We start from the raw sequence: 72,089 nt of genomic DNA on the forward strand, positions 1-72,089 counted from the left end.
TTTCTTTAATCTCCTTCAGGGGTTAAACTCACCTTAGTCCAGGTTCCACATTAAACCAGTCTGCTCTCCAGTAAAACCAGTAAAACCACAGCTTAATAACCTATAAATAAATAACCACAACTCCTGATGGCTCCTTTGTTTTAGTGCGGAAATGTTCATTCTGAAAATGTTCACATTTAATGAATTATCTTTTCACAAAACGTTGTGAACAACCTGTCGGATTTTACTTTATGATCAAAATGACAAAATACATGAACAACAAAACAAAAAACAGAACAAAAATGAGAAGCAAAGCGAGACAAACGACATGAAACAAAAAGTTAGAAAGCCACAAAAATGAATAAACACAAACAAGACAAAAGCAAGAAACAAAACGACAAACAAATGCAAGCGAGGAAAAAAACACAAAACAACAAATAAAGTGAAACACAAAATGACAAAAATAAGACAAAAAACACAAAACAACAAATAAAAAACTAGAAGTTTTACCAAACTTGGACCGCCCGGCGACAAAGATGACCCCTGTGACCTTGAAAATGAGGTCACGGTCACCAAATGCGAACTTGACCTGTGTCTTATTATGGTACACCTGTGTACCAAATATGGTGAGGCTACATCAATATAGTAACGAGTTATCATGCAGAAACCAAAGTGTTACAGACAAACAAGCAAGCAAGCAAGACCATGCAGCTGAAAACAATACCTTCCAGAAAACGCAGTTTTGCCGGGCGGTAACAAACAAAAAACAGAAGTGACACAAAAAGGAAATGCAAAATGACTAAAACCAGAAACAAAATGACAAAACCTGAAAAAATGACAAGTCAGACAAAAAAACAACTAAAACAAGTCAAATTATGAGGCGGCATGGATCAGTGGGTAGAGTGGCCGTCCTGCAACTAGAAGGTTGCCGGTTCGATCTTCGGCCCGTCTTGCTCATGTCGAGGTGTCCCTGAACAAGACATCTAACCCCTAATTACTCCTGGTGGGTCGTGGTTAGCGCCTTGCATGGCAGCTTCCACCATCAGTGTGAGAATGTGACGTATCAAATAGAGCACTTTGGATAAAAGTGCTATATAAATACAACCATTTACCATTTTAAATGAGACACATAATGACAAAAAGAGACAAATAACACAAAACAAGTCAAAAAAGAACAATCTAATATTTTACTTTCTGATCCAAACAACTTGTCATGGTCTAGAAATGATTTTAAATTTATAGTTTTACTAATTTCCAATCTGCAGTTAATGTCTTCTCTGTAATTTCTACACTTTGAGGGCCGGATTGGACCCTCTGGAGGACCACTTTTGGACCACGGGCCTCATGTTGGACACCCCTGATCTATCCCATAAGCTGAAGAACTGGCATCGGTCCATTCACAGAGAAAACCAGCAGATCATGAAGTAACTGCATATTTTTATTGTGTTAATCAAAAACAATCTGACATGACGTTTCACAAAGACCTGGGAGGATTACAGTGCATCACGCTAACGCTGGCCGTCTACACACCACCTTTACCTTATGTACAGAGCTCTGCTTTCCCCCAAACACACACACACACACACACACACACACACACACACACACACACACACACACACACACACACACACACACACACACACACACACACACACACACAGCCTCTCCCACTAGCGGGGTGCGTCACATGGCCGGGATACAACAGGAGCGTCGACTGGAGGCCGTTCAACAACAAACACTCTGATTGGAAGAGCTTTCTCCATTGGCTGCAATGTACAAAAAAACGTTGAGGATGAGTCCTTTTTCAGCAGAACATGAACGATACATACGTAAATCTACATTTATAAGAAAAATAAAAATCCACCACAACATATCAGCTTATCTTTGCACATAAATACATAGGAATAATAATAATAATATTCAACATTGTGCTTTCTCTCTTTCTGTCTCTCGCTCCACCACTCCATTGTCGAACGCGTTAGCCGTTAGCCGTTAGCCTCTAACATGGGGTCATGCAACTTCAAGCACAAAACAACAGCCGGCTTAAAGGGACACTCAAAGTTTGACGTCACTACCAAGAACAAATTACAACTCTAATCTTTCACTTTAGTGGATTAGTTCGCTAATATGTGCACGTATCGGTGCATACATGCATGCTACTTTTCTGTTTGTCGTGTACAATGGTTCGGTGTCCCTGGAGCAGGAAGGGTTAAGGCCCGACAGCGGCCGCACCGGGGTTTGAACCTCTGACCTTCAGATCAGTAGTCCAGAACTGACCCGTTCCCCCACTGCAGCTAAAATCACTTTAGCTTTGGATCGTTTTCCTGGACGTGGTGTCAAACTACAGAGCGTCCCTTTTCCAGGCGTCAGTCAGTTCAGTTTTAAGAGTTAATTACATCTCTATGAAGAAGGTATATAAATAACGACAATGATTCCATACATCTAAAGTCCACTCTCAGGTCTAGTTTCTGCTGCAACACAAACCAGACCAGAAGCTCATCATAAAAATCAGATTCCATGAATGTTTTCTATCTTACAGGGCCAGTTTGCTATCTTTCATGTGGATATATTAAAGTATCGTACCACAGTCTGGGCTCTGTACACACAACGGACACTAGGGGGCAGACTACACACACCATGAGAGCACAGACACCAACAAACAAGTCTACAGATAATACAGAGAAAAGTTCAGACTAAGACATGGAGGAGGAAGACCTTATCGTACTAATAGTCTGTTACGTAGAGATGACATCGTTAAGCAGCAGGAGTTCATATCAGGGACTGAGAAGTGATTCAAACAGTGTCTGATGGGTTTATCTCTCCTTTCTTTTTTTGCAAACAGTGGAAATGCATTGTGGGTAACGCAGAAGAGCAGCTTTCTGCACCGAGTGAGGAATCCGCTCGTTTATTTGCATATCAAATTATCACAAGAACAGTGTCAAAGAAAGAAAGTACCGCTTAGAACAGAAAAAACTCATAAATATCATGCTAATATATAAACCGTACTGTAGCCCGTGAACACAGGCCGTCATTATTCCTGCTTCTCATCCACAAACCACCACGTTCACCGTTTTTCCTTTAACCCTCGTGTCGTCCTGCAGGTCAAACTGACCCGTTTTAAAGTTTAAATGTTTTCACAGTGAAACTTCTGATGTCCACATTTTCAAACTTTAAATTTACAAAACCTTCATAAAGAAAATTCCTTAAAAGTTTTATCTTAAAAAATCCCCCAAATTTGGCAAGAAAATTCTTATAAGTTTTTTTTAAAAAAGAGTGAAAATCTTCCCAAAAAATCCTAAAATATCTAAAGTGATTACATAAATATCAGTAAAACTAATTTCTTTAAGAAAATTCACAAAAAATCATTTTCGTGTGAATGTTGAAAATATTGGGTAAGTTTTTAGGATTTTTTTGTAATTATTTTTGTGGGGAAGATTTTTACTCATTTTGAAAGCATTTACAAGAATTCAAATGAATTTGGGGAATTTTTAAAAAAATAAAAGTTTTAAGGGAAACTTAATTATTGGATTTTTCTTCCTGAATGTTTTGTAAATTTAAATTTTGAAAATGTGGAAAATCTATTTTCACAGTGAAACTTCTGATCTTCACATTCTCAATATTTTTGGGACATTTTTGAACATTTTTAGTGGAAAAAAATGTTTAAAAATGTTTCTTTAAGAACATTCACAAAAAATCAACTAAAATCCAGCAGTTTTTTTTTCAATGAATGTTCTTAAAGAAAATATTAGAAGTTTTACGGAAATATGGAATCACTTTAGATACTTTTAGGATGTTTTGGAAGATTTTTACTCATTTCTTGAAAACATTTACAAGTATTTTCTTGCCAAGTTTGGGGGATTTTTTTTAAAATAAAACTTTTACGGGAAACTTTTCAGGAATTATTGGAATTTTCTTCCTGAAGGTTTTGCAAATTTCCAGAAATTTGGGGATTTTTTTTTGCTGAATTTTGGGATTTTTTTTACAGAAAGAAACTACTTTTTTTGGTAATTGAGGATAACAGGAGGGTTAAGGAAGTTAATGCACAGAATGTTGGACACGGAAAATGTGAAGCAACTTTCAGATGAGGTTTTGGATGATTCCTCTTGGATTATTTGTTTTTGTAAAAGATGCCACATCATTTGGGCTTTTAGATGCTTTCCGGGATGCATTTTTTTTGTACATGAGTTCTGTAAACATCTCATCTTCCTCTTAGTGGTTTGGACCAGTGAACCAGTGGAATCCTCTCTGGACACCAGCGTTGTTTTCTACTGTGTGGTTTATTTTGCTGTGACATGCCTCAATGTGCCGAAGGAAACTTACAATATAATAAAACCAGTTGTGCGACATGCTGATTGCCTCCACAGGCCGTCCAAAGCTGCTGGCGTCTCTACCTGCTGTCTGATACGCATACAGAACCTGTGAAAAGTGAAGATAGTGGAAATACGTGCACTAAAAGCACCACAGGGTTGATTAAAAGCTTCTCTTTCTGCATGCTTGTGCCTTTAAATCCTGTTTCCAGTTGCATCTTCTTTATTCCAGTTGTCGTGTCGCTCCACTTTCTTCCCACCAAGTCCACCGTTTTTCTAAATCACCAGGAAATAAAAGTCAGAAGTAGAGTTCATCCTAAGCTGTATCTGAGTGGACAGAGTTGGTGAGCATACTGTGATCCACCAGGGAAAGAGGTGGTCGTATTCCGTATCCGGTCAGTGGTAAAGGAAATGTCAGGTGAGTTATTTCCTCACATAGAGGCGGGTTTTCTCCACATTTCTGCTGGTACGCTCGACTATTCTAGAGGAACGGTGTAAAGGGATCGTGCAGAATCGACTGTTGGCAGCACATGCAGGGCTGGCCGGAGGGTCGGGGCTGGGGTTCCTTATAGAGTGGGCATCCATAGATAAATATACACAGTGGAGGAGGTGCTGTGAGTGTGTTTCATGTGTGTGTTCCTGTATGTATGAACACCTCCAGGAGTTCTTGGTCTCAGTTTCTTTCTACCCTCCTTCCTTTTCTTGGATCAGTCTTTCTGGTCTCCCTCTGCGTTGTTCTTCCTCCTCGGCGTTACTCTCCTGCACTGCGAGGCGCCCGAGGGTTCGGTTTCCCGTCATGGGTCCGGCGGTTTCTCCCCTTCCTGATCTCCTGGAGGTGTTTCCACTTCTTGTTAGCCGGGCGGACAGCACCATCTAGAGGTGGGATGTCCTTCCCCGTGGTGGGAAAACTCTTTTCCCCCTGGTCGCCGCCGGCGTTCTTGCGCGCCCAAACCTGCTCGCAAATCTGGTCGACCGTGCTGAGGTTGGGGTGGTCCACCAGCTGCATGAAGTCCCGGTACCAGAGCTTCTGATTGGTCATTGGGGGGCCGCCTCCGCTGCGGGGGTCTAATCGGACGGGGGCGTCGGAGGGCAGGTTGGAGACGGAGGATGACGTTGAAGGTACGACCTCCAGGGTGATGCCCAGTAAGGTCTGGGTGAAGCCGTGCTCCATGGCGTGGCACTGGTAGACGCCCACATCCCTCTTCAGGACGCGACGAATCAGTAGACCTCGGTCCGTCTGGAGGATGCGGTCGTCTAGACGGACCTGGACATCAAAGAAATGATCAAATAAAGAAGAGCAGCATGTACGACTTCATCTCATTCAATAAATCAGACTTTCTTTATAGAGAACCTTTCATACAAACACGAAGTAGAAACAACCTCGCTGAATGTTTGTTCTGACTTTATTATGAACTAAAAAGCCGTGACCAGAAGAGCTTGTAGTGACTCAGTCTGCCTGCTGAGGCAGCTCTGTCCAACATGTAGTCAAAAATCAATTCTGGATCAAATGTAGAGTCTTCAAAAAGGTTTCAAGAAAGAGTCTTCCTGCAGTCTTCACAGTCTGATGTGAATAAAGTTTATTCAACACAGAGGCTGTAAGAACAAATGAGCAAAATGTAGATTTTTAACTGACCACACAAAGCGTTACACCGTCTATACCTTCTCTGAAACATTCCTCTTCTGTTCTGGAAGCCACAACCCATCGTCTGAAGATCCAATCAGGATAGACATGAAGTGATGTATCAAAAGTTAGACCACCTCCTCTTTCTTATTTCTGCTATTATTGGTATTATTTCTGCTTAGCTCAGTGTGATGTTGGTTTCATCTCATGAGATCAGACGTAGAGAGGGCATGAACTTCCTGTCTCATGCCTTCTATGAGCTCCATGGGCTTCCGTTGGGTTGTTGGTTCCACAGGATTATTCAGTGTATTCATAACTTCAGCTGACACGCTAGATCTGCCAGTCTTATCTCTGTTAGCTCCTAAATCTGACTCACACATCCTGCTCATCCAGTTTGATCATTTGTTCAATCTTAAGGCCACAACAACCTGAGGGTTCATGAGATAAAAGCAAATCAGATAAATACAGAGGACCCTGACCATTAAGAACTTTATAAACAAATAAAAAAATCTTAAGATGAACTATAAAAGCAACATGTGCACAGGTTTTGAAATCTGCCTCATGTGAATTCTCCTTCTGGTCTGAGTTAGAACTCGTTCTGCTGAGTTTAGAAGTAGTCGGAGAGGAAATAGTCTTTTAGGTAGACCAGATAGGAGAGCATGACCGTATTTAATCCTTCATGTAATAAAAGTATGTATCAGTGTCTGCATTAGTTTTAGAGGACTGGCTGTAATGTGGTGGTGTTTATTTAGTGATAAAAAGATGTGCTTTAGCAGCAGTTTTATGAGTTTGACTCAAAGAAATGCAGGAACAAACAGAAAAGATTTGGATTAGACTGACCCATCGTGTTTGGCAGGTTTGAAACCAATATAATGAGATAAGACTTTTAATGTCAAAGACGATGCTTGTTAAAACGACATAAGAACTGCAGCGCCTTCAAAGTAGTACAGCACAATACTGAAATAAAATGATTAAGAAGTAGTAGTAATGTTAAATGGAGTGGACTGGAGTGAAATTTGCACTCTTAGTCTTCTTCTGATGAAGATATGGATCCAACTCTTACAGTACGACGTCTTTACTGTGCCTTCAGGAACACAGTAACTTGGATATGTTTTCTTTACAGATGTCCTACGAGATAAATGGTTCATTCTAGTCATTAGACCCAATTTTCTGACTATTTCTAACCAGAAGTTGAAAGATAGATTCTTGTTCAGGATATTTCTCCATCATCTACCATCTTCTTACCTCTTCTCGTGGGTTCTGTGGATGTTTCTGGAAGGTCCAGGTGACTCTGGCCTGCAGGGATTTGGGGATACACTCCAAGAAAGTGCTGCTTCCCTCGACTCCATACAGCTTCCTCTCTGCAACGCGGTGCTTGTGGTGGTCTGCAGGGGGCAGCAGAGGTGCAGATATTATGGTTATGTTCAGGATATATGCTCTCTAAGAACAACAGAACCAGACGAGAGTGGGAATGAAAGGACAGGTGGGAATAATGCACAAAGGTCAGGAGAGAAAGGAGATGTAAGAGGGCCAGACGAGGCAGAAAGAGAAGAAATGACCAGAAAAAGAATGGACTGTAAAGTAGTGGGACGGATAACAGCTGATGTCTGATTAAGAAACTAAGGGTTATTTTGAAGCAGTTTTCTTAATCTATAAAGTACAAATTCTACACGTGCATCGTCTTCTTGTGATGTCAAAGCACAAGACTTATAAAGACGATGAACCACTCTACGCCTAAGCACGAAAAGTCTGAGCAGACACTACATGTAGCTGCAGATGGATGAATTCACGACTATCTCACTAAAACGATGCACAAAAGAACAAATCAAGCAAAACACAAAATGAGACAAACGACCCAAAACAAAACAAAAGAGACTAAAAATGTGACAAAAATTATACAAATGACACAAACAGGACAAAAAAATAGAAAAGCGAAAAACATAACAGGAAAAAGTAGACAAACGACACAAGTGAGACAAAAAAGACAACACAAAAAACGACAAAAGTCAGACAAAAACAACAATAACCAGACAAAATACTACAAAAATGAGACGAAAGGTACAAAAGAACAAAGAACAATCTACTATTTTACTTTATGATCCAAACAACTTGTCATGGTCTAGAAATTATTTTAAATGTATAGTTTTACTAATTTACAATCTGCAGTTAATGTCTTCTCTGTAATTTTTACACTCTGAGGGCCGGATTGGACCCTCTGGAGGACCACTTTTGGCCCACGGGCCTCATGTTGGACACCCCTGCTTTAAGGGGTTTCATTGTATTTTACACTTCAAACAAGGACTGTGATTGTCTCTAATTCTCAACTTCTTAGTCTTTTCCTACTTTTGCTCACATTTAAAGCTTAGAAAAATCATCTCCTCTCATTTCTGCTCTTGAGTTTGGCTGATTTCTTCCTTAACGTCCATAAAGTGCACAGATTAGTGCTGAAACAACACCGTCCTCGCTGCCAAACAGGCCCTGATCAGCACTTTGGGCAGCGCCAGTCTCATCACAGACAATTACTTTGACCTTGGTGGGTTTTGCATGCCACATGATGTAATCACATTACCCGGCAGCTCCTTCGGTCTGAGCGATTAGCCTGGTTCAGTTCTGTGGCAGCGAGACAGATAGCAGCAGAATGAAAGTATTGTGGTCTGAGAGGACGGAGGTCAGCGGTGGGGAGGAAGGGAGGCGGATATTCAGGATTTCTTGATATGAGGATTGTGAGATATGCAGAGACGCAGACCGAGGCTTTGTTCTGATTATTCGATTATTCAGATGCAGCAGCCGGCCGACAAAAGCAGTTACAGCTAACAGCCTGCATGTCTGATTTTTAACAGCCAGGACTAACAATATTTTCGTCACATGTCTAGAAATGTCTTTCACAGATGTCATAATGGTGGAGTTTTACCTCCAGAGCAAAGGGTGTTGGGGTCTCCGTTCCTGACATCCTGGCGACGGAAACGTCTGTAAAAGTTTTAGAGTGGGATTAGGAACTTTCAGAGGACTGGATTGCAGATGATGTGGACGTCTCTTTGTGTGTCAGACCTCTTTGTGTTGGGCAGGTAGCGGGTGCAGGACGTCCCGTCCCAGGCGCAGTACGGGTCTCTGGCCAGGCAGCACTCAGCGCAGGCTTTACCGTAGACGCTGCAGCGGTGGAGGGGGACCTGGGCGAGGCCGTTGTCAGAGCCCACGTAGAGCTGTTGCTGTAAAACGCAAAGAGTGAAGAGAAATGTTACAGAAGAGGGTCTCAGGAATGTGCTTTACCTCCATAAATCCAACCATCCAGCATTCTGTGACGGTTTTAGGGATTTATGATGCCTTCAGGTGACTTCTGATTTAGTGCTGCGGTTAATAGACTCAGCCTCTGCAGTTAAACTCTGCTCTGATCCAGATCTGGGATAAAACTTCTGTTGTTCTACAACTGAAAATGATGCCAAGAAGCATTCTTGCTCAAAACATGGAATGTTGAGGCTCTGTTTTGAAAGATGAAGTTTTGAAAAATTGCATGTAGCATCTCAATCTGTGTGCAAAATCCTGTGTAGCGTCTTGTTCCGTGTACAAAATCATATGATTCAAGACGTTTATTTGTCTCAAACACAAATATGTAGCGTGCCACACTTACCCGCTTTGAGGAGATCTGCATGTTGATGATGGATGAGGCGTCCTGGAGAACAAAAGACAAACAGCAAATTAATCAACATACTGGACACAGATGTGGCCAGATGAACCGTTTTCATCACCCCTTCATTCAAGAAAAGCATTTTAACGAGGTCAGCTTGTATCTTTATCTGAAGTTTTTCTTCTTTTTCCTCTACTCAGAGTATTTTTGTGTCTTTCCAGGAACATCAGGCCGCTGGGAGACGATCCAGAAGTCTTTACTCTGACCGAGTAAACGACCGTCTTTAGTTCTTTCTCATGCTCTCAATCAATGTAGAGCTCAGTATGATAACAAAAAGCAGCACAGGTAGCACTCTGATAGAAGACAATAAGCGTCACTGCATTTCACTTTCTCATCACAACTTCTAGCCTTTTCCAGGTGATTTTAGAAGATATTCATAGAATAAACAAGAATTTAGTTCTTTACATTACACTAAAGGCCTGCAGGTTTGAATGACAGAAGAGCTTTAATATCAGATTTTCATCAGGTTATGAGGGTACTGAATGCATTCAATAGATTTACATTAAAGACCAAGAAGTTCTAATTCACCACGTTTTCCCACAGATAAAAGGTGAAAGTATGACCACAGTTGTCTTACTTTGAAGACCTCCAGCTCCTCCAGCAGAAGTTCCTCCATGTTGTTCCAGCTCTCTTTGGGAACGTTGATCACCTTCAGAACCGTGCCTTTGTCTGAAACAACACACGTACAACATTTTTAATGCATCATTTCCTCTCTTTACGGTTAAATGATCAGACGGCGGGTGAATCCCTGACCTGTGCCGATGAACATGGACGTCGTACTGTCCGTCGGCGGCGCTCACTCTGTCCACGGCAATCTGGGTGAAGCTGTAGTCCCACGTTGGTTCTGACGAAGACGGGCCTGCGGCTCATCGGGTAGACCGGGTTGTACATCAGAGGGTGGTGACGGGCGAACTGGATTCACGTCGTCTGGGAAGCCCTTGGTGGACTTCGAAGCTGCCGAACGTCTTGCTGGGACACTGAAGGAGAAAATAAAGTTCAAAATCAAAGCTGGGTTTTATTCCAGGAATACCAATAAATATAAACACTAAGACTCAGTGAATGCTGATGGAAATCACAACTGAAGTGACTTTTTCTCTTGAGGTTTTGTAAATTGTAATCATATTTAACAGTGGAAGTCAATTATGTGGATTATTACAGAACTTTACAGCTCTCAGTCCCCAGAGCTTCTTAACCCATACTTGGGCTCATTCACTCCTTAAAAATGTACATTTGACGAGTAAATTTGCTTTTTCTTTGTGCATTTAAACTGTAATAAAATGTGAGTGATCAGTTTATCAGGTGGATCCACAAAGGTCCAGCAGAGGCCTGGTTATGGTGTGCTTTAGTCCAGCTCAGAGACCCAGCCTGTCTGTGATTTAAATTACTGTCCTGGATTTTCTGGATACTAAAATGAACATAAGTGTCAGGAGGCGTCTCTGCTTTCAAGATAGAGATCATTTGCAGCATTTTTAAAGTATTTTTTATCTGTAGATGCAGGGTTTTTTTGCATCTTTAATCTGCTTTTACTTGTGAGCGTGATGGCTGTGATTGGCTCGGCCAGCTTTCCAGCCGGTGAGGTGACGGTGGTTTAATTACCATTCCTGGGTCGTACAATGGGGATTGTTCTGCAGGGGCAGTAAGACTGAAGCCTCTGCAGAACAAATCCTGCTGACGGCTTGCTTGTGCTCTGAGCAGAACGTAAGAGGCATCGTAAGCAGTATTGATCAGAGGATTGTTGGGAGGAAAATACTGAGCCCTGCTAAGAACTACAGGACCTCTGTCAGGGATATTATGACATCAATGCATGGATTACATTTTTGCAGGCTCAGTGCTGAGAACAGAAAGAAAAGTATGTGAATAAAAAAACTTGAGATGTTTGCAAAAAACTGCAGCAAACCCCCAGAGTTAAAGTAGGTCACGACAAGGATGACTGAGGTTCACCAGAGAGCCTGAAGAGCATTTTTTTCTTTAAAGAAATCCCCCAAATAATGCTTTTAATCAGCCAGAAACTGTAAAACCGACGATCTGTTTCATCTGCAAACTTCATCAAATCTAAGCTTAAAATTGTAATTTATCACCATCACTTTATTCTGCATGTCTGATTTACAAATCTGCTAAAAAAAACTGTTTACGCCAATCTCATTTTGTAAAAAATAAAAATAACAAATACATGAGAAAATAGAAAGGCACTCGGAGAGCGCATACCTCCGCCGTGTGTGTGTGTGTGTGTGTGTGTGTGTGTGTGTGTGTGTGTGTGTGTGTGTGTCTGTTAACAGCATAACTCAAAAAGTCATGGACGGATTTTCACCACATTTTTACAGGATGTCCGGAAGAGCACAAGTAAGAATCGATTAGATTTTGGAGGTGATCCGGATCACCGTCTGGATCCAGGAATTTTTTGAAGGTCGAAGGACAATTGAGAGATGGCCGCCGGCTGGCGGCCACACACACACACACACACACACACACACACACACACACACACACACACACACACACACACACACACACACACACAAACTCCGGTGATTACATATCCTCCTGGCGGAGGTAAAAATTACAGAATGTCCTACTGATGGTACTACTGATGGTCCTACTGAAAGTCCTACTGAACGTCCTACTGAACGTCCTACTGATGGTCCCACTGAATGTCCTACTGAATGTCCTACTGAATGTCCTACTGATGGGCCTACTGAATGCCCTACTGAATGTCCTACTGAATGCCCTACTGAATGTCCTACTGATGGACCTACTGAATGCCCTACTGAATGTCCTACTGAATGCCCTACTGAATGTCCTACTGATGGACCTACTGAATGTCCTACTGAATGTGTTACTGATGGTCCTACTGATGGTCCTACTGAATCTCCTATTGAATGTCCTACTGATGGTCCTACTGAATGTCCTCTTGATGGTCCTACTGAATGCCCTACTGAATGTCCTACTGATGGTCCTACCGAATGTCCTCTTGATGGTCCTACTGAATGTCCTACTGAATGTCCTGCTACGTACCATTCCTGGACGGGGATACGGAACTTTTCCCTGGAAGGGGACCCACTGGTAGTTGGGCCCCTCTTTGTGGGCAAAGGGCCCCAGAAAGGCCCTCCGGACGTCGTTCATGGAGTAGAGACACACAGCCGAGCCTTTAAACACACTGCTGCTGGGGACGAGGGGGACAGTTAGACAATAGAGACACAACACCATGTACCAGGCCTCCACAGACACACACAGCCTCTGACCTGGAGGTGGAGAAGACAGTGTAGACCAGAGGGTTCTTTCTGTCTCGGGTCTGCAGCAGGAAGACGTCTCCTGTGGACGGACACACACTGAGGTCAGAGGTCAGACGAGGACAAACAGACCCTCAGGCTCGTCTGAAGCTTTAAAGAGATATTTGACTCATAACCGACATGAAACAAACCCTCTGAAGCTTTGTAAAATCAACTCTAACTGAATTTAGCTCCATGATGATGCTTCCTTCTGCTTGTCAAGTTGAAGCCATGAAGGACTTTTAGCCCAGAATAAATAAAACGGGTCAATCTATATCTGAAGGACTTCTGAAGTCCATGGGATGTATCTGCATACATTTTTACTAAAAGTAGAAAACTCTACTGTTTTTATGTTCATTATGATCTTTACAAATTCCATAAATCATTTATTAAGAAAACAAATAAAAATGACTGGATATCACTAAAATGTCAACTAAATAACGTCTGAATTTAACACCAACCACCTTCTAATGAGCTAAACAATAATAAAATGAGCTGATTCTAAAATAGTGTGGATTGTGTTCTTTTATTAAGTTGAGATAATCATGACAGAGATTTCTTTTTTGGCAATATATCAGATTTTATATAGAAAATAACAAATTCTGGGCTGATTTTTCTTCTTTTTGTTCATTTTCAGTCTGTTTTCTGGTCATTTTGTGTGTCTTTGTGTCATTTTGCATTTTTTTGTACTTATTTTGTGTCTCTTTGTTTTGTGTCTTTATATGATCATTATCTGTCTCACTGAGTCATTTTGTGTTTTTCTGTGGTCATTCTGTGTCATGTTGAGTCTTTTTTGGTCAAGTCCTGTAATTATATATTGACCCAGATACTGTTTGAACCTGTTCGAACACTTTGAAAACATTTAGCAGAATAAGTGGTTTAAATTCCTCCCTATTAGGCCTCAGTCCAGATAAGAGACTCAGTGCTGCTGTGGGGGAATGTGACGGACAGGTGTAGCCTCAGGTGAGCTTAGAATCTCCAGATCTGTGCTCTTAGTTTACCTCTAACTGTGTCCTGAGATAAGACGGATCATATTACAGCCCTCAGATAGGATCAGAGGGAAACATCTGGAGAGCTCCTACAGCTGCTCCTGATTCCTTTCATAACTAGTTCATATTTCAAGACAAAAGTAAAACTATCTTCTCTATCTCTTGAGTGCAAATCCCCCCAAATCCAGCAGAAAAAAGCAGAAGCACTGATGTTAGCCTCCACTGATTAGAGGAGCATCCAAAACCTGCCTCTGTATGAAGGAAAACCGATGGTGAACAGGCCTCATTTCATCAAACTGTGGCCTCATAAAATGTAGTTTCAGTAGCAAATCCTCTGTCTTTAAATTGATGCTACACGGTTTGTCGTGTTTTTCCTTTAGAAAGGCTAAAAAATGTCAATATTTCTTTATAAACTCAGGATCTTATGATGGTTAATAAACTCGATGGGCACAACAAACCTCGTTACACTCACTGTTTTTTATTTAAACTTCATGTTTTACTGCACAAAGTCATATTTTACAGAATCTTACATAAACGTTTCAGCAGTTTTATTCCTCATTTTAAATATTTACGCTCAGGGCGACTGGCTCCAGACGTTTGTGGAACGATCCCAGTGAGTTTACGGTGAAATTACATCTTCATTATCATAAAATATTCCTTCTGCTTCATAAATTCATCCTCACTTCTGGATCCCGTCTAATGAAAACACATTATCGTCACATAAAGCCTGAATCTCACTTTGAACCCACAGCAGAAACAGTGACTTTGGATCAGAAGCTCTGAGGAACTAATCTCTCCTCAGGCTTCCTCTAAAGCTTCAGGAATGTGGAACTGAACTGAAATCTACAGCTGAGGTCAGAAATCCTGCTTAATTTATTATGCTTTCCTCCATTTGCGCCCACAAAGTGTGTTTCTGGGTGAAAATCCAAAAGGAAGGTTGGAAAATCAACCCAGTTTTCTACTTTCTGTATCTTCTGAACAATCTGATGACTGAATCCTCCTGCAGGGAGTTTGAGGACGACAGGAAATCAGAAAGAGGGATCACTTTATTAGTTTAAGGTTCCCAGAGAAGCAGGACATCTTCTGAGGAGTAAAACTGAACCTCCTGCTCTTCAGACAGTTCTGTTCCATTACGAGCGTGACCTGGAATACTTTAAGTCCTCAGACGGTTTCTGAGCTTCACATCGTGAACTTACGCAGCTCGTCAAAGTAGGTATCGCTGCCGTCGGCTCCCGGCACCGAGCAGATCAGACGGGTTTTCAGGAACGTCGTCCACTTGTTCACCAGACTTCTCTGACCACCCATGTCATTCTGATTAAACAAAAACAGTCACCAGCCATTTAGCAGGATATTAAATTTAGATTTCTCTCAGAGTTTTCTCAGGTGATGAACCGATCCTCCGGTCTTCCTTCACACTAAGTGTAAGAAATGGAAGAATCATGAGATTTTCAGCCGTCCAATGCTTCAGCTCCAACTAATTAAGTCTGACATCGAGTTCAGTCAGAAAATCTACCAAATCTAACCTGAAAATTGTGAGATTTCATCAAAATGACTTTATTTTCAACATGCCTTGTTTGAAAAATGGTAAGAAATCAATGGAAAATGTAGTCTAATTAAGCTTCAAGTCATGAAAAGTCACCAGAAATATTTTATTCTGCATCTCATTTAAAAATTAGCATAAAATCCCCATTTGTTTTAATGATTTCTTGGATTCTAGCTCTGTCATACTACACAGAACACATTCATGAGTTCCTTCTACTTTTAACTGTGGTTGTTCTGTTTCCATGGAGGTGCAGGAGTTTATACTGCAGTGAAAAATATCTGATGGTGAGGAAAAAATGTGACAAAAAAATAGAAAGATTTTGATATCAAATTGTCAAACAGAGCAGATTAGTTTACACAAACATATCTGATCTATTTAAAGTACCAGATGGAGCCGAGTAAACGGTTTCTCACCCGGCACAGCTGTCCGATCCGGGAGTAGGTGGACTTCCCCAAACCCTGACCCTCCACCGCCGTCTCCCGGAAGAAGAAGAACACCTTGTCGTCGTCGGGGTTCTCGCTCTCAGGAACCCAGAAGGAACCAACAAACTTCGGTTCTGGTGGACAGAATCGGAGTCAGAACCACACTTTTCTGTGACATAATGGAACTTTTCTTTTTCGTATTAAACTCACCGTTCAGCCAGCGGGAGTCGTGCTGCTCCGTCCGGATGGAGGGACGCTTTCCCAAACTCCTGAAGATGGTGAAGTCTCGTCCCATCAAATCTGTGGCCACGCCGGCATAGAGCTCATCACCTAGGAAACGCAATTACCCAATGATTAACGAAGGGACCGGAAGCAGAATGGTCCAACTCACAACCCACCCAATGGGAGGAGAGGGGCCGATATTCCCTTAAAGATCAGCCGTTTCCAGTTAGAATAGTCATTTACCACAATAACAATGTCTACACTGGATCTATCATTCACTTGATGTGATCGTCATTGAAAAAAACTGCTTTCTTTCAACAAAAAGGACATTTCTAAGTGACCCCAAACCTTTGAACGGTAGTCTGTATCCAACTTTGGAACATCGTACACCTTGCTTGAATATTTTTGGATTTTCTTGGTTAAAATGGCCAAATTTGAAGTTACTGATGCTAAAAGATGTTAGTGATGTTCTTGTATAACACAATATATGCTTGCACTCTGTCAGCTAGACAACACTAAACTTGGATTTTTGCATTATAGTGGAACTTTAAATAGACCACTCTTGAAAACACAAAATTTTGAACCTATTTTCCTCAAAAACTCCAGACAGTGGGTCAGACCACTGTGGTTCCAAACCCTTTACTGATTGATTAATATGAAGTTTACTGGTGATAGGTCTGTAGCAGCTATAAAAGTTTAAGATCAGCTTCAGTAAAGGCCAAAGTCTTAACACTCAGCTGACTTCATGGACGTGCTATGCTCAGTAATGAGTAAACCCCTGAATGGATAATTTCCTGATATTAATATGGATGGTTCAGTTACCAACGAGCACAGATGCAGCGTTATGTCGAGGATCGTACGGACTCTTCCCTTTCCCGTCTTCCACCTGAGAGGGGTCGATCCTGAACACATGGTCCTGATGGAGAACAGAACAAACGGAGTTCAGTTCTGATCACACTTTGCCAGAAACGTTCAGTCATTTGGAGGGAAGTGGGAACTTCAGCTAACAGATTTCTCTTAGTTCTTCTCCATAATTTACTTCCATTTTACTGCAGCTTCAGTCCAAACTCAGCTCAAGTCAGTGTTTAGTGCTAAAGCTGCCAAGTAAGTGCTGCATATCCTATGTCAACATTCATCTCTTTACACACATAAAACCCTGTGTTTTTTCTTGCAGTAATGTTCTCTCTGGTAATGAACAGAATGTAATTATGTTGGTGGAGGGCTGAGGTTTATAACATCTGGCATCAGAGTGGAGCTTAAAAACCATTTTGATTGAGAGGGTGAGAACAAGGAGAGGCAGTGTGATTTCAATACTCAGTGTAAATGCAACCATGCGATACTAAAAGAGTGTCTGTGCCTTCAGTGATTAGTTCAACACCTGAGTAAGTTGAGCGTTGGTTTCGTTGTGTTTGTTCCTCACCTCCATCCGGTGACCCACCTCCACAAAGGCACAGGTCGGGTGGAAGGCTCCGGTTCCACAGGCGTACAGGTGGGTTCGGTTATAGTGGTGGACGATCTTCACGTAGTTCACGCAGTCGGACTGGAAGGCACAAACACACACACACGTCGTTTTAACAACATATGACAACTTAAAGGGTGGTTTGTTTTAGGGGATCTTTGCTGCTTTTTTTCACCCCTAAGAAAAGCTGCTTTTCTTTCAAAATAAGGACATTTCTAAGCGACCTCAGACCTTTGAATGGTAGTTTATATCCAACTTTGGAACATTGTCACCTTGTTTGAATATTATTTGGTTTTCTTGGTTAAAATGACCAAATTTGAAGATGCTGATGCTAAAAGAAGTTGGTGATGTTCATGTATAACACAGTATATGCTTGTACTCTGTCAACTAGACAACGCTAAACTTGGATTTTCCCGTCTTTTGAATTAGTGATGTACATTCTTCACTCGGCTCCTCCCTCGTGTCCAAAGCTGTCGCCGTTCTGACAGCTTTTGTGTTCTGGATGAACACAAAAACAATATGTGTAGATAAAAATATGTAAAATGCTGATATGAACTGTTTCCATGCCCACAGAAACCATTTATCCCTAAATGTCCACAGATTTATGTGAAAACCTTCCTTTAACTTTGTGTTTTTGTGCTTTTTTTATTGTTTAACACCTTGTTTTTATCAGCAAGAGCAATGAAAGAAATAATAAAAGAGTAAACTGATTTTCTGCTTGTTTACCAGAAATAGTTCCCTCCAAACCACGCCGGTGTTTGGGCTCAACAACAAAACAACTTTGGCATCTGTCATCCAGCAATATTTTTGAGTTCTGATCATTTCTAATGAAATTACCGGGCTTTGCAAAAGTTCTGTTACACTTGTTGAGACATTCACGAAAATGAACACAAAGGTTTTTTGGTGCAATAAGATAAAACTTTTGGGTGGCCACATTTCTGATTAGTATTATCATTAACACATATATTGAAATATTTGGAAAATAAAAAAATTATCTTATTGCACCAAAAAATCTTTGTGTTCATTTTGCTTTCATTTTGCAAGTGTAACAGAACTTTTGCAAAGCCTGGTATGTGTAACCAACTAACTAGATTATGTTAGAGGAATTAGATTTCCTCTCCAATCAGAGGTATCAGAAGGTTTAATCTGGAAACTATAAATATTTAGACATGCTGACAGAGAAGACTTGAATTGTAAACATCAGGTGAAAAAAATGAAGTTATCAAACCAATTTATTAAGTTAGCTTCAAATGAATTAGTGAAGACATTAGAGTTTATATTGCATAGTATTAAGTTGATGGAACATTTTTCTGTCAACACAACCCATCAGTAGAACGTTTGTAAGGTAAAAGGTTGATCTAAAGGACTTAATCTGATCTTTTCTTATCTCTCAGCCATTATTGAATTAAGCTGTAAAAACAGGTCCCTTGAATTGCTTTCTAGAGTGTTTTTTTTTTATTTCCTGTCTTCCCTGACATCCACAGATCTCTTTGTGGTCCGTCCTCGTGGTATCTCCAGCATGTTATTGACCCACGGACACATCTGTCCATCTGAGAGTCGGGTTACAGTAAGCCGGACCTCCAGGGACCGCTGGAGGAAGATTTACTGTCCGCTAAGAGACTGGATGGTACATTATGGCTGTGAGACCGGCCCATTAGGTGGAGGCAGCATGGACGCTATAATTAGTGTGATTAATGCTGCTTATTGTCCAGGTCCCTGTAATAAATGGTGAGCTGATGAGATGGACTATGTTGTGATTAAAGAACTGCTCAGTTTCTAACCAGTACTGTCCTTTCTATTTACACTGAATCCTTCACTATGTCACACATCTAACCTTCTCCGGTATCTTCTCTCTAAGGTCTGTTTCCCCAGATGGGCCAGAGGAACATCTGTCTCACTATTAACTTACACATGTTGTTGAATTTCTGCTGCCACTCAGATAATGAAGAACTGTGTCTGGAATCATCTAGAATAGTTCAAAGTTATAATAATAATAATTATAATAATTAATAATATAATATAATAATTAATCTTCTAATTTAATTCACTTCAGTTTTATTTATATAAATCATGATATATGTCTTATCCATGCACACATTGTACAGACTACACAGTATTATAAACAGAAACCCAACAATTCATCTTTAGTGATAGTAGAAAGAAAAACTAACTAAAACTGACAGTACGGTTTACTTAAAGTAAAGTTTAAAGTCTAATCTTAGAACTATAGAAGGTGTCTGTCTACTGGACCACAACTGGGGACGGCTCCATAACAACTATGCAGTATTTCCTGAAAATATTGCCTTCAAGAAAGCATGTATAAAACTAGGAGTCCTAGTACAGAACCCTGTGGAACTCCCTCACTAACATTTTGTGTTCATGTCTTTATTGTGACTAAATATTTGTTGTTTGTCTTTGGTCGTAATCTTTTCCATTTTTATCCAAGATGGCAGAACTGTTTTTTCATATACTAATGTTCATATTTTGTGTTTTATTGATGTTCTGGAGCCTACCAGTGGGCTTAGTAAGGCATGTTGTCTTTGCAAAATTACCAAAAGTATACCGTTCAAAAGAATCAGCAGTTGTAAAACTTTCCAACAGTCCTTGAACTACTCATTTGTGAAGAGTCGTTACAACCAAACTTTTAACCAAATATAAGCTTAATATCAAGGATTTGATCACATTTGACCACATTCTGCATCTCCCTTGTAAAATTTAGCTAAAAATGAACCTTAATCATGCAGGTTAGCCTCATAAAACAGAACAGTGTCAGGTTTCATTCTGTTATCTGTTGTGTTTGGAACTGATTGATTCCACCTGGATGAAGACTGAACTCCAGATCCCACCTCGAACTCATGAGGAGTGATAAACCTGGAGCTCCAGACCTCCTCCCAGCCCTGGTCCTCCACACCTCCTGAGCCCTTGGATTGGTCCACCACCATGACTCCTCCTCCCAGAAGACCCCAGCAACCACCACACACCAGTATAAATCTGCAGCCAGAAGTCTCAGTCTGGTTGGCTGGTTTGATGAAACCAGTTCCTTCTGGTGCCTCTTTGTGTGTTGTATTCTGGTTTGGTCTGTTGGCTCTGTATCCACTAAGGGGTCACTACAGACATTTAGAGCTTCTGTTAGGCTGTTAATTCAATGAGGAGCCTCCAGTTTTAGTGGAGACTGTAGCTCCTGTTAGCAATCTGCTAACTTCAGGAAGAAGCTATTTGTAGCTTCAGTCACTGCATATTGTGTGTTAAATGTGTGTCCTGAGGCACCAGTTTAGTTTAGCTCTGTGTACTGCTCACTAGTTTATTACTCCACCAAGGAAATGGAGTTACGTGAAGGTCGGCCTACGTGAATCTGTCTGTGAAACTTTACGGAAAAACAGACCAACGGATTTGGATGAAGTTTTCAGGGAAAGTCAGAAAGGACACAAGGACCAAGTGATTAGATTTTGGCATTGATGCAGCTTATAATCTGGATTCACGGCTTTGTTACAGATTTCTCATTGCCAGATACAGCAGCCTGACCTGAACACTGTCTGCTACCTGCTGAGGATCACATGATTGATTCTCCTACAAAATGACCATCATTTATCAGCTGGAAATCATACAAGGAACAAACGATTAAACTGTGGGGTGTTTCTCATCAATTCCTGCCGACCGCTACATATTTAGCTCATGTATGTAGCAAACTGCACACGTTAAGTTCAGCCATCAGCCTCACTGTTATTTTAACATTAGCAAAACAAAGGCTTGCCAAAAGTGATGAACTGATCAGCACACCTTCATAAGTGTCATTTACACACAGTTAGGTATCCATACATAACATGCACATGCAAAACACATGTCTGTACTCAGCACAAGGTCATTTTTATTAAACATTTCATCCGTTGGAAATAATACGTCATCTGAGCATCCTTGGTGGAGTACTGCTCTCTGAGTGCTTTTCTAGTTGCCTTCTGTTACTGGTGGTGGGTGTTGCTCAGGAGTTTAGTTGTTTTGTTTGTATTTAGCTACTTTGTGAACTCTGTTAGCCTTTGTTTGGTTTTATTTGGTTCTTTGATGGAGCAGCCACCAGCCCTGTTTCCTTACTATTATCTCTGTTCTTTGGTGTTAATTCGCAACTGAGCAATAAATTATTTTACCAAACCTTTGGTGATTTTTGTTCCATCCAGCTGACCCTAGACCTCATTTTAGTCCAGGGGCCACATAAAGCCCAGTTTGATCTGAATTCAGCACCAGTAAAGTCACAGTAAAATAACCTACAAATAACCACAACTTCAACTTTGCACCTTTTTGTTTTAGCTAAAAAAATACATTCTGAAAAAGTTCAGGTTTAATGAATTCTTTACAAAACAATATGAACACCCTGAAATTTGAGAAAAGCAGGTTAAGTTTCAGTAGTATTATGCCTCAGTTTATCATTTCCACATTACAACCTACAGATCAGCTATCTACAAAGGAACACCACGTTTAGTCACAGCTATCTGGAACTGAACCAGAGAGGATTTTACTTTGATCAAAACAACTTGCCATGGTCTGGAAATTATTAGAAATTTACAGTTTCATGTTTGACACGCCTGCTGTGGAGGTTGGATGGTAATCAGATGGAGGTCCTGCTGCAGACAGAATCCAAACCTCCTCCCTCTGTTTATGTGAGGAGGCAGAGAGGTGACAAAGTAAAAGAGAGGAGGAATAAAAGATGATTGAAAGGACCTTCAAAAAGGAGGAGAATCATGCCAGCGGTAGCGTTTCCTCTGAGGTTGTCGGGTGTTTGAGGTTCACTGGCTGATCTCTGACCTGCAGAGGACTAATTAGTAGAAACGATGACCTCACTGCATCATGTCTTATAAAGCTGTATTGTTCTGCTGTGGACGTCTTTCCTTCCAGTTCCTTCTGTTCTGGAGATGATTAACCCGGTCCACCGGTTTGTTACTGCAGCCGTTATCTGATCTGTCAGTGGTTCTGTTCTGGGATGAAAATGAAAAACACAGTTTCTTTGCAGTAATTCTAAATAAAAATGGCCAGGTTCAAATTCTTTATTACAATCCTTAAAAAGCTTTAATGTCCTCCTTTCCTCCCTGTTATATTGTTTCAGTCCATGTTTTCATACATTTACTGCATGAAACTGATCGTTTAGAGAGTTTTTCTTTAGTTTTCACTGAGAGCAGAGAGCCCAACGACCCAGCACAGCTTAATAAAGTTAATGTCTGAGAGGTTTCGGCTGGACTGGAATGACGGTGAACAGTAGATATCCGTTAGATCAACACAGAACCCAGGAATGCTTTGATCGCCTCGGCTGAACAGGACAATGCAGCAGCGGCGACGCTAGTCTGACAGACTCCTGCTGGAATGGATCCATTTCTGCTCTTTGACCTTCTAACTGTATCTCCATTTGTTTCATTTAGAGATGAAAGGATTGGAACTAATTTGTTTTGTGGTTTCCAGAAGCACATTCTGTCACGGTTAGATATTTGTCAACCACTGAACTGAAAATATGGTATAAACGTGTTTCCTGTCGAATAGATGAACTTTACTGCAGTTTACATGAAGATCAGTTTTAAGACAACCTTCTCATTCCAATAAATCAGAAATGTTTTGGTTTCAGACTTTCACACATTCTAACTCCTTCCCTTTCTGCTCAGCATGGACTTTGATAAATGATCTTCTGGTTCCATAACTCATTTTCTAACAGAAACTCTTAAACATCAGATGTAATTTACAGTTTTGTGCTTAGCGAAGCATCAGAGATGGTTCTGAAAGATGTGCGTTGACTCCAGTGAAATAAAGGAACTAATTTCTAGCTGGTGACGTGCTGATGGATGCTGGGAGACAAAGTGATGAAGTGGAGCTAAGATCACAGCAGAAACGGTCCATCCATCACTGCTGCTGCTTTAATACGCCTCCAGTGTCTGCTTCAGCCGTCCACTGTTTACCGCTGTCTGCCTGTGTTTATGTGCACGTGTCTGTGTTTGTCTTAGTGTGTGTGTGCGGCTTTCCTGTGGTGATGACCTGTTTATTGCTGGTCTTTCTGTGGACACCTGCCTCCAGTGGTTCAGATTCTGTGATTAGTGGTGGGACGCCATTAAAACAATTCATCTAATTAATTGGAGGCTTTGTAATTAATTATTCATCACATTGTCAAATAGCAACATTTGACACAATAAGCAAAGTTTTTCAGTTCAAAAAAATGCTGGTTGAAAACTGACTCAATGAACAGACATACAGGCGTTTAGAAGTTAAAGTTTAAAAATGGGACGTATTGAAAATGTGATTTGATGATTTAAAGGCTGGATTTAGTTGCATAAGTAGTTCAAGGAGCTTCAAAAAGTTTAAAATCCACAGATTCATTCTGTTTTCATAGTCTAAAGTGGTCTATATGGGATGGCTTCACTGTTAGCCGGTACCAGGCCTGTGGTAGCTAATGTTAGCTCTGGTGCTAACAGCAGCATGTTTTACATTGAGGTGATCAGAAAACAACCAGGCTTTGATCCAAGCTGCCATCAGGAGGACTTTAACATAAAATTTTCCTCCCAACGAGCTCAGTGTGTGTCGTCTTCCTGAAACTTTCTGACATCACTCAGGTCGGATCTAAAACAGACTATAGGTTCATTAGCGCCACCTACTGGGCTGGAGTGTCCATCAGTGTTACCACAGAAAATATTTTACTGGTCTTCATGCTAGGTGAAAAACTAATGATATTGACCGATATTACATTTTTGTGCCAATATCGGGCTAATTATTATCGGACATCCCTTCTACTGGAGTCATTTCTGCTGAACAGATTAAAGGTAAAAATACATTTACAAGTCAGAACATCAACAATGAAGCTGACCTCTGCTCTCAACAGACTTTTTCTTCTTCTCTGGAGGTGAACTTCATGGATCTTCTACAGCTAAAATAAAGTGATGGATTTTTCTCATACATAAACGTTTGCATGGTGGGGCTTTCTTTATCATTCTTCTTCAGAAACAGTTCCTGGTTTGAACATGTCAGGTAGAATCACTGTTTATACCAGGAATCCAGTATTAGTAGTTTTACAGTGAGCAGAGTTGTAGGTGAGCTGGTGTGCTCGAGCTGCAGCCTCTTATTAGGACATGAGCAGAGATGGAAGCGAGGACTTCATGGGTCTTCATATTCTGGATACGGCGGTGTTTACATCTGAGGCATTTTAAGGCTGGAAGTTACTGCTTTGCTGTAAAAACCTTCTAAATGTTGAAGCTCAGAGATGAGAACAGAGCGCTACTTTAAACCAACTCCCAGCAGGAACATAATAAATCACTTCCCTCTCGTGCGTCAGAATATTTCATGCACTTATGCAACAGATGCAGCTATTTGTGGTCATTGTCAGAGAAGGGCTTAATGAGAGTCTCACGAGGGAGAAAAGAACAGAGTTATTGAAGGGAGAAACAATGAGGGGGTTTAGAAGAACACCAGAGACTTCTGGTTCCCAGGAAACAAACAATGCTAGAACCAGAGAGAGGGTGGGAGGAATGAGGAGATCCAGGGGAGGAGACAGAGCCTCATCCTGTAAGACGGGACAGTCAGACTCATTCTAGTCCAGGTTCTACATCCAGTCCAGTCTGATCTCCAGTAAAACCAGTAAAACCACAGCATAATAAACTGTAAATAACCACAACTCCTGTTGGTTCCTTTGTTTTAGTGCAGAAATGTTCATTCCAGCAAAAAATGTGACAAATGTCATGAAACAAAACAAAAAGAGACAAAAAATGACAAACGAGAAACAAAACAATCAAAAATAGACAAACAAGACAAGTGAGACAAAAAACAACAAATAAAACAAAATGACAAAAAACACAAGTGAGACAAAAAGGAACCACAAAACGTCAAAAGTCAGACCAAAAACAAGATAAAATATTACAAAAACAAGACACAAAGCGACAAAAGAACAATCTAGTATTTTACTTTCTGATCCAAACAACTTAACAACTTGTTTTACTAATTTACAATCTGCAGTTAATGTCTTCTCTGTAATTTTTACACTTTGAGGGCCGGATTGGACCCTCTGGAGGACCACTTTTGTAAGCTTTATGTAATAATGTAATTTTTTAAATGTCACATAAAAGAAGAGTCTCACTCCTGTTCTGGTTAGAACAGCATCACTGGCTGGTTGTGAATCTGTCTCTGGTTTGGATTTTTGGTGTTTTTATTTAGCAGAGATCAGTGGAGCTTCATCACAGAACTGATTTAAAGTGAAACTGAAAAGCCGCATTAAGGCAGGTGACCACAGGAACGTCTTTAACATGTACAGTAATTCTGCTCATGAAATGACAGAAACCTGATTAGCGAGGTTACATTCGGTTGCAGTGAGTGTTTATTGGTTTTATCAGCAGGGAGGGAGCGGTCCTGAGCAGCAGCAACAACAGCTGGAGAGAGAGCTGATAAAAACCAGAACAGAAACCAAACAGTCTGATGCAACCACAGGATCTGAATAGGTTATGATCCATTGTTCACAGATCTGACTGAAGCCGTGACCAGAGCAGCCCGGACAGCCTCGTAGTTCCCTTGTGGTTCCCTCACGGTTCCCTCCATTCTTTTCCTTGGCAGCCGTAATGAGTTCAGAAAATAAAGACGTTCTATATCAATCTGCATTAAGACGGTTTAGCTTCCAGGAACAAACGCTGCCTGTGACCATTAGGAGTCTACATGTGGAGGTGTGGAGGTTGGACCACCCACAGCTCCATCACAGCTCCATCGCAGAGCACCATCACAGAGCACCATCACAGCTCCATCACAGCTCCATCACAGCTCCATCACAGCGCTCCATCACACAGCTCCATCACAGCTCCATCACAGCTCCATCACAGAGCTCCATCACAGCTCCATCACAGCTCCATCACAGCTCCATCACAGAGCACCATCACAGCTCCATCACAGCTCCATCACAGCTCCATCACAGCTCCATCACAGCTCCATCACAGCTCCATCACAGCGCTCCATCACACAGCTCCATCACAGAGCTCCATCACAGCTCCATCACACAGCTCCATCACAGCTCCATCACACAGCTCCATCACACAGCTCCATCACACAGCTCCATCACACAGCTCCATCACAGCTCCATCACAGCTCCATCACACAGCTCCATCACAGCTCCATCACACAGCTCCATCACACAGCTCAATCACAGCTCCATCACAGTTCCATCACAGAGCTCCATCACAGAGCTCCATCACAGCTCCATCACAGCTCCATCACAGCTCTATCACACAGCTCCATCACAGCTCCATCACAGCTCCATCACACAGCTCCATCACAGCTCCATCACACAGCTCCATCACAGCTCCATCACACAGCTCCATCACAGCTCCATCACACAGCTCCATCACAGCTCCATCACACAGCTCCATCACAGCTCCATCACAGCTCCATCACAGCTCCATCACAGCTCCATCACACAGCTCCATCACAGCTCCATCACACAGCTCCATCACACAGCTCCATCACAGCTCCATCACAGCTCCATCACAGCTCCATCACAGCTCCATCACACAGCTCCATCACACAGCTCCATCACAGCTCCATCACAGCTCCATCACAGCTCCATCACAGCTCCATCACAGCTCCATCACACAGCTCCATCACACAGCTCCATCACAGCTCCATCACAGCTCCATCACACAGCTCCATCACACAGCTCCATCACAGCTCCATCAAAGCTCCATCACAGCTCCATCACAGCTCCATCACACAGCTCCATCACAGCTCCATCACAGCTCCATCACAGCTCCATCACACAGCTCCATCACACAGCTCCATCACAGCTCCATCACAGCTCCATCACAGCTCCATCACAGCTCCATCACAGCTCCATCACAGCTCCATCACAGCTCCATCACAGCTCCATCACAGCTCCATCACACAGCTCCATCACACAGCTCCATCACAGCTCCATCACAGCTCCATCACAGCTCCATCACACAGCTCCATCACACAGCTCCATCACAGCTCCATCACAGCTCCATCACAGCTCCATCACAGCTCCATCACAGCTCCATCACAGCTCCATCACAGCTCCATCACACAGCTCCATCACAGCTCCATCACAGCTCCATCACAGCTCCATCACAGCTCCATCACACAGCTCCATCACAGCTCCATCACAGCTCCATCACACAGCTCCATCACAGCTCCATCACACAGCTCCATCACACAGCTCCATCACAGCTCCATCACAGCTCCATCACACAGCTCCATCACACAGCTCCATCACAGCTCCATCACACAGCTCCATCACACAGCTCCATCACAGCTCCATCACAGCTCCATCACAGCTCCATCACACAGCTCCATCACACAGCTCCATCACAGCTCCATCACAGCTCCATCACAGCTCCATCACACAGCTCCATCACACAGCTCCATCACACAGCTCCATCACAGCTCCATCACAGCTCCATCACACAGCTCCATCACAGCTCCATCACAGCTCCATCACACAGCTCCATCACAGCTCCATCACACAGCTCCATCACACAGCTCCATCACACAGCTCCATCACAGCTCCATCACAGCTCCATCACACAGCTCCATCACACAGCTCCATCACAGCTCCATCACAGCTCCATCACACAGCTCCATCACACAGCTCCATCACACAGCTCCATCACAGCTCCATCACAGCTCCATCACACAGCTCCATCACAGCTCCATCACAGCTCCATCACACAGCTCCATCACAGCTCCATCACACAGCTCCATCACAGCTCCATCACAGCTCCATCACAGCTCCATCACACAGCTCCATCACACAGCTCCATCACACAGCTCCATCACAGCTCCATCACACAGCTCCATCACAGCTCCATCACACAGCTCCATCACAGCTCCATCACACAGCTCCATCACAGCTCCATCACACAGCTCCATCACACAGCTCCATCACAGCTCCACAGCTCCATCACACAGCTCCATCACAGCTCCATCACACAGCTCCATCACACAGCTCCATCACAGCTCCATCACACAGCTCCATCACACAGCTCCATCACACAGCTCCATCACACAGCTCCATCACAGCTCCATCACAGCTCCATCACACAGCTCCATCACAGCTCCATCACACAGCTCCATCACACAGCTCCATCACAGCTCCATCACAGCTCCATCACAGCTCCATCACACAGCTCCATCACAGCTCCATCACAGCTCCATCACAGAGCTCCATCACAGCTCCATCACACAGCTCCATCACAGCTCCATCACAGCTCCATCACACAGCTCCATCACAGCTCCATCACACAGCTCCATCACAGCTCCATCACACAGCTCCATCACAGCTCCATCACACAGCTCCATCACAGCTCCATCACAGCTCCATCAGCTTCTTTCCACAGCTTTTTCTCTGACTTTTGCTGTTTGTCTCGTTGATGTTTTGTTTCTCATTTTTGTCGTTTAGTGTTTCTTTTTTGTCTCGCTTGTTTTCTCTATTTTTTGTGAGTTTGTTGTTTTATTTCTTGCTTTTGTCATTTTTTGTCTTGTTTGTGTCATTTGTGTAACTTTTTGTGTCATTTGTTCATTTTTTCATTCGCTTTGTGTCGTTTTTTGTCTAATTTTTTGTCCCTGATTTGTTTTGTCGTTTATCTAATTTTTTTTGTCGTTTTGTTTTTTGCTTTTGTCATTTTGTGTCTCATTTTTGTCATATTTTGTCTTGTTTTTGCAGTTTTTTTTTGTCTGTCTTTTGTCGTTTTGATCATAAAGTAAATCCTCTGTGGTTCAGCTCCAGGTGACTAAATGTTGTGTTCCTTTGTAGACACTCTGTGATCTGGAAGTTGTAATGTGGAAATGATAAACTGAGGATGAATGCTGATGAAACTGAACTTATTTTTCTTTATAAATTTCAGGTTGCTTTTGATGTTTTGCACTAAACCAAAGGAACCATGAGGAGTTGTGGTTATTTAGAGGCTATCATGCGGTTTTACTGGTTTTACTGGCGATCAGGTTTTAATGTGGAACCTGGACTAAGATGGGTTTGACTTAAAGCCTTCTGTCTGAACGTTTGAAACTCGTTCAGGGATTTCTTTGTGCTACATTCAGATATAAAGCAGATTGAGGAGGTGATGGGAGCTCCCGGCGGCCCAGCAGTGGGAGTGCTGCTCCTATTATTACATGTTATCTGCTTTAAAAGTGGTGGTTGTGTCTCCCGTGACTCCAGTGGATTAAAAGGTAGCATTGTGTTGGTGGGAGTGGACAGAAACCTCCTCCACAGCTCTGCCCCGTGGCCTCCTAACGCCGCTGGGAGCTGACAGCGATCTGAAGGCCGATAGGGAGTCGAGTGTTTGAAGCTTATCGGCTAAACGGACCGATTATGAAGCACAAAGCACCGTCACAGGAGCAGTTTTATTTTAGCTGATAACACGTGTGTTGTTGGTGTTTTTATTAGATATTTCACCGCACAGAACTCTATATGTCAGACAGCGAGAACACAGATGTTCAGGTGTGTTTTATAAACTAAAATGAAGAAGATGAAGGGAACAGGTAACATTCAGAGCGGGGGTGGGACTTACAGTGATGTCCTTTCCAGCCCAGTTACACTCCTCTCTCCAGTCAACGGGGGCCGGCCAGTAGATCTGGAACAAGACAGGAAAAGATTGGTTAGCACTGTTGGTTTAGGCAGAATTTATTAATATATAGTCATATATTTATACTTTATAATCCATGCAGACATTTAGTCATTCAAAGCCTGCTGGATAGAAATTTCCCCTGAAATGTGACACTTTTACGGCCTTCACTAAATGTAAAAAAATGAGACAAAAAAGGCAAAAAAATTAATAAAATGTCAAAAATGAGGCATAAAACTTCAGAAGAGACAAAGAGCAGCTCCAGCTCTAACACCTAGAACCAACAGTGATGGAACAAAAGTTTTTTAATGAAGTGGGTTGAAGTGCAGGCCGTGTTTCCACATCAGACCAGTATGGAAACCAGTTAAAGATTTAAGTAATAAACTGTCCATTATTTATAGATTTCTATTCCAGTTCTGGTAAAACTTGGTGGCACTTGAAAAAATGTTAATTTCATTTTTTTAGTATGAATATTGTTGGAAATAATCAAAGAAATGTTACCAAATTTCCACATTTTTTTCTGATTTATGGCATTATAACCACGTCATGCTGCACAGATGATGGTTTTAGTTCTTTTTACTTTTATTCATGGTTGTTCTGTTTCTATGGAAGAGAAAAATGAGACCAAAAATGTGACAGAAGCAAAAAACTACCCAGAAGCTTGTTGGAGCTCAGAAGGTTAAGGGTTCCACTTCACACAGAAGCTTTAAACTCCATCATAGCCAGCCTCTCCATGCTTTCCTTCTCTTCCTTCCACTTCATCTAACCTCTTTATCCACCACACTGGAAAACAGCTCTGGTGAATCTGAACACCCGGCTCATAAATCAAACGCACCCGTACACCTAAACCCAGCAGAGGTTTCACAGCTAACGTGTAATTTACTCCAAACAGCTGTGGACAGATGTTCCTGTGTGGCTGTACAGTGTTTATTGTGCAGTATTTTGTGTACTTTCAGGCCTGTAGGGTTTGACTATTCTTCACTACAACAGGCTTCAATTACCAGTTTGCCTTTTAAATATTAGCTGATTTTTCTGTATTATCGTCGTCCAACGCTTTGATTTTCTACCTTTCTCTCCTAATCCTGATCGCTCTCAGATGTGCAACGATTTGTTCGCAGAAATGTGTCTACGCTTCTGGATATTTCTCTTTCTGTCGTTCCCTTTTGGTCCAGGTGAACTTTTAAGCCTCTAACAGCCTGACTTTGATACCAGCAGCAAGAAATGACGTAGAATTCAAACATGATGGATGGAAATAGGAACCACTTCATGGCTTTCATCAGCTGCCAGTAATCATCTTAATCTGCTCTGCAATCAACACAAACTGAAGCAATAAAGGACATTTTTGGTGGGAATATATACAGATAGTGATGAGAGCACAGTTCAGGCCTGAAGGTGTTGAAATGTGCAGCAGCAGAAAATGAATACCGATTAGCAAAGCCTTCCACGTGTTTTACAGCTCGGGTTTATGGTGTTTCTGACCCACCTTGTGCTCCTGCTTGGCGATGTTGTCCAATGAGAGCGACAGCAGGAAGTTCTTGGCTCCTACGAACAGTCGGCCTCTCTCCTCGTCCAGCAGCAGAGCGCTGAAGCAGCAGGAACGCTCCAGCTCGAACCGCCGGACGCCGTGGAACTGCTGCAGCTCTGAAAACGTCAAGTTTTACTGCTCAGACTCAGTGGTTTCATGACTATTGTTCATTTTTGTGGAGATCTTTAGTCTCCAGAAGCTTCCATGTTGATTAAAGTGTTCCTGCACTGATAACAGACAAATAAACAAACAAACACATCTCTAAAAGGCTATCTGGCCTCATTGGCACCGAGTTGGTGGCACCTGTTTTAGAATTCATTGAGGATTGGGGGGGTGAGGGAACAAAGGAACATGTCTGTCCTGTGTGTGTGTGTGTGTGTGGGTATGTGTGTTTATGTGTAAATGTGTGCACTTACGTATGTCATTGCAAATTGTGTTTATATATGTATGTGTTTATGGACCCCCTTGAAAACGAGATGCTACATCTCAAGGGGCATTCCATTAATAAACTTCAAAGTTCAACTGTATAAATATAAAGGAACAGCTGGCCAGTTGTTCAACAGTGATCAGTTTGTCTGTGTTGGACCTTCTGATGAACCGTTTTAAAATTTCATTTATGAGATGCTTTAATCCAAAGTGATGTACATCTGAGAGTAGATCCAACACCGGCAGGGATCTGTTCAGGAGAAAACAACCTGGATAAGATCTGTAAAACAATCCAAAGTAGTTTCAATCAGTCCAAGTCCAGTGGATTGATTTAAACTACTTTGGATAACCATGACCTGGATGAATGAGAACCTACACAGACATCTATAAAACAAGTTCTAGAGTCATAATTGGACTGTGGTGTCTGTATGAAGTGCAGACGTAATAGGATTTTGGTTTTTAGCAGTCAAAGGGTTTCAGTGAAGAGCTGGTTTTTAATCTTTTTTAACGACTGAGAGAGACTGCAGATGGAACAGAGTGTGGTAACTCGTTCCGCCACCGAGGAACCAGAGAAGAAGAGTCCAGCTATGGACCGGCCCTGTTCTGGAGGTTGGATCAGGAACCTTTTGTTAGAGCGTAGAGAGATGGAGGGAGAGTAGACCTGGATGAGAGAGTTCAAGAAAGAGGAGATGTTTTCATTCGAGTTTTGAATCCAAGTATCAGAGTTTTGAATTTTATGCAGCAACAGGAAGCCAGTAAAGAGATCTGAACAGCAGGAAGACATGGGCTGTTTTTGGTTGAAAACTAGTTAATACCAACGTCAGTGTTTGTGTCTGAAATAAGTTACTACACCATATATACACCCATCAGCTACAACATTAGAACCACGTTAAAGTATGGTTTATGTCCCCTTTATGCTACCGGTACTGCTCTGACCAGTTGGGTATGAACAGCAGGACGTTGGTAGTGGATCCTTTGGGATGGATCCTTTGGGATCAGGCTTGTTCCAACACATTCAATGGATCCTCCATCAGTTTAAGATGATGTTTCTCAAAGTGTGGGCGTGTCCCCCTGGGGAGCACAGAGGCATGAGGAGGAAAAGGTCCGTCTACGCAGAACTAATGAGCTGAACTATTGTCTTAACGTCGGCCTGTTTTCCGCGGTGCACAGCAATCCTTAAACTGCGCTGGCCTTTTTTCAATACAAAGTACGGACTCAGAAGGTGGACCCCTGAGAACACATCGTTAATGTGCAGTTAGAACACCGGTGTCCTTCATCACATCACCACCTGATTATTTTTACCAGTGGTGTCAAACATATGGCCCCCGGGCCAAAACCGGCTTACCGGATGGTCCATTTGGGGGGGCAGGGAAGTTTTTTGTCCTCTGAAGGGGGACCTGGTGGAAAAGTTTGAGAACTGCTGGTTTAAGATATGGAGTTAATAAACCACTGCATTTTAATGACATTCTCCATTTTGGTGCTTTTACCTGTCAGTATTGTTGTAACTAATCAGTGTGGTGCACTATAAAAGGTGTTAACTATTATAGATAAATTACAGATGGTACACCCTATGCTGTGCACTCAAAGTAAAACATTCCACAATCCACCATTAAGGTAGAGTACAGCCGATGGTTAGTAACCAGCGATATGAACCATCATGGACTGCACCAACCAGACCAATAAGAGCGTGAAAAGTTGTCATTAAATGTAAATAATTTCCTCTTTAGTTTTCCTGTTTTGGACATGTAATAAACTGTGAATCTGATGTTTGCACTACTGCCAGAGCACAAATCGCGGCTAGCAAGTGATGAAGAAAAACCACATCCTTTAGCTACAGAACCCCACAGTGTCACTCTTTATTCCATCACCTTTGTTACTGATGGTTCCCTTTTGTTGTCTGCCAGATATTTTGATTCTATCACCTTTTGTCACCGATTAGCAAATATATGCAAACTAACCACTATCCTTTTTTGTATTTATGATACATACTGTCCCCTTCCAACTGTCTGACAGACTGCATAAAATGTTTCTGTTCAGTAAATATTCTGGGTCGGCTTACCTTCACGCAATAAACCAGGATACTAATAAACTCCCGAATACAGCAAACATCGCTTGAGAACATTGAATAAATTTCTTCAGTATGAGTGACAGAAGTAATAGCTCAAGTAGTGTTTGAAATGTTCCGCTGCTGAGGTGTTCCCTACACAGCTCCCCACACAGTTCCCTACACAGTTCCCCTACACAGTTCCCCACACTGTTCCCTGCACAGTTCCCCGCACAGTTCCCCTACACAGTTCCCCTACACAGTTCCCTACACAGTTCTCCTACACAGTTCCCCTACACAGTTCTCCTACACAGTTCCCCACACTGTTCCCCGCACAGTTCCCCTACACAGTTCCCCGCACAGTTCCACTACACAGTTCCCTACACAGTTCCCCACACTGTTCCCCGCACAGTTCCCCGCACAGTTCCCCGCACAGTTCCCCTACACAGTTCCCTGCACAGTTCCCCTACACAGTTCCCCACACAGTTCCCCGCACAGTTCCCTACACAGTTCCCCTACACAGTTCCCTACACAGTTCCCTACACAGTTCCCCTACACAGTTCCCTGCACAGTTCCCCTACACAGTTCCCTACACAGTTCCCCTACACAGTTCCCCGCACAGTTCCCCGCACAGTTCCCCGCACAGTTCCCTACACAGTTCCCCGCACAGTTCCCTACACAGTTCCCCGCACAGTTCCCCACACAGTTCCCCACACAGTTCCACTACACAGTTCCCTGTACAGTTCCCTGCATAGTTCCCTACACAGTTCCACTACACAGTTCCCCGCACAGTTCCCTACACAGTTCCCCTACACAGTTCCCTACACAGTTCCCCACACTGTTCCCCGCACAGTTCCCCGCACAGTTCCCCTACACAGTTCCCTGCACAGTTCCCCTACACAGTTCCCCTACACAGTTCCCTACACAGTTCCCCACACTGTTCCCCGCACAGTTCCCCGCACAGTTCCCCTACACAGTTCCCTACACAGTTCCCTGCACAGTTCCCCTACACAGTTCCCTACACAGTTCCCCTACACAGTTCCCTACACAGTTCCCTACACAGTTCCCCAACACAGTTCCCCTACACAGTTCCCTACACAGTTCCCCTACACAGTTCCCCGCACAGTTCCCCGCACAGTTCCCTACACAGTTCCCTGCACAGTTCCCTACACAGTTCCCCGCACAGTTCCCCACACAGTTCCCCACACAGTTCCACTACACAGTTCCACTACACAGTTCCCTGTACAGTTCCCTGCATAGTTCCCTACACAGTTCCACTACACAGTTCCCCGCACAGTTCCCTACACAGTTCTCCTACACAGTTCCCTACACAGTTCCCCTACACAGTTCCCTGCACAGTTCCACTACACAGTTCCCTGCACAGTTCCACTACACAGTGGCCATTAGATAGTGAGTGGATGATTCTGGACACAGCCGGTGGATTCTTGCTCCAAACTCTGTCACGTTTAAAACAAAAACAGCCCCACAGTATTTCTGACTTTATGACCTTAGCTTCTTCTTTAGTAAGTCTTGGTGAGGGTAAACAATGACCTCAGAAAAGCATCGACGCCAAAACCACCTCCAGTCTTCTGATCCAAATCAGTGAGTCGGCTGCAGGACTGCAGCGAGTCATGTGGTTAATAAAGAAGATTACCACGACTTTTCAGCGCATCTAAATAACATTTAAGAGCTGCGTCCTGAGGCCAGTGACTGAGGCAGGACAATCCTATAACAGTAATGATACTATATTGGTTTCAATGGAAAAACTGAGTGCTCATGCTGTTTCCAAACTGGCAGGAGCTGATTCAGGGGGCACCGTGCCCAGGAAAATTCAGCTTGTATTTGTAAATTTAAGCTGTAATAGTTACCCCAAGCCAAAGGGAAAAAAACTGTGTTGTTGGCTGAAGAACCCACAGAAATAAAGGGACTGCATCCTCCCCTGCCCTCCTCACTGAGACGTTAAAATGGATTTATTAGTCTGCCATTGTTCTAATGTGAATTTATAACTTTAATTAAGACTCTGACGCCACCATTAGCCGCCTGCATGACATCAGGGACTTTATTATTCAGTCCCAGTACTGTGTTGACAGGAACACTCAGACTGATGACACGGACAGATTAAAAGTCACCTACTGACAAAAACTGACAGTTTGCTCTATTTTAAAAAGATTCAGGTGTCTTTGAGTTGGTTAAATCTGCTGTTCTAACCTTTATTTCAGTAGTTTTACCTTGTTAATTGCCTCTCTAGCTGCCTAATAACGCTCAAAACAAACAACTTTTATTAGTCTGAACTGGACTTGTCCTCCAGCTGCTCCCATTTCTGAAACACATTTAACCTACATTTGCTTCTTTGTTACTGATTTACAGTCAGCACATTTTCACCTTAACAGCTTTTAAAAGTTAACATTAGGATGCTTACATATAAAAATATAGCATGTTGATCCGTTTATGGGGTCTGAACATTAAAATATAACCCGTTTTCCAGTCAGATACCAAAAACGCAGATATTTCTGGGCTCGTTTTTCAGTTTTCCCAAATTTCCAGTAACAAAACAGAAAACACATTTTGTTATCTGGTTGGTTTAATCCATTTTTTGTTGTTTTTCTGTTTGCTACCAGAGAGAGAAAGCCTCTTTTTCATATTTCTGTCTTTTTCATAGAAAGTCAGGTCAAGCAAAATGGAAAATCAGTTTGTTTTTCTGATGAAATGATCTGACTGAGCAGCCCTGGAGGAGGACTGAGCTCTCTGAGGGCTTTTCTGGTTGTACGGTGGTGTCATTTCTAAATTTTCTTTTGTAAAATTACGACCATGAATCAGTGGAGACGATGAACTACAAGCCTTCAAAATGAGAATGAAATGTGTGAGAAGTTTAACAAACCGGTTTTTAAGCAACTTGGTTGAAATACGACTAAAACTAGCTTGTTAGTGTGAAACAGTGATGTTATTCTAGTTATGGGGCTTTTGTAAAGTGCTGCTATTCTCTGTACTCCATATTCTCAGCTAAAGCAGAGTAAATGTCAGTAACTCTCTAACCCATCCATGTTTTATACGTGATGCTGAGCTGCTTTGTTTTCTCATCATTTTATTTTGGTTGAAAATGGAAAACCCCGAACCACAAACGGGCTGTGTGTTCCATGTTAACGGACATCTGGGGAAATGGAAAAATGGAGGCATTTTCTCACTTTTTTCTGTTTACTCAAAGCAGATTTCTTGTTTTTGTCACATTTAATGTTTGACAGAAAACAAGTGAAATATGTCTGCTTACGTAACTGATTTACGGTCATCTGCTGGGCGTTACTGTTTAGGTAACAGAAACAATCCCTTCAGGACTTAAACTATCTCAGAGCCACATGCAGCTAATCACAAAAGAAACCGTTAAATTAGGAACAGACAGCCACGGCGGCACGCAGCTTATTTAACGACTAAATAAAATCAGAAGTTATTTCTGACATGAAAGAGGCTTTTTCTGTCCTTCATGCGTCAGATAAACTCAAACATTCTCCCGTCTTTCCTGCGTGTTACCTTCAGTGTAAATTACAGAGCTCCTATCTCGGCCTTCAGCCTCCGTCCTCGGTGGGATGCTCGCCTGTAATTGGCAGCTTCCAGTGATGGAACACATCCTGGTTTATGTGGTCGTGTTGGGCACCGGGCTGCCGTCTTCTGACACACAACGCTCCAGATGAAACACAAAACCGTGCGGCTGCGTGTGTGCATTTGTTTGTGTTTGTGTGGCTGCGAATCACAGAAACCACAAACTGCAGCTGGCTACTGTTCATTTATCCTGCAGAGGATATGGACGGAGATTACAGCAAACAGAGAAAGTGTGTTTGAACGAGAGTCCTCCACATTATACCAGGATGTATACACCACCGCTCAGCAGTCTGGCTCACTTAGAAATGTGATTATTTCTGAAAGGAAAGCAGCAAAACAGCATGGAATTGTCTGGATGACCCCAGACTGTTGAATGGTCGTGTATTGTGAAGCAGTTTAGGGAAATTTCAAGGTACTTTTGACCAGTTTAGAGTCAGATTGGACTTTTTTTTTCCTGTTTTCTGGTCAGTATTGATCGGTGTTTGTCATTTTGGATGTGTTTTTAATCAATTTACACAAGTTTTGAGTTATTTCGGACAAACTGAGTCATTGTGGATGAATTTGGAGCCATTTTAGAGCATTTATGAGACAGTTTGGAGATCTTTTAGTCATTTTGGACAAGTACTGGATCCTTTTGGACAACATTGGCGTCATTTTAGACAACCTGGACAGGTTTTAAGTTCTTTTGGAGCATTTTTGAGATGTTTCAATCCAGTTATCATTTTAGACAAATGGTGAGTCATTGTGGACAAATTTGAAGCCATTTTGGACCATTTCAAAGTCAGTTAGGGCCTGTTTCAAGGTAATCTGAACCAGTTTGAAGTTATTTTGGACAATTATTGAATCATTTTGGGCAATTCTGACTCATTCTGAGCAAGTCATTTTAGCCACATTAGAGGAAACCTGGACAGGATTGAAGTTATTTTGGACATTTTGGAAACTTTTTGACTGATTCTGGACAAGTTTTAGTCATTTAGATTTTTTCTTTTTAGTGGTGTCATTTGAGATCATCTTAGAGGAAACCTAGAGGGGTTTTAAGTTACTCTGGACAATTTTAAGTTGTTTTAGACAAGTTTCTATCATCTTGGACATATACTACCGTTCAAAGGTTTGGAGTCACTTAGAAATGTCCTTATTGTTGAAAGAAAAGCAGATTTTTCAATGAAGATCACGTTTAATGAATGATAAATCCAGTGTAGACATAGTTAATGTGGTAAATGACTATTGTAGCTGTAAACGTCTGATTTTTAATGGAATATCTCCATAGGGGTACAGAGGAACATTTCCAGCAACCATCACTCCTGTGTTCTAATGCTACATTGTGTTAGCTAATGGTGCTGAAAGGCTCATTGATGGTTAGAAAACCCTTGTTCAGTTATGTTAGCACATGGATAAAAGTGGAAGTGGAGAACAGGAAACTGTCTGGATGACCCCAGACTTTTGCACAAACTTTCTGCTTCAGTGCTTTTCCTCTTACCTTTGTATGAAAGCTTCATGCGTGGTGAGGAGGAGGATGAGGAGGTGGAGGAAGAGGAGGAGGATGAAGAGGAAGAGGAGGAGGTTCTGGTCACGGTGCTGGAGGAGGCATGAGCAGCAGCCAAACCCAGCAGGAAGAGAGAGCTGCAGGTGACCATCATGGCCACCATCATCATCATCATGGTCATCATCGTGGCACGCTCACAGGAAGCTCCTTCAGTTCAGAAATCAGGTCCGTGAAGGGACCTTTAAGTGTTTATTAATGCCCCACGCTGGTGTTGTTGAGCAGTTTATTCACGTATGCTTTATATATTTCTATCAGAGCTTCTGGTTCATGTCTGGTCTTCCTCTAAGGCTCCAGTAATGATCTTTATCCTGCTCCGCTGAAGGACGACCAAGTTCACCTCTCACATCCAAAAAACGTCGCACACGGACACCTAAAAATAGACAGAAAAGGGGAAAAGGATTTTAGAAAATGTGCAGCGCTTGCAAACACGTGCTCGTGCCAGGGATGCCCCTGTGCAGCACAGAAAAGCAACCCTGGCGTCTGAGGTATATTTAGTCCCAGTTAGATTGATGCCCCTGCCAGGCTGTGTTAATGCCAGCCTCCATTATGGCAACAACACTATAATCTCCTCACATTACAGCAGCATCCAAAACACACACACTAACACACACACTGACTGAGATGGAGCCCAGCACAGTGTCTCTATGTCTGCCAGCTCTCACTTCTTTCCTCCACACTGGCAGACGTTGTCACCAAATGAGATCTCTGCTCTCGCTGAGTGACTAATGAGCCGACGGTGACGTGGACGGATGAATGAATGAGCGAGTCCAGCCACACAAGACCAAACACTGTTGGCTTTTCTGATGACATTGTCCTATCAGTATTGAGTTACACAGCAGTGGACGTGACATCAGAAGTGACTTAAAGCATCTCTTTATAACCTGGTTTACAGTCTGCCTTACAAACCCGTCAGCTTCTTCTCTAAACAGTGAAACCTCTTTCTTAGGATGTAAGATACCAGTTGTTAAACGTTTATAGTACGTAGAGCCTCCATTTTTTTCAGTGTTGGCATCAAAAAATGATCACTGAAACTGAAAATGACAAAAATGAGAAAAGTTACTGACATGATTAAGTTTTTTAGAATCTTAAAGGTCTTCAGCCTGGTCTGCCCCCCAAACCCCAGCAGTTCTTTAGACACATGTGAATATTTAACTCAATCTGCTGAAAACAGCTGAAAGCTAAAGTTCAAGTCTCCAGCAAATCTCAACCAAATCTGTAAAAACCTGATGGGATGAAAATGAAAGTAACATGCATTTACATTCAAATCCTAATTTGTTCATCTCTTTCTAACCTTGTTTACTCGTGGCGTCTATAATCTGGCTGCATGCTTTTAAAACCATAAAATCTCTGAAGTTTTTGGAGTTATTGTGTCAGTGAAGTCCCCAGTAAGTGAGCCGAAGCAGGAACCAGGTCAGCGGTTTGTAAGCCGACATGTATACGAGCGCTGTGCTGTGAAAGCGTGCACGGACACACACCTCTCTGTCAGTACTTTGGACTCTGCGGTCAGCCAGAACAATAAAGTCTTTCACTGAAAACAGTCTCCTTTATTATATTGCAGCTCACAGTTGGCACTCAGTAACTGAGCAGACAGTCGGCTTTTCCCTCTTTTTTTTTTTTCAGTTTTCAGTCTTTACTTCGTCTCCCCCTCACAGCAATCACCGTCTATCTCTGGCCTTCATCTCTTACCCTCTGTGTCTTGGCATTGAAATCGGCTTTTTTTAATAACGCTCCGTACCACAGACAGGTTTTTCTGTCAGACGCTCAGTAACAGTATCTCTCTTTATGTGGAGCTTTTAATAAGGAGGCTCAGATGCTTAAGGAGGCCCATAGATGGATTCTGAACAGTAGTCTGAACCTGTTTAATTTGGGGTTTTCTGTGGGGGACATCCATTGTGAGTGTGACAGCAGTCAGCAGGACTCGGTTCTGTGTGTTCTAACGTCTGGTTCAGATTATTTACTACAAACTGATGCACCAACAGAGGAGGAGGTTTCACAGATTTGCGTGGATTTCTTCAGTTGAGGTCGACTTTGTGGTGGTTTTCAGACTCTAACACGAACCCGATCGTCATCCTGGTCCTCTTTAAAACGAAATAAATCCGTCAAAACTTGCTCTAAACTGCACAGCCTGGGAATGAAGACATGGGAGAAATTCTACCAGAAGACACCTAAAAAATCCATCCAACATTCCACATCTCCTCGCTTTGTCTCAGGCATGGCTCGGTCCAATTTAAAACAGTCCATAGATGACAGATTATCCAAATTCTACTCAGATGTTACACCAAACTGTCCTAGATGTCCGTATACCCTGTCTCCTTGGGACGTATGTTTTGGTCATGTCCGTCTTTGAATTATTTTTAGTCTTTAATCTTTCAATCACGTGACCCTTTCTCAGCTCCTTTAGGAATAGTTAGGGATGAGTTTGGGGTGTCCTGTCTCCACAGAAATGCAAACGCTCATGCATCAGTGCCTCTGCTATTGCTCCTACATTTATCCACTAGATTAGAGAGGTGATGTTACAGTATTATTGAAATTAGAAAAAATGAAGTATACAGTACGAAGGCTGGAGGATAAATATGGAATAACCTGGTTATGATTCATAACTCGTATTAGGAGTCTGCTTTTCACCTGATCCCTCGTTGTCTCTCCTTGACTGCTGGCTTCAGTTTTAGAAGAAATGCATTAATTGATACCAAAGTTTTTGTTATGGAAAAAATTATTTAAAAAAAAAAGAAACTTGCTTTGAACTGGTGCAACGTTATATTATTGTCTGAATGTCTGCTTAAAGCGAAAGCTGAAAACACACACACACACACACACACACACACACACACACACACACACACACACACACACACACACACACACACACACACACACACACACACACACACACACACACACACACACACACAGCCTGTCTCGGCTGTTGGCACAGAGTTTTATGAATAATGGAGCTATTGAAGCGTAGAGACAGGAGAGCTCTCATAAGCTCACAGCTCCCAGGCCACAACACAACAGGAACATAAACTCCCACAAACCCGCAGTATGGACACGCACACACATCTGTGAACGCACAAAAGCTGCACATACGAGCCTCGACCAGAACACAACCTGCTGCTGCTTCACCATCCCAGGAGGTCCGAGGTTTTACAGCTGAACATTCTCCCTGAAAACTGACAGAAAAGCGGTAATGTGAACGAGAAAGTGAAACAGAATCAGAGGTTCTGCAGGATATTAGACCGGTCTCTGTCTAGTTCTAGACTAGCTGTGGGCTGGTTACTGACTAGCTTCTGTCTAGTTTTAGACTAGTTGTGGGCTGGTTCTAGACTAGTTTTGAGCTGGTTCTAGACTAGTTTTGGGCTGGTTCTAGACTAGTTGTGGGCTGGTTATAGACTAGTTGTGGGCTGGTTATAGACTAGTTGTGGGCTGGTTTTAGACTAGCTTTGGGCTGGTTCTAGACTAGCTTTGGGCTGGTTCTAGACTAGTTGTGTGCTGTTCTAGACTAGCTTTGGGCTGGCTCTAGACTAGCTTTGGGCTGGTTCTAGACTCGTTGTGGGCTGGTTCTAGACTAGTTGTGGGCTGGTTATAGACTAGTTGTGGGCTGGTTTTAGACTAGTTATGTGCTGTTATGGTCTAGTTTTGGGCAGGTTCTAGACTAGTTGTGGGCTGGTTCTAGACTAGTTGTGGGCTGGTTATAGACTAGTTGTGGGCTGGTTATAGACTAGTTTTGAGCTGGATCTAGACTAGTTATATGCTGGTTATGGTCTAGTTTTGGGCTGGTTTTCGACTAGCTTTGGGCTGGTTCTAGACTAGTTGTGTGCTGTTCTAGACTAGCTTTGGGCTGGCTCTAGACTAGCTTTGGGCTGGTTCTAGACAAGTTGTGGGCTAGTTCTAGACTAGTTGTGGGCTGGTTCTAGACTAGTTTTGAGCTGGTTTTAGACTAGTTATGTGCTGTTATGGTCTAGTTTTGGGCAGGTTCTAGACTAGTTGTGGGCAGGTTCTAGACTAGTTGTGGGCTGGTTCTAGACTAGTTGTGGGCTGGTTCTAGACTAGTTGTGGGCTGGTTATAGACTAGTTGTGGGCTGGTTATAGACTAGTTATATGCTGGTTATGGTCTAGTTTTGGGCTGGTTCTAGACTAGTTGTGGGCTGCTTCTAGACTTGCTTTGGGCTGGTTCTAGACTAGTTGTGTGCTGGTTCTAGACTAGTTGTGGGCTGGTTTTAAATTAGTTGTGGGCTGGTTCTAGACTAGCTGTGGGCTGGATCTAGACTAGTTGTGGGCTGGTTATAGACTAGTTGTGGGCTGGTTATAGACTAGTTTTGAGCTGGTTTTAGACTAGTTATATGCTGGTTATGGTCTAGTTTTGGGCTGGTTATAGACTAGTTGTGGGCTGCTTCTAGACTAGCTTTGGGCTGGTTCTAGACTAGTTGTGGGCTGGTTCTAGACTAGTTGTGTGCTGGTTCTAGACTAGTTGTGGGCTGGTTTTAAATTAGTTGTGGGCTGGTTCTAGACCATTTGTGGGCTGGTTATAAACTAGTTTTGGGCTGGTTATAGACTAGTTTTGGGCTGGTTCTAGACTAGTTTTGGGCTGGTTTTAAACTAGTTGTGGGCTGGTTCTAGACCATTTGTGGGCTGGTTATAGACTAGTTGTGTGCTGGTTCTAGACCAGTTGTGGGCTTGTTATAGACTAGTTGTGGGCTGGTTCTAGACTAATTTTGGGCTTGTTATAGACTAGTTGTGTGCTGGTTATGGACTAGTATTGGGCTGGTTATGGACTAGTATTGGGCTGGTTATAGACTAGTATTGGGCTGGTTATAGACTAGTATTGGGCTGGTTATAGACTAGTATTGGGCTGGTTATAGACTAGTTGTGGGCTGGTTATAGACTAGTTGTGTGCTGGTTACTTACTAGCTTCTGTCCAGTTTTAAATTAGTTTTGGGCTGGTTATGTACTAGTTGTGGGCTGGTTATAGACTAGTTGTGGGCTGGTTATAGACTAGTTTTGGGCTGGTTCTAGACCAGTTTTGGGCTGGTTCTAGACTCATTCTGCAGTATTTTAAAGCAGAAGGACATCGGTGCTCTGCAGCTCCACCACACAAACACACATAGTCGTACACTTCCTGGGAGTGACAGGGACAGCGGTGTAGCCTCACTCCTGTCGGCTGCTATAAAAGGAACCAGCGGCCTCATTGTTCTTCGGTCTGAGTGTCTAAATCTGCTACTGAGAGCTAAAAGAGGCCGTCGCTGCTCCATGCATGGGTGCAGCAGCTTTATGTCCTCATCTGCAAACTCCTTCACCCACAGCTGCAAACACGCAAACTCCTCGCATGTTCCATAATGCATCTTAATAAAAAAAGAAAAAGAAAAGCCACCGGGCCGCTGACACTCGCATTCAGTTCAGCTTCAATAGACATGGAGCAGCAGCATGCCAAGAGGGAGTGGATTAAAAATAAAGACACAGTGAGCCAGAGAGGTGGGGGTGAAGCTGTCCTGTCAAAAACCAGCCTAAATAGAGACGAGCAGACAAAGAGGGCCGGCCTCCGGGGTGAGAAGGCCTTTAGAGTGAGGTTAGAGTGCAGCGCGACAGTACTGGAAGCACTAATGAACCAACGGGTATCAGAGGATCGACTTGATGCCTCGCTAGCACCGGATAGAATGAGAAGAGTGACGGACACTAAGAGGTCTGAAGATAGAAGGTGATGGAAGATGGAAGGACTGATATGGGTTTAAGAGGGCTGATTATGGGTGATCAGCGAAGATTTGGAACCAATGTATATTACCGTTCAAAAGTTTGGGGTCACTAAGTATTCTTATTTTTGAAAGAAAAGCAGTTTTTCCAGTGAAGATACCATTAAATGAATGATAAATCCAGTGTAGACATAGTTAATGTGGTAAATGACTATTGTAGCTGTAAACAGCTGATTTTTAATGGAATATCTCCATAGGGGTACAGAGGAACATTTCCAGCAACCATCACTCCTGTGTTCTAATGCTACATTGTGTTAGCTAATGGTGCTGAAAGGCTCATTGATGATTAGAAAACCCTTGTAGTTATGTTAGCACATGGATAAAAGTGGGAGTTTAATGGAAAACATGGAGTTTAGAATCAGATTGGACATTTTTTGCCTGTTTTCTTGTGAGTTTTGATTAGTTTTTGTCATTTTGGGCAAACTGAGTATTTTTGGACGAGTTTTTAATCATTTTACACAAATGTCGAGTTATTTGGGACAAACTATGATTTTGGAGCGGTTTTAGACCATTTCTGAGACAGTTTGGAGATGTTTTAGTCATTTTGGACAAGTACTGAATCCTGTAGGACAACGTTGATGACCCTGAACTTTAACAGTAGTGTACATGAAATCTAATGTTTTAACAGCGTGACAGCAGAGAACCTGCCATTCATAACTAGACTTCTTCATCATTAAGGCTGTGTGTAACTGAATATGTAACATAGAAACAGGAGTGATTCATTTTAATCAGATTGATCCGTTTGTCTCCTGCATCTTCTGTTCTTCTCTATTTCCCTAATCTTGGCACAGTTCTATCACTTTTATTGCCCACTAAAGTCCATATCTTAAAGCATTATTTGTTATTGTTTTCCACATTCTTTTTTGTTTCTTTGCTTTATTGCTTTATGGACAGCTTTCCAGACTTAGCCACTAGCCGTTAGCATATCCTTAGCTGATGTCTTGGTTTGTGTTCAGCTTTTGTTGCCAGAGAGACGTTTGTGTGAGACCACAGAGTGATAATAGATGGAGAAATGACTGCATCAGATCTGAAGTAGAGCATTTAATTTATCAATAATAAGTCAATAAAACTGACAAACATCTGCCACAAAGCTGATAATCGGTCTGTCCCTACTAAGGAGGACAGAACTGGACATGATTCGAGGACAAGAAGGGACAGGATGGACACCTGAGTGGAAAAAGGAACCAAAAAGGTGAAATGAGGTGCCACAGACAAGAAGGGAAGTTATTAGTAGACTGATGATGTGGGATAGGATGGAGAGAGAAGAGGAGAAGGCAGAGAAATAAATAAGGAATAGGCAAAAGAAGTGTGGAAAAGAAAAGTAAAAGATGTGGAGAAAGTTAAAAGATCCGTGAAGCAGAATGAAAATCTGCATGAATCAGAGGAGAAAGGAGGTTATTGGAAATCTGGAGGCAGAGAGAGTCTGAGCGGATTCAGTGAATGAAAGAACAAGATATAGACGTTCCATACAGTCCCACGGACAGGAAAAGAAAAGAAAAAGGAGAATGGAGAGAGGGAGGGAGGCATGGAGGAGAAGAAAACAAGCGAGGCGAGAGGTGATGGAGAAGAGAAAGGAGACGATTGTTTCGCCCACGGGGAGAGAAAAGAGTTTCCCTGGCGTCTGACCAACGAGTCTAAGCCTCCCCGTGATGGAGAAATGAAAGGCTGGAGGGATGGACGGATGAAAAGGAAGAATGGATGAGGAGGAGGGAGAGGGTGAGGAGTTTTATAGAGTGAAACAGCAGGTAACTGGTGGCTTTTGCACCAGTTTGATTGAGAGGGCAGGAGGAGGGTGGGAGGCTGAGTGAACTGGGAATATGAGGGTTTTTTTATTGTTTAAAGAGACTTCACATCTCTGTGCTGTATATTATGGTATGTTTGGTGAATGTTTCTATTTATAATATATGACAGCTCCAGGGGTATGAGCCTCACCCAGACTGCTGTAAAGATCTAGAATCAGATGATCCTCAACAGAACTAGACCAGTCGCTGACGATCTACTCCGCCTGGGTCAAAATGAATTTAGGCAATCTCACTGAACTACTGCTCACATCCTAGCTCTCAGAAGAATTGTTGAGGAGGTATTAAACCACAAGAAAGAAGCAATACTGGTTTCCATTGATTTCAAGAAGGCTTTTGACTCAACTGACAGAAACAAAATGTTCCAAATTCTCCTGACATGGAATCCCTCCTCCTATTGTTGAAGCAATAAAAGTTATTTAATGTCAACATTTCTGGTAGTTCAGACTCCTGAGGGCAACACAGATCTCTTCTCTATAGACACCAGAGTTCTTCACGGAGACCCTCTAGCCCCTTTCCTCTTCATCATCTGCTTAGACTATGCTGCACTGACGAATGCAATCTGCCCTCTGATGGTCTGACCCTAAAGCGTTGTAGAAGACACCCTGAAGAAGTGCCCCAGAACTCACAGATGGCATCACCCTCCTGGACAACCCTCTCAATGAAGCATAAGACCTTCTGCATTGGGTAGAGCAAGAAACAAGACAGATTGGACTCTTCCTGAATGCTGGACAGACCAAGTTCATACACCTTAATCCAACCTCTGAGGAAACACATTCAGCACTAGATGGGTCTGAAATTGAAAAAAAATGCTGATTTTCTAGATCTTGGAGGCTCCACCAGCACAGCACATGATAAAGAAACAGAAACTGGTAAAGTTGGGAGCATTAAACTCTGCCAAAATATGGGTATCTCCTATAAAAACAACAACGAAAAGGCATCAGTAGAATCCATCTGGCTCTATGGATCTGACTCCCGGTCACTAACGAAAGACTCTCAGAAAAAGAGTTGATGGAACTTCTACCAGAATGCTACGGATGGTACAAAATATCTCCTGGAAATCCAAACCCGGTCTCACGGGGATTCGTGAAACTGTCACGTAAGTTTTAGTTTCGGTTTCGTGCGCACCAACACGATTTCGTCATGTTTTTCGTGCCGCTCACCACGAAATGTTTTTCGCTGTGGTAATCACATCTGAAAGTGGTTTATACCGGCGGATTCATGACGATCTAAGCTGTCCATCGGCGTATACTGCTTGTGTGATCGCGTTTGCGGCCGCTGTCCGCCGGACATTCTTGAAATTCCTATGCAAATTGGTAAGTGTACCACCGGCTTATGGTTAGGTTATGGTTAGGTTATGGTTAGGGTTATGGTTAGGGTTATGTTTAGGGACGATGTCATGCAAAATATAGCGTTGGATTCGCCACGGTTTTACATTAAAAATATAATATACACATTCTTTTGAAATACGTTCTGAGTGGCACGAAAAGTCCGCCGTTTAAAATACATTGGTGCGCATTTTGTGGTGAGCGGCACGAAAAACATGACGAAATCGTGTTGGTGCGCACGAAACCGAAACTAAAACTTACGTGACAGTTTCACGAATCCTCGTGAGATCGGGCTGGGAAATCACACCTCACCATCATGTCACTATATAGTCCACATCCACGCTGGTCAACCATCATTAGGGAACGTAGACCAGCCCTGGATGGACGTGTGCTGAGACACAACGAAGCAGCTGGTCGTTGCTATGGAAACCTGATGCTATCAGAAGAGCTGGAAGGTGCTAGAAGACGACACTGGTCTGGAAAGCAAAGAACCTTTGACTGCAATACTGGACAGAGGGAGCTGGAGGAAGAACTTTATTCATGTCACCGATTCTGTTGGATGCACTTGACTGACTGACTGACTGTGGTGCACGTTAAAAACAGAACTTTAATGATAAAGAGACAGCAAAAGAAAGGAGATGTAGGATAACTAGGATGGACACTGAGAATGAGGAAGCAGAGACAGAAACATCCACTACAAATGCTGTAAAACTTCAGGTTTGGAGCCATGCAGCTACGCAATAAAGGGTTAAATGATCCCATTCTTACTGAACTGTGTCATTTGGAAGCTAACAGCACACATCTGAAACGCATTTAAATCAAAAGCACAAGTCTCATGCCACCTGTTGTTTCCATGCTGGTAGTTTACTGCCGTTTAAATCAAGTCCATAAATTCCCATAAATCTGAGCAGTATCGATATAAAGTGCTCATTATAGGAAGCACTTCAGAAAGCAAAGTCTGATGCTGATTGGATCTGATGGTTAACGTTTATCTCAGGGCTTAGACTTGGTTTTTGGGATCACGGTTGGAAACAACGGCCAGATTGTTGGTGGTGTTGAGCGTAGGATGGTGAAGAATCCAGAGGCTGAATCTTCACAAACACCTCATGGTGGAGGAGCAGCGAGCATGGAAAAGGCTGGACGTCCAGTCTTACTGCTTTCCCACCACATCCCAGTGCAATCCAGCCTTTAAAAGCCTCGTTGTGTTTTGATTCAGCTCAGATAAAAGCAAAAAAAAAGCCCTGACATGTGCATATAATTGTTTTATTTCCAGAAAAACAGAAGCATGAAAGGAGAAAGTCTCGACCAAAATTTGGTCTTTTATTGTGGTAGATTTAACTAACATTTTGGTCATTTTTTTTACATATTTGTGGTGGTTTTGAGTCATATTTTGCTCATTTTATATCAATTTGTGGTAGTTCTATCTCATATTTTGGTCATTTTATTCTGCAGATGATGCAGGAGAAAACATGCAGAATTTAGGAAATATATCTATCTGGAGATGTAAAACGTGTGACTTCAATCAATCAATAACTAGTTTAATAAGAGAAAGAAATTTAAATTAAAAATTGAGCTGAAACAAGCAGAAAAAAAACCAGAAAAGTTCAAAGCTCAGTCATATGAAAGTGGAGAAGAAAAGTTTTAAAAGCAGCCTCTGTATCCAGCGTGTAATGCTGCTAAGAAGACTTATTTTCAGTCTTGAGGCAACACAGAAAGTACATTAACACAGACACACACACACATGTTTGTACTTCTATCTTAGTGAGGACATCCATAGGCGTAATGCATTTCCTAGAGCCTTATCCTAACCTTAACCGTCACAACTGATCGCCTAACCCTAATCCTTACCCTAACCCTAACCAAACCTCAATTCATACCTGTTCTCTAAAAACAAGTCTTCACCCTCAAACATGGCTGTTTCAAAGTGAGGACCGGCCAAAATGTCCTCACTTTGTAAAAATGTCCTCACTTTGATAGTTAAATGCAGAAAATGGTACTCACCATGTAGCAAGTACAAGAACACACACACACACACACACACACACACACACACACACACACACACACACACACACACACTTGTTTTTCTATACCGGTGGGGACTTACCATTGACTCCCATTCATATCTAACTCCTAACCCTTACCCTAACCCTAACCTTAACCATCACCAAATCAATGCCTAACCCTAAACAAACGTTTTTGCACTTTTACATTTTTTATTAACAACAATATGGCCAAGAAAACGGTGTTGCCACCCGTGGGGACCTCATTTTAGGTCCCCACCGTAAGACAAGTCCCCACCTTTATAGCAAATAGTCAGGTCAAAGTCCCCACCGGTATAGCAGAAACAAGTACACACACACACACACACACACACACACACACACACACACACACACACACACACACACACACACACACACACACACACACACACACACACACACACACACACACACACACAGAAGCCGCTATAAGCCAAAGTGACTAGCAGTCTTTAAGGGATTTACTCTGAAACAAAGTGAGAAAGAAAAAGCGTGAAGCTCCGAGGCAGAGACCCGCTTGTTCTGAAGAGGCCCGGTGAATGAGGAGCCGCCGAGGCCAAAGCGCTCTGCTGGTTCCTGGTACCGAGCCATTTGGCCCAGAACCATGGTGGAAAGTTTCCCAGCACGCAAACCGGTGGCTAGCATCGGTTCGGTTTGGCTACAAGATTCTCACTATTCAGAAACTTCAATGGTCCAAAGAAATATCGCCGGCTGAAGCGAATAAATCACGTGTGGTCTGCAGAGCCTGAGCAGTCTGACATGTCTCAGTCACCATGATGGATGTCTGCTCAGGCTTTTATCAGCTCCGTCTGCAGTCAGGCTGGACGAGGCGATGCTGCGGATAACCTGATGTATTACAGGGAAGAAATATCTGCAGTTGCTGTTGGAAAGTTGCCTTTCTGCGGTCATGCAGCTCAAACCTCTTGTGCGCTACAAGAAACCCTGAAATAAGAGACAATGAAGGAGCCACTAAGGCGAGGGCAGCCCGCTGGTCGCTGGTAGCCAGCCATTTGGCTGTTAAAGCCCAGAAGCAGCAGTAAGTCGGGACCTCGCAGAGCCGCCTCTGGTCTCCTGACTGGATCTGATCCAAACTGCTCTCTGAGGCCAGACAACTCACTCCTAAATGAAACAACAGAGCCCAGCACAACCCAGTTCTAAGAGGAGCCTACATGTCAGCAGTGTGACTTTTTAAAAAAATAAAAGATCTTTTGGTCTTTAGTGCTGCAGGGAAAGTACAGAAGATCAGGAGTGAAGATGATTCTACACCACGGCTCTAAATGATCAGGAATGACACGAACTCAAACTTCTTCTGAAATCAGAGATGAAAACACTCTGATCCTAAATCCTCCTGACGGGACCGCGGTCCACATGAACTCACCTGTCTGTCCGTTTCCAGGGGAACCAAATTCCACAAGAGTTTAGAACATTCCAGGTCTGGATCAGCATCCACCTGAGCCCGGCGAGCGTCTGACACCGCTGACGGTTTCCATTGTTACGCTTCTGTTTCACTCAACTTCTCAGCGTTTTTCCATCGCAGCGCAGAAGACGCAGAACGGACAAACCTTCCTGGTTAAACTCAGTCCAGACTCATCCACAGACTCTCTCTGAGCTCCTTTTATCTGCCTCCAAAACACCCATTCTCAAGCTTTAGCATGTTCACTGAGACAGTTTCCAGGATCAGGTGTAAAAGTTTGAGAGTCCAGAAAGTGGTTTGAAGCAGGTAGAATATCCTGTAAAATGTCTTTTTTTAAAGATATCGGTGGAAAAAAACACCTAAACCTGTAATTCCGGAGGTGGGAACGGTGCCTGGAGGGCAGAAAGAGCAGCGGTAGAGTCCCAGTCTGGTCCAGAAAGCAGCTGGGAGGTTAAAACAGAGTGTTCTCCGTCTGCAGTCAGATCCACTGATCAGCGGCTGCACTTCAGCTCCACTCAGGAAAACACACAAAACTCCTCTTAGCACGCACACGCAAAGAGTTCACACACACAGAGTTTTCACAGCAGCTGAGCAGAGGCGACATGCTCGGAGGGAGAGCAGGCTGGAATAATGGACTTAATTCAACACAGAGGGAGGGAGAGGGGAGGAGGTGAGTGGAGGGGCGTGGAAATGGGCTGAGACGTGCACTGTGGTGTTCTATGGCTGGATTATACTCTGTGTGTGTTGGTACCTGTGGGCAACTTCTCCTTCTTTAATCATTGTCATCAGTGAGACTCAACCAGCTCATATCTCAGCCTAAAGTCACTGCTGAAGGACCGTTTTCTTCCAACTGTAGAAGCTGCTTTTCAGAAGCATGGAGCAGTCTTTCAGAGTTCATCCACCTCTTCCATTTTCTTCTGCTTTATTCAGTTTCATTTCATTTGGACACATCCGTCCACCACGTTTTAGGTTTGACTGCTGTTCCTTCAGGCATCATCTCATCATTCCACGTTTTTGCAGTGGCTGAATGACATAAAAATGGCTATTGGAAGAAAAAGACCAGTTTCTTCCGATTCTAACAAAAGCATGGCTAAATCTTTCACAATCTACCAACCCATTTTATTCCACTTGTTGGGGTTTGGGTCATGAAGGCAGCAGGATAAGCAGTTCATTCCACAAACATTTTCCAGTTCCTGTTGGTGGATCCTGAGGCATTCCTAGGTCAGATGAGGTATAAAACCCCCTCCAGTGATTTCTGGTTCTGCCCCAGAGTTTCCTTCCAGTTTGCCATGGATGTAAAACCTGTAAAGAAATTCACCCAGGAGGCCTGAACTACCTCAGCTGGATCCTTCTGATGCTAAGGAGCAGAGACTCTGCCTGAGTTCCCTCCAGATGTCTGAGATCAGCCACCCTACTGAAGAATCTCCTTTTGGCTGCTTGTATCTGCGGTCTTTTAAAATCTAAAATGAAATTCTTCTCTAAACTTTGAGAGACATCCGTCTTTCCAGTATCATCTCACCGTCTGTCACAGAACTGGAGATTTAACTCTACCAACTGCATTTTCTTTGACTTCTTTTCTGAAAATGTTGCACAGTTAGTCTTTCATTTGGATGGAAACTTGACGTGATGTATCGTGTACAGGAACTGATATTGTCTCACACAGATCTAACAAAATCTTGGTTGCAAAGTGTGACTTTTGCACCGTGCTCATCTCTCGAGTGAAGCTCGGGTGTGACTGCTGTGAGACGAGACTTGACACTTCCTCCGACTGACTCAGAACATTTAGTGTCCTGCAGTATGCCGATAGCAGAGCAGTTTGGATAAAAATCACTAAAACATGCACGAAGAAAGCGAGATTTCCAGATACCTGAGGATGACTAATGCTGATGAAAACACCATGTAGGCTGATAAGCTACTGTAGCTACAGTAGGAGGCTAATTGGCTTACATTTATAGCACATGAGGGTTTACATCATCCTCTGCACATATCAGAGTTGAAGCGTGGGTCAGCCATTCATGACGGCCAGCCTGAACACACACGTGTTTGAAAAGCCCTTTGAGTTCATTCGAATTCTAATTCTAGCTGCCCTTCACTGGTGACTTTTAGAGTTAATTCTAGGATCTTTTTTCTTGTTTTTGAAGCCTTGAATGGTCACACTCTTGCGTGAGAGTTTTGACGTAAATCTAAATGTTTCTGGGCTTTTGCTGTTCAGGTGGCACAGGAAACTCTGCCTGGAGGACAAACGGTGGAAAATAAATCTCCTCTAAAGACTCGCTTTTATCATATGACTTATTCTTAACAGTTGGTATTTGTTGGAACTATTTGATTTATCCAATCTTGTGATTTTTTTTGTCTGATATCTTGTTTACTTGTGATATCAGTTTTTATCATGTATATAAACTTTCAGCAGAGATAATTTAGCCAAAACATTTAGAGTAGATGACGGTTACCAGGAGACGGGCTGGCTGTAAAAGCTTGTGATTTTTATTTATTTATTTTTTGCTGTGGTCAGCTTTAATTCAGCTCCAATTTATTTCTTTGATGACAAGTTTTCACGAGGAAAAAGTATGAAAGCATCCATTCATCCTCTCCAGTATCTGTGTAATCCATTCTGCTCAGTACGTCCCGAAGAAGCTTTGAAACACTTTCCAGAAGCAAACTACAGACCTTCTACAGCATCTTCTAATACACTTACAGAAACAACAACACAAATTCAGGTAGCCCCTTCCTCTACACTCTACACCAGTGAGCCCATCACCCTCTACCATATATCTCCAGGACTCAGATGGTACCGCCATACTTTCACTGTTTACAGACAATAAGTCTGTCCAGGACAAAGGGACTGATCATCAGTCCCTCCTCAGCAGCCCATCCTCATCAAAAACACTGCAGTGGAAATAGTGGAACACCACAGACATCCAGAAAAAGAAGCCACCAGAGACTCTCAGCCATCCGTAAAATGAAAGGACTTCATGTTGCTCCTCATCTCCTTCTACTGCTGCATCAAAGCATCATCCAGTCCATCATCCAGTCCATTCTCCACCTGCTTCTATAACATGCTCTGTGTTACAAACAAAACCAAATTCATAACCACCACAGCCTCTAAAATAATCGCTCTTCCCACACCCAACCTCACAGAATGAAACAACAGGACCGTTACACGACTTGAGAACATAATAGAGCAGGACATAACACACCCAAAAACCCGATGCCATCTGTTATAGCAACCCTTAGCAAAAGGCCCAGTAGGTCTGACCAGAGTGAGAACTGCACTTACATGTTGAACAGTGTTTTTGTTCCGTTTTTGTTCATGGAAATGAAGCAGAATGGTGGAAAAGAATTACCCCACGGGGACAATAAAGTCTGAGTGTTGATTAGAACGTGGTGCCCTTTCCTAGCGTGCCTCTGTGGAACTGGTTGATTGCGGTTTAGAGTGTGACTAAGTGATTTCCGTCATTTGAAACAGAAGAAATAAGATGTCAGCAAATGCTCAGCTGATTTGGGCTGCAAACCCAGTAAACACAAGCCGGGTGATTGTCTGGATGTCAAAGATCTCTTTTCAACCAGCTAAATGTGGCTACATTGACGTGACAAAAAGCAACGTGTTCAGTTTTATTAGCTGTGTGCTTCCACATAATCATCACAGGGAGGAAATGGACAGCTGATGGCATCCAGAATAACCTCCCATTGGGTATCAATACGTCTTCATACAGTTTCAGTTTAGGTTGGGCTGCATCGATGGAGCTGTTGTGAACTTAGCGACGATGAGCTACTCAGATGTCTTCATTAAAACCTTCTGCTGTGACAGTTTCTCCTTTTATGTTTCTCAAACTGCTCATCCAAATTACTTTAAACTCGACGCTACACTTCCACATGTCCCCAACAACACGCCTACGAAGTATGAAGTAGATCAGATGGATGGTGGTTGAGAAAAATGAAGAACAGAAGGACACACGTACAGACTCCTTCATTCGTTCATGAGATTTAAAGGTGTTTAGATGCTTAGATTAATTATTTCTGTAATGTAGCTCAACCAAGCTCATCGTGCAGCCCGATCTCACGAGGATTCGTGAAACTGTCACGTAAGTTTTAGTTTCGGTTTCGTGCGCACCAACACGATTTCGTCATGTTTTTCGTGCCGCTCACCACGAAATGCGCACCAATGTATTTTAAACGGCGGACTTTTCGTGCCACTCAGAACGTATTTCAAAAGAATGTGTATATTATATTTTTAATGTAAAACCGTGGCGAATCCAACGCTATATTTTGCATGACATCGTCCCTAAACATAACCCTAACCATAATCCTAACCATAACCTAACCATAAGCCGGTGGTACACTTACCAATTTGCATAGGAATGTCAAGAATGTCCGGCGGCCGGCGGCCGCAAACGCGATCACACAAGCAGTATACGCCGATGGACAGCTTAGATCGTCATGAATCCGCCGGTATAAACCACTTTCAGATGTGATTACCACAGCGAAAAACATTTCGTGGTGAGCGGCACGAAAAACATGACGAAATCGTGTTGGTGCGCATGAAACCGAAACTAAAACTTACGTGACAGTTTCACGAATCCCCGTGAGACCGGGTTGCATCGTGTGAGTTTTACAACCACTACTTAGTCTAAACTGTTGTTTGCTGACCATATAGACTGTGAGGAAGCCCTTTATAGACAAACTCCAAAATACGAGTTTTATCTCTGCATTTTACTCATAAACTATCAGACACAACTGATGACTCTAAGATTTAGCTAGCACTACAGAGCTCTATTTCCTGGTTGTCCCACTCCTTCAGTCTTCATTCCAGGTGTTGGTGTGTTCCTTCGCCTGGCAACCCGACCTGACCAGAAACCCTCTCACCAGGTCAGAGGTCTCACATCGGGGGTTCTCTAAAGTTTTCTTCAGCTTTAAACACAATGTGTACTCATCTGCAGTGCTTTAAACAAGTGCACAGTTAAAGCTGGATGTCTGTTTTCAGCCTCCTGCTGACCCGTCTGTCATAAACCAGTCTCATGTCTCTACAGGGAGCGCTGTGATCCCAACAAAAGCTTTGTTTCAGCTGAAGCCTCGGCACTATTGAAACTGATGAGGGCTCAGTTCCCTAATAGCATCTCAGTGGATCTTTGTTTTAATTGTGAATCGCTGAACCGAAATGATCTTTAGATTGGGGTGGAATCACAGTTAGAACAGAGACTCCCACATAGAAGTCTCCCCTGTGGTCTCCCAGTTTAAGCATTCCAGAAATAGACATCCTATAATATGTAATACTAACCCTGAACACAAAGTGACCTGTGTTGGACCAAATGAGCTTAACAGGGTTTAGTTTCATAACTTGATGGAATGACGTTGGCGAATCTTGTCCTATGTTTCATGATCACATGGTTCCACTAATTACTGCTTAGGAGGATGGAAGCATTGGCAGATATGAAAGAATTAAAGTGATGCACTTTTACTTGTAGTCAAGTCATTTAATTTAACAGATTTTCTTCTCGTGCTCATAATGATTCATGGTGAGATGTATTACTTTAATTCTAGGTAGAAAACTAGAAAAAGTCCAACGATCCTGTTAGTGCTGGACCTGATTAGAAACAGGAAACAGCTACTGATCTAAAAAAGTCATTTTTAAAAGAAGCTCAGTGCATTTTTGTGACATAAAAACATTTCTTTTTTGTAAAGATTACTGAACTAGACCCAAAGGTCTGTACGATGATTAGGTTAGCCACTTAGTGTTATATAAAGCTTAGAACAGTATGCATAATGCACAACAAGGACACACTCTGGATTACATCAGTCCTGCACAAACACAACTTGTTCCATTACGTAAACATAGACTTACATGTTCTACAGGATATCTGAAATACTCAATAATATTTCCATCTTTCCTCAGTGTTTCTGCTCAGAGAAGCTCAGTTAGCTTCTTCTGCTTCATACAAAATACATTCCGGCTGGACTTTGGTTTCCAACAATAAGGGCCAACCTATCGGTATTTAGATGATTTAGTGGCATTAAGCATCCACACTGTGTGCAAAGTGTACTAATATTGTAGCAAGTAATTATTATTTCTAAACAAAGCACCTAGAATGAAAGAAAAGCATCTGTGTTGGAGGTGAATGACGCCATGCTGACTCTAAAAACTGCTCCTGTTGACAGCAGTGTTGGAAGAGAATCTCTGAGCAAAACAAAGAATCTCAGTGGTAATTTTTTACAATATTTTCACCAGATGCATCCATCTTGCTGTTCTCCAGTCTCTGGCTTGTTTTTTGCTAGCCACTGTTGGAGCTGAGTCCAGGTTTGAAGGCTTCTGGTGTTTATTTTCAGAACCGTTCCATGTTTGGCTCAAGGCAGTGACGTCTTGGGTTGACTTTGGAACATGGCTTCTGGGAACTTTGGATGTTCTTGGTGTGTTGCCACTAGAGTTGAAATCACTCCACCAGACTGATTAATGGAAGGCTGAAGGTGTTCATCTGACTTCTGCAGAAGATGTGGTCTCTGTTGACTGACAGTTACCACCTCCAAGTCTGAGATGAAGGTTCTCTGCTGGAAACTGGTGGACTGAGGTGAGTTGCTTCCTCAAACAAAGATGTTTAAGTAGATTGGGATCTTCTTCTTGAGTGTGATATGGACAGATGGTGGATGGATGGATGGATGGATGGATGGATGGATGGATGGATGGATGGATGGGTGGGTGGGTGAATGAAAAGACCGTCCTTAAGTTCTGATGTCAGACTGTAAAAGCTGGATGGTGATTTCTGTAGGGATATTTAAGGACACAGACTCTGGACATTTGGATCTTTTTGGTATCTGCTGCGGTCTTTGTCTAGTTCTTCTTACTTCTGTCTGATCTGCTGTCCATACATTCATACAGCCTCTCCTCAACATCTCCTTCACATTATCTGGATGACTGACATGAATCCATAGAAGCTTTCCATCGTAGCTGCACCCCGATGAGGAATGTTTTGAAGATCCTGTAGGACAGATGCAGATTCTTCAGCAGGAACAATGTATTCAGATGACAAGCGTTTACAGCAGGTCCACCACAGCCATGAAATGAATGTGACATCGGGGTGCCGTGACACCTGTCAGCAGGGTTTGCTCTGGTAGCATTTGCTGCACAGATGCAGGAATATGACGCCTGTATGCCAGGCTCATAAAACTAGAACCACAACCAGGACTGTTTGGTTTCCACTGTGAGACTCTGTGAGGGTTTAATACCGACCTGACATAAAACAAATAGCAGCGCTAGGTGGATTATTAGCATCAGAAAGCAGTCTGCCAGCAGTGTGGTGAGTTTTTTAATATTGCAGCACATCAGAGATTAAAGATGAACCATGAAGGTTGGATTGGTCAGTTTTAGATCTTTGGGAGATTTCTGTTGCAGCTGCAGCTTGAAAAAGTGAAAATAGAAGAAAAGACAACTGAGATTGGTCATTTAGTCTTCGCTAATCTTTCTGTTCATGCTAGCTGGCTACCCAGTATGGTATATAACTGTATAAGCGTCTTTGACACGGTCGCCTCACCTCCTGACACCGGTGGGATTACTGGGCCTCAGTGGAGAGGGGCTGGAACAGAAACACTGAGGGGGAGTTACAGTCAGAAACCTGTAATCCTCCCTGTTTCACTTTGATGTGATCACAGCCGGCTGAAGGGACGGAGGGTGAAGGGTGTGGGGGGTGTCAGGAGGACGTTATGGGGGCATGTAGGGACCCACTGTGGTGCCAGGACGCCCACTCCCACAGGCCGGCTGGTTCAGAGGGTCACCGGCTGGATGAGACCACCTCCAGACCCAAGCATGGCTTTACTGACACATTTTCACACACCGGAGGCTCTGAAGGTCACTGAGTGGATTACAGCAGCGAGCCCCACCCGGATTTGTCTTTTTCACACTGATACACACACACACACACACACACACACACACACACACACACACACACACACACACACACACACACACACACACACACACACACACACACACACACACACACACACACTCAGTGGAATGCTGCACCAGTTCCCACCACTCTTAAAGCCAGTGGGCTGATCAGCAGATAATGAATTCCTACCAGCAGCAAACAGAAAAGGTGAAGGAAGGAATCCATTAACTAAGATCGCACCTAAGATTTGGATTTTTTTTTCTCTTTGACAGCTGTTAACTTTTTAGACGCTTTTATTCTGCAGCTTTAACCCTCATGTCGTCCTGCGGGTCAAACTGACTCGTTTAAAAATTTGAAAATGTGAAAAAAAAACATATTTTTACAGTGAAACTTCTGATGTCCACATTTTCAGCATTTTTGGGAAATTTCTGAACATTTTTGGTGGAAAAAATAAATGTTAAAAATGTTTCTTTAAGAACATATCAGAAGTTTTACTGATATATATGTAATCATTTTAGATATTTTTAGAATTTTTTTTGAAAGATTTTTACTAATTTTTATGAAAATAGTTACAAGAATTTTCTTGCCAAATTTGGGGGATTTTTTTTTTTTCAAATCAAACTTTTAAGGGAATCTTTTAAGGAATTATTGGAATTTTCTTCCTGAAGGTTTTGCAAATTTTCAGAAATTTGAAGAATTTTTTTGCTGAATTTTTGATTTTTTTTCACAGAGGGAAACAATATTTTTTGGTGCCATAAATGAGGACAACAGGAGGGTTAAACTGAGACTGTTTGTCACTCTTACAGCACAGATTTAGTAATAATTAATCTAGTACTAGAATGGACCAAAAACACAGCAAATGAAGGAAGAAATATGTTAGCAAAGACTGGAACCTAAAATTTCCAATAAATATTCCTTGGTTTCTCTTTATTTTGACCATTTTTTGTTGTAATTTTGTTTTAGTTTTGTGTGAATTAGTGCTTCTACTTCTCAGCAGACCAAAAAGGTGAAATAAGGAGTGCGTTAACTAAGATTTTAACCTAAATTTTCCATCAAATATTCCTTAAAAACACAGTGTCTCCTACTTAGATCATTTTAATGTAATTTTGTCTGGTTTTGATCATGTTACTGGTTTGTGGCTCTTACAGTACACATTCAGTGACTCTTTTCCCAGTTGTCTGATCAGCAGATAATGAATTCCTGCTTCTACGAGCTGCAGACACAAACAAAAAAGTAAAGCAGGCTAGCTAAGATTTTAACCTAAAGTTTCCTTCAAATAGTTTCTCTTTACTTAGACCATTTTCAGTGCAGTTTGATCGTGTTGTTTGTCACGTTCACAGTACAAATTCAGTCATCGTTACTTTAGTTGTCTGATCAGCAGAAAATAAATTCCTGCTAAATCAGACCCACCAAACACTCTGTTCTTCAATCAAAGGTTCATAAGAGTTAACATTTTGCGTATGCAGGTATCGGCTGGTCGTGAACCAAACAGAGGACCCTGTAATTCTGAGCTTTAATCAAACTTCTGCTCTTTTGGAGAGAATTCAGCTCAGATCCCAGCAAGGACAGATAAGAGAGAAAGCAGGGAAATCACCTACTAAAAGACGCTCTTTAAAGCTCAGACCGCACACAGACACATGCAGAGCTTTTTAAAAATGCCCACAAGCATCAGATCCTGCAAGTCACAGAATCAGCTTTAGCTTTATGTTCTGTCTTCAGCGTGTTCCTGGGATGTCTGTGGGCCTCTCCTGCTTATAATGTTTCCTTTAATGCGTAAATTGTAGATGTTTTCTAATAGACAAAGTGAAAATTTTAGAAAATTTAATAAGATTCTGCAGCCATTTCCTGTGTTGAACATGTCAGCATTTGGAAAAGTTAACAGCTCTGTAGGTCAGTAGTTAAAGAAGAAAAGCAGAAATCTGTCAGGAGCTCCGTTAACTACAACAACAGTGAATTTCTGACTCCACATTTTGTCACATGAAAGTAAAGCAGCTCTGAAAACAGCGGGTTCAGTGGATTAATGATCTGAAACGTGTAGCATCATCTCAAAGATATTCCCCCTCACATCAACAAACTGACATTAAAACATCTGGATTTAGAAAGACTTGGATTTGAGAAGACATTTTTGCTGAAAAGTAAGCAGATAAGACACAAACACACACACACACACACACACACTGCAGTGCTGCCTCATTAAAGAGACGTGATGGCGCTGAGCAGACCCAACGAGATGATTCCTGATCCTGATGGGCACTGATCCAAGCAGACAGGCTGCTCTCAGCACCGTCCAGGATTAACACACACACACACACCTACACACACACCTCCCTCCAGGCGCTGCTGAAACACTAGATTGTGCAGTTATTAGTGTGAGAGTGCTCATGGACCCCTGAGGGAAATCTGAGAGCAGCTCAGCACTGAACACATTTCAGGAAACAGCAGCAGCACGACTCACACAGGTGATTCTACCTGTCACAATATGTCACGTAGATTCACACACACACACGTATATACGTACATATAGAGTACACACTGTGTGACGCTACCTGCTGCAGTGGGTAGAGTTCACATAAGCATCATATGGAAATGCATCACTTCGATTCATTTTCAACCATTTTCAGACATTTGTGGGTTTTAGAGCTGCTGGACGGCATCAGGGGTCTATAGAGTGGAGTTTGCATGTTTTTCCAGTGCCGACATGATGGAAAGAGTGCATTAACTAAGATTGTTAGCCAAGTTTTCCATCAAATATTTGTTCAAATGAAGAAAGGTCCTTTACTTAGACTGTTTTTAGTGTCTTTTTTATGAGTTTTAATCTTGTTTGTCACTCTAATAGCACACATGCAGCAATAATCAATCACTACACTGACTAAATCAGACCAAACTTTTTACTGTTTTGTACTTTTATTGAAAATAAATAAAAGTTAAATGCATTCATAGGCAGGTTGTGAGCCACATTTACTACAACGAACACACTACTACTACTAGTTGGGTTTCCATTACAGTTTTTCGCAAAATAAAAGTGATATTTCTAAAATTTCGACAAAGTATATTTGCGCTTTGAACGTGTTTCCGTTGAAGGTTGTTCTGGGCAGAAGCATCATAACTCTCGTAAAATATCATCCCGCGAGATTTCAGTGCAGGAAGATGGACGCCCAAAACCTGCTGTGTGTAGGTGTTGTTATGTTTACATCGACTGCTGTTTGCTGTCTAGTATGACAGTGATGTTTTTCTCAAGAATAATGGCAAGAAAATTCTTGGTCTCCTCTTCTGTCCACACGTACCGCGCCATGTTTACTCCGAGAGAACCGGTCATGTGACCAGGTACGTCACGTCTGGTGACGTATAATTGTGGAAAAAGTGTTTCTATTGCGCTTTTGAGATATTTTTCAATATCGAAACGTCTGAAAAACCACCTCATGAGAGTAAAAACTTTTTAGCGATATTTTAGTCCTTTTTCAAAATTCAGGTGTTTCCATTACTGTTTTTTATTGCTCCATTTACATTTTGCGCATATCTAAGGGTAATGGAAACGCAGCTACTACTACCCACAGCTCAGTGGGTAGAGGGATCCGTCACCTTAAATTAAATCAGTTTAAACCCGTTTTATTTTCAGCCATTTACAGGAAGACGTTTCTGGATTTTAAGCTGCATTGAAGGTCAGCGTTGGGCCTTTCAGTCTGCATGTTCTCTCTGAGCCTTTGGGTGGTCTGCTGCCTCCGATAGTCACAACACATGCACTAAATGAGCTGTAGGTGTGAGTGTTAGCACGCATGGTTTGTCTGTTTGTGTTAGCCGTGTGCTAACCTGCTAACCAGCTCCTCATGGCCTTTAACAGGAAGTTTCTTTAACATACAATAAGGACATCTAGCTGTTTTATCTTCTGATCTGATTTTCCGTTGATACTTTTTCTCATGCATGTGTCAAACAGCAGAGATCCGTAAAGAAATCTCTGCTTGTTTTTGATTCCTTCCACAAAACAAACTGTCATCAACCCTTAAACGCTCACTGAGTGTGTAAAGCTTCACTTTCTCCAGGCGAGGCATTCCAAAAATGCAGCCATTCACGGGCAGACATGCAGAGCGACACACACCTGTACAGCTACTGTACTTTCAGCTTCACCACAAACGAGGCTCTGCTTTTAGATGTAAAACAGCTGCACACACAAACACGTCGCTCCCAGGCACATATTTGTCAGGTGTTCTGTCTGGCGGGCCAGAAATCCCCTCCGTCAGGCAGTAATTGAGGATAGTTAGAGGGAAGAGGAGAGACAGGATGAATAAATGATTGTGAGGAGAGGAGCAGGATGATATAAAATAGTTGCTCTAACATTAGATTTGGGCTTCATCTCTTTGTGTATCTCCAGTTAAACTGATAGTCTGTCAGAGGCCACCCATAAAGCACCTGGAAACTTATTTATTATAGTCAGAGACAAAAAAACAGGGATTATGATGAAGGAGAGGCACAGGAAGTCTCCTAAAGATATTCATTTAAAATAAAGATGCTTTTCTTATGCCAACGTTTGACTTTCTTGGTACAGACTGTGTTTTGGTTTCCTAGGCAACCACGTCCCAGCCAGGTGACATGGACGGTCCTCGGTATGATCAGGTGTAACGCTGATGCAGCCACAAAAACATCCAACTCAATGCTCAAAAAATCAGCAAAATGTTTGTTTAGATGGACGACCAAAGCAATTAAACTGTAGTTTTTTTTAGATCAGCCTCACTGGTTGGAAACTTTTTTCCATCAGGTTTATCCAATCAGCTGACTGCTTTACCCTCCTGTTGTCCTCATTTAACGGCACCAAAAAATATTGTTTCCTCGTCTGAAAAAATCCAAAAATTCAGCACAAAAATGCCCAGAATTTCTGAAAATTTGCAAAACCTTCAGGAAGAAAATTCCAATAATTCCTTAAAAGTTTCCCTCAAAAGTTTTATTTGGAAAAAAAAATTGGCAAGAAAATTCTTGTACATATTTTCAGATTTTTTTTTGCAAATGTTCGTAACATTTTTTTTCACCAAAAAATGTTCAGAAATTTCCCAAAAATGTTGAAAATGTGAACATCAGAAGTTTCACTGTGAAAATATATTTATTTTCCACATTTTCAAACTTTGAAACGGATCAGTTTGAAACTCACACGAGGGTTAAAAGTGATTCTGTTTTTGTGGCCCCTGGTCCCTGAATACCCTCTGGCTTTGTGGCCCCTGGTTCCTGGTGCCCTCTGGCTTTGTGGCCCCTGGTCCCTGGTGCCCTCTGGTTTGTGGCCCCTGGTTCCTGGATGCCCTCTGGTTTGTCGTCCCTGGTCCCTGGTGCCCTCTGGTTTGTGGCCCCTGGTTCCTGGATGCCCTCTGGTTTGTGGTCCCTGGTGCCTGGATGCCCTCTGGCTTTGTGGCCCCTGGTTCCTGGATGCCCTCTGGTTTGTGGCCCCTGGTTCCTGGATGCCCTCTGGTTTTGTGGCCCCTGGTTCCTGGATGCCCTCTGGTTTTGTGGTTCCTGGATGCCCTCTGGTTTGTGGCCCCTGGTTCCTGGATGCCCTATGGTTTGTGGTCCCTGGTTCCTGGATGCCCTCTGGTTTGTGGCCCCTGGTCCCTGGTGCCCTCTGGTTTGTGGTCCCTGGTTCCTGGATGCCCTCTGGTTTTGTGGCCCCTGGTTCCTGGATGCCCTCTGGTTTTGTGGTTCCTGGATGCCCTCTGGTTTGTGGCCCCTGGTTCCTGGATGCCCAATGGTTTGTGGCCCCTGGTTCCTGGATGCCCTATGGTTTGTGGTCCCTGGTTCCTGGATGCCCTCTGGTTTGTGGCCCCTGGTTCCTGGATGCCCTCTGGCTTTGTGGCCCCTGGTCCCTGGTGCCCTCTGGTTTTGTGGCCCCTGGTCCCTGGTGCCCTCTGGCTTTGTGGCCCCTGGTCCCTGGATGCCCCTCTGGTTTGTGGTCCCTGGTTCCTGGATGCCCTCTGGTTTGTGGTCCCTGGTTCCTGGATGCCCTCTGGTTTTGTGGTCCCTGGTTCCTGGATGCCCTCTGGCTTTGTGGCCCCTGGTCCCTGGTGCCCTCTGGTTTGTGGCCCCTGGTTCCTGGATGCCCTCTGGTTTGTGGTCCCTGGTTCCTGGATGCCCTCTGGTTTGTGGTCCCTGGTCCCTGGATGCCCCTCTGGTTTGTGGTCCCTGGTTCCTGGATGCCCTCTGGTTTGTGGTCCCTGGTTCCTGGATGCCCTCTGGTTTGTGGTCCCTGGTTCCTGGATGCCCTCTGGTTTTGTGGTCCCTGGTTCCTGGATGCCCCTCTGGTTTGTGGTCCCTGGTTCCTGGATGCCCTCTGGTTTGTGGTCCCTGGTCCCTGGATGCCCCTCTGGTTTGTGGTCCCTGGTTCCTCGATGCCCTCTGGTTTGTGGCCCCTGGTTCCTGGATGCCCTCTGGTTTGTCGTCCCTGGTCCCTGGATGCCCCTCTGGTTTGTGGTCCCTGGTCCCTGGATGCCCTCTGGTTTGTGGTCCCTGGTTCCTGGATGCCCTCTGGTTTGTGGTCCCTGGTTCCTGGATGCCCTCTGGTTTTGTGGTCCCTGGTCCCTGGATGCCCTCTGGTTTGTGGTGGATCCTGTGGGGCGATGTTAGCTTGGACTTGATTCCAGCTGGTTAATCAGCTCCACCTGGCTGACATCAGGGATGATTGTCCTGGAGCTGCTCTCCAGCCCTCGTCCTTCTAACTGATCCATCTGATTGGTCCCCTACCCTGTCTCTTCATCCAATCAGACGGCAGCAATCACCACAGGAGGCTTAAATCTGCAGCCGACCTCAGTCCTAGTGGCTGAGGTTTAATGGAAGCAGCTCGCCTTGGTGCATCGTGTCTTTAGTTTTCTGTAGTCATTTAGAAAGGACTACTCATAGCTACTGTGTGTTTTGAGGCCCTCATTCATTAATTCCTCTTGTCAGAAATGTGAGCGTTGCTGTTGTATCTTTGAGTTTGGCTCAGGGGGTCTAGTTTTCTGATTTTGTTTTAGTTTTGTTTTTCCAACTCTGTTAGCCTTAGTTTGGTTTTAACTGGTCCTTTGAGTTAGCAACACCCAACAACCAACCAGCTGTTAGTTCCGTCACTGTTTTACCTCACCAAGAACAACTGGTTGTTCTTATCTAGGGTCAGCTGGGTTCTAACAGCAGAGTTCAGATTTTACATTTTGTAAGGTGATCAAAGAAAATAAATGAACTCAAAATCAAACAATAAACCTCAGGTTATAAATCTTTTCGACCAGGAAGTATTGCAGATGTTCCGGTCTGGTCTTTCTTCATGTATTCAGAGGATTTAATCTTTTACTACTCAAACACATTAAAGTCAGAAAGTTTGAGACAAAACAGGAGGAGTTGCTTTGTGGTGGAACTGTGCTAACAATCTTTGTGTCTACATCTCCTCGAAACCCATCAGGTAAAAAATACTGCTTTCAAGAGCAGTGCGTAGTAGTAGTAGTAGTAGTAGTAGTAGTAGTAGAAGTAGTAGTAGCAGCATTAGTAGTAGTAGTAGTATTATTAGTAGTAGAAGTAGTAGTAGTATTATTAGTAGTAATATCAGGGTGGCACAAAGTGAAACCAGCTGAACGTGTACAAGAGAACAAAGCGCAGATGTTCAAATGGAAACTAATCTCTGGAGATGAAAACATTTGACCAGCAGATTGGTTTGTATTTGAGTATCTTGTTTAATGAATTTTAGGATTTCCAGGAAAGTAGAATGAGTTCTGGATGAATAATCTCCAAACATTTTCCTGTTAATTTCTGCTGAAATATGTTCAGAAAAACTGCTAGTTTTCTGTTTCGGTTTCTTACAGAAACAAAAGAAGTTCTGCTGCTGGTCATAATGCGAGTTTGGCTGTGAGGTAGAACATGTTTAGATTTAATGCCTCTAAAATTTAAAGACCGTGTACAAATCCTCATTGGAGAACAAAGACTTTTTGACAACAGCTGAATGGCAGGACTATAGAAGAACAACTGGGTCCAGATGTATTCCAGACACAAAGCTCTGAGTCACACAAACACTGACTGTATGGCTATCTATATGAGGACATTCATTAACATAACACCTTCCTTCATCGTTTATCTAAAGCATCTTTATCCCAAACTAAACCTGACCTCACTGTAAGCATGAAACCAACTCTGAACCCTCAAACAACCTTTAAATCAACCAGGAATGTCCTCACTCTGATGGTTAAAACTCTGGTTCTCACAAAGACACACAAGCACCCCCTGATGACGACATGAGGTGTGATTTTTGGGTTACCATGGCAACGTGTTAAATCACCTCATCACCACGGGGTCCGTCATTAACACGAGCCCAAATCACAGAGAACCAGCACACCCTTAAAACGGTCCAACCACACCAGAATCCAATCTGGAATCTATATATCCTGAAGAAATGTGGGCAGACTTTTATTTTCATCTGATGCCAGCCTCAGCTAAAGATAGAAAAACCTGTTCTGGTTTACAGCAGCACATCAGCTCAGGATGTCCAGCTGGCCAACAGGAGGCTTTATTAAGGCATCAAACAACAATCTGCAGCTTTTCTCAGGATGTCTTCATGCTTCTGCATTAGTCTGTAAACTTTGCACGATTATAAAATAAGTCAAATACTTCCTGCCTGGTTCTGCTTTGAACTGTATGGAAGCTATTTTAAGACTGAAACTCATGGAAACACTGCTCCTATTTCAAGCAGAACCTGGTAGTTTATTCTATTTATGGCGCTAAATTGGGTCAGATATACAAGTTAGTCCACAAATATAATGGAATCATTGCTGCAGCTTCTGTCTCCGTCCGTCCTGTTTGAGGTTGCAGGTAGTCGGCCAAGTGGACGAAGATTAGAGCGCTCTAAGTAATAGGCTGCTCTGACCAAACAAACTGTCATTTCCCTCTGTTTTGGCTCAGCTCTTCTCCTCCTTCCACCCCTCTGTTACTTTTCCTCCTTCCACTCCTCCCCTCGTTTTCTGGAGCCAACGTGTCAAAGGGAAAAAACAAAGCTGTTCAAACTCTGAGCAGCAAGAAGGGAAGAAAGAAAGAAGGAAAGGTTCAGGAGAGACGTAGAGGAGAGGATGCAATGATTAAATTCAGTCTAAAGTTATAGATCTTGTTAAAAGAATGGTAGTTCCTGTCAGTGGTGACATCCAGCTGCAAAAGTAAGGAACCTAAAAGTCTATTAACATGAAGCCATCTTTGTGTAACTTCTCATTGGTTTGCACTTAAAACCGACTGTTTATTGAACTTCTCTAACATTCTGTATCCATAAGAAACACATCTCATTAAGAATGTAAAAGAATATACTGGAATCTGCTCTAAACACATCTGAAAAAGTGGATAAGAGCGAACAAAACTCAGGATGTCACGATCTTGTGCAGGAGAACTTCACAGATGTGTTTGTTTCGAATCTCTAACATGAACGCTACATGATCAGACCATAATGATGCATCACACATGACAGGATATCCAGATTAGTGTTATTATTGGAGCCAGAGGAGCACCACCTGATCTTAAAGGGAAACAGATGGAAACCCAATGGAGACTTTCTCTAATGCTAACTTGCCTTAGCGCTGAGAAGCAACGAAGGCAGAAGTCTGGATGAGGAAGTGTTGGGGAGGATGCGGTCAACATGGGTTCTGTATTCTTCCACGAAACCTACAAGTGAGATTTGATCTGAGTTTTAGGATCTGTAGCTAAAGTTTGCCTCAAGAACCAGAAAGTTTTCCAGCTGCTTCTGGGCAGCAGATGCTGGTGATATTACTGTGGTGGTACCGATGAGTGTTTGGAGTTCAGGAGATTTCAGACTGACTCTATAAACCCGTCACACAGCTAAATAATCTGGGTTGAACACTGGGTCAGATCAGGACCTCAGACCAGACTGATCCAGTCTTTGATGGGAGTAAAGGCCAGAAACTCCTGCATTGTAAACCTGGATTTAGAGTTCTCCTACTGAAGATGCATCACGACGGTAAAAACTGCTCTCATCATCGTCTGTTCTGTTCTGTTCTGCAACACAGAGAGCAGCAGCCAAGCAAAACATTTCACTTCACACAAACATGATAAACACACTGCTAATCTAATGCATGCTCTAGTTTCCACTATTTCCACTTCCTTGTTGCATCCCAGCAATGAGTCGGGTCAATAAGACACAGACTTTTAACTACATGTGAGCAGCAATGACAAATCCTAAAGCAGCATCTTAGACCTGATCATGAACGTATACAAAGAGAGAACATAAACTTCTGCCATCAGCAACATACAGGACATTTAGGACACATTTGGGACACATTAGATTGAAATGACAGCTTCTACATTCACTGGCAGAACTGAGGCTAACGTTCTAAAAACATCAGCCAAGTCACACACTGTTGTCACGTTCCCTTCAGCTCTTAAAGGATTAACTGCAGCGTTGTTCTAAATTCATCAGTTTGCTTTCTGTAGTGCAAACATGTGGAACTAGTAGGTCATTCTTCTGTTAACTGGACTTTCCCTCAGAACTTGTGGAGAAACTTTACCTGCAGTAACACTAATCCCATCTGTCTGTCAAAGAACGCCACTGAATCCAAGTTCTACTAAAGGTGAGATTTGTTTGCGTTTCTCTCAGGCCTCGTCCACACGAAGACGAAACACTGAACAGTTTCAAAAACGATCGCCGTAAAGACGAAGGCGTCTCAGAAATTGTGTGCATCTACACGAATGCACTCGATACACATGGAAATGCTGTAAAACACATGCCAGACCTCTAGGGGCGCTGTAACGATATGACGGAAACGGGCGCAAACAGAAGAAAAAAAACTGTGGACATGCGCACTTGCTACACTGTACTCCGCCATTGTTGTTGTCGTGGCCGCGTGTGGCGCATGCGTGTCAATGAAGATACGAAACTATGATGCAAGTGTTTCTGAAAAGCAGCGGATCGCCCGTACACACGGAGCTGTGTAAACGGCGTTTCAAAATCTTTCCACTCTGGAACCCGTTTTCAAAAATGATTGTTTACAGACCCCCAAAACGCCGTCTTCGTGTGGATGATATGCATATTCGGCAAGAAACTTATGCGTTTAGATCTCATTTCGTCTTCGTGTGGACGGGGCATCAGTCTGGCTCAGCAGGTGTAGATTTCAGGTATACATTTAATGCGGCTTTCTCTTCCGTTACTGAGTTCTACCATTTTCAAAGTCTCCTTCAATACAGCAAACTAAAACAACAACCTCCCAGCAACAATCTAAGCACTGAAAATGACAAGTTTTCAGAAGGTGATAGTTCTCACCCAAACCCCCCCCATGTGCAAATATTCCATCAAAACTATTTCTGCAGTTTTTCCGGGTCCCCATCACTGCATCCTGGGCTGAGTGCCGCCTAAAACAGTCCTGATTGGTTTAAAGACACACAAACAAGTCAGCCCTTACAGCAGATCTTTTTTTGGCTTTTCAGCATTGAATTATGGTCAATACAATTCAGCTTTTTTAGCAAGAATGTCCAATAAAGACTCTTGGATGTCAAAGTGAAACCACATTATCTCCATTTCACTGTTTGTGGGACTAGTAGCCCCAATGGGACTCTTTTAAAGGGGACTGAATTCCTTTTGTTATCACTTATTTTACATTATTTTGTAGGAATCTGTTTTCACTTTGACAGTCTTTTTTGTAAATTCTTGTCAAAAAAAGCCTAATTTATTTAACAATGATTCAGTGTTTAAAAGCCAAAGCTGTAGCTAAAAGGGGAAACCTTCCAAAGGATGAATACTTTTAACAGACTGTATTCTGGAAAATCCACAGAACAAATTCTTGCTATTTCCTCTGTAAAAATAATGTTTACAGAAAAGTTTTTACCTTTCAAATGGTTGTATCTAAATCTAGCTTGCATTTAGCCTAAATTTGCTCCCTACTTTGTGTAATGTCAGGATGCATCGTTCATCGCTCTCTCCTGAGGGACACCTGGCTGAAACCACAGACTGTGATTCATCTAAAGGCCTTCCAGCAGCGCTGATACGCCTCATACAGCAGATAAATAGGCACACAGCCCTTCTTTCTGTGTAAATGAAACCACAAGGCTCTTTACGCCAGCACACTGCAGCCAGCTTGGCTAACAGGACGACTCCTGAACACATAAAATATGAAGCCTCCCTCCTGAACCGCAGCACACCCCGTCCAATAACACAACACTACTTCTCCTCATGTGCTACTGCTTAAATCTAAATTGCCATGTTGGCTAAATCCCATTTTATATCACTTCCAAGATGAGGCAAGCATTCTGCCTGCAACACTCTGAGAGATAGGAGATGACGTGGAAAAGAAGAGTGGTGGAGCGTCTCTGTGAGGAAACACATGAGGACTTGTGGAAAGTGAAGCTGAGGGATGGTTCTAAGGCTTGATGAAGACTAAAGTTACTACGGATCAGATTCTGTCAGCGTGTGATTGATTAATGACGTTTTGGGGACTCGATACAAGCTTCATGTCCACAATTATTTTAAGTAAAGACACAGTTTGTGGCTCAAGGCAGAGTCCTGAAGACGGATGTGTCTGATTTGTTTCTGGAAAAGTAAAGACTACATGAAGATGAATATTGGGAGACGAGCACACTGCTTTGAATCTCAGCATTCTGAGGTTTTATTTCACTTCATGCTGCAGATCAGTTACTGATTTATACACTCAACAGAAGCAGAGCATCATTAACATTCTTCTGGAGTTCTTTGACTAACCAG

General features: G+C 42.7%; 1 protein-coding gene across 1 annotated transcript; it reads right to left on the reverse strand.

Moving 5' to 3' along the window:
• Nucleotides 1–1,396: 1,396 nt before the first annotated feature.
• Nucleotides 1,397–52,162, reverse strand: sema3b (sema domain, immunoglobulin domain (Ig), short basic domain, secreted, (semaphorin) 3B). The gene is given in 22 exon segments (XM_022209018.2): nucleotides 1,397–5,553; nucleotides 7,156–7,295; nucleotides 8,822–8,877; nucleotides 8,959–9,116; nucleotides 9,536–9,577; nucleotides 10,170–10,261; nucleotides 10,346–10,361; nucleotides 10,363–10,425; nucleotides 10,427–10,510; nucleotides 10,512–10,541; nucleotides 10,543–10,569; nucleotides 12,605–12,749; nucleotides 12,832–12,901; nucleotides 15,044–15,158; nucleotides 15,804–15,946; nucleotides 16,023–16,142; nucleotides 16,857–16,950; nucleotides 17,455–17,574; nucleotides 30,015–30,077; nucleotides 31,552–31,709; nucleotides 39,132–39,567; nucleotides 51,495–52,162. Coding segments are annotated over 21 exon segments (2,439 nt in total). The 5' UTR covers nucleotides 39,322–39,567; nucleotides 51,495–52,162; the 3' UTR covers nucleotides 1,397–5,040.
• Nucleotides 52,163–72,089: the final 19,927 nt, after the last annotated feature.

Source organism: Acanthochromis polyacanthus, chromosome 6 (genome assembly GCF_021347895.1).
Source record: "Acanthochromis polyacanthus isolate Apoly-LR-REF ecotype Palm Island chromosome 6, KAUST_Apoly_ChrSc, whole genome shotgun sequence".
In the NCBI taxonomy this organism is placed as follows: domain Eukaryota; kingdom Metazoa; phylum Chordata; class Actinopteri; family Pomacentridae; genus Acanthochromis; species Acanthochromis polyacanthus.